The 67766-nt window shown below is 41.6% G+C and overlaps 2 protein-coding genes across 6 annotated transcripts in view; both read right to left on the reverse strand.

Moving 5' to 3' along the window:
* Positions 1-779: 779 nt before the first annotated feature.
* Positions 780-30093, reverse strand: LOC131226247 (pre-mRNA-splicing factor 38). Of its 2 annotated transcripts, XM_058222031.1 has the most exons (7): positions 29702-30093; positions 28573-28694; positions 28287-28377; positions 6200-6329; positions 6020-6093; positions 2358-2852; positions 780-1278 (listed from the first exon to the last, which is right to left on the reverse strand). In XM_058222031.1, the coding sequence occupies exons 1-6, from the start codon at positions 29989-29991 to the stop codon at positions 2402-2404; spliced, it is 1158 nt and encodes a 385-aa protein (XP_058078014.1). In that variant the 5' UTR covers positions 29992-30093; the 3' UTR covers positions 780-1278; positions 2358-2401. The 2 variants fall into 2 exon arrangements, with proteins under 2 accessions (XP_058078014.1, XP_058078013.1); XM_058222030.1 differs by lacking the exon at positions 780-1278 and having other exon boundaries at positions 2229-2852.
* A 37081-nt stretch (positions 30094-67174) lies between these two features.
* Positions 67175-67766, reverse strand: part of LOC131225187 (probable polygalacturonase) — a 6466-nt gene continuing 5874 nt past the window's right edge. For all 4 annotated transcript variants that reach the window (XM_058220655.1, XM_058220654.1, XM_058220652.1 and 1 more), the window contains exon 6: positions 67175-67766. This exon is cut by the window's right edge and continues 514 nt beyond it. In XM_058220655.1, coding sequence (XP_058076638.1) covers positions 67613-67766 — 154 coding nt within the window. In that variant the 3' untranslated portion in view covers positions 67175-67612.

The following is a 67766-nucleotide window of genomic DNA, read 5'->3' on the forward strand; positions in this document are numbered from 1 at the left end:
AAAAAAAAAAATGCCAAATGTCAATGGGTTAGGATTTTTCTGGGAGCCATATCGGACATTCTCCACCAACAGTGGGACCACCATCAGATCAACGGTTGGGATCACCGACTTGCTGATGATTTCCTGATCATTCCTCCTTGGTCACTATTCTTTGATGAGCCATTAGCAGATCAGTGTAGCACGGAGTCTACTAAAACAAGATTATGAATCTATTCTACCCCACTATGGATGGACCATGCCCCAAACCTCTCCCACATTGGAAGATCCTAGCCACCAGTTAGGACTCTTTTCCCGTGAAACATGGACGGTTGCTACAATCTCATTTCAACGTCTCTAATTGTGGGGCCACAAGATTGTAATTAATGACTTTTCAAGAAGATTTTGTTGATGCCTTCCATACACAGCGTGGCCCAAAGGTTCCAATGGTTTGGATCACAGCTCGAAACTCACAGGTGAAATTTCATATCTAAACAACAACTTATAGTATTTATTACGAAGAAATATTATTCGTACAAAAAATAAAAATAAAAAATTCTAAAGAAAATGTTGAGGGTTGCGTGGAAGGCTTTTTATTCATTGCTTGAAAGTAAATTTCAATCCGTATGCATTGGCTAACCACATCTTACCCAACAGAAGTCTCTGGAAAGAGGCAGGTCCCACGGCTGATAGCACATCTTTCCTTCATTTTGCTGGAATTTTTTTCCCTTTTTCTTTTTCAGTGGCATTTTAAGAGTGGACCAGACATGATAGACGACTCAGATTGATGGTGGATAGACTAGTAATAAACCTTCCCAATGCAATCTAAGAACGGTTGTACATCTATAAAATGAAAGCAAGCTAGGTAATGTGGTCAGATACAACCCCACTTAATAACTATTAAGGGCTGTCGTAAATCCAATTCCCTCATTTCACTTCTCTATCATCGCTCGATTCGTGCCACCAATTAGCTGTGAGGTCACACGCTTGAGCCACACTGATGAAATGGCCGCGTCCCTACTGAACCGATGGCACACGCACACCTTTCAGTGATCCATACCATTCAAGTTTTGAACCCCACCGGATGGGCAACGGGCAAACATCTCCAGCTAACAATCCCAATCATCAATTGAACTTTCCTTCATTTTCCCTGGAACATATTTTATTCTTGACCATCCATTTTCAGTGCCAACAATCAAATGGACTACAACCGTTGGATGGGGGTTTCAATCTTTTACTGCAGCACCCTGTCTCACGTGGGACTCCCGGACGAGAAGTCGTGTTTGCTTAGGTAGGACCCACCTGCACAGAATCCCAGCCCATATTAAAAGGCAGCTAATTTCATAGTAGAATTGTAGTTTTAGCCGTTCATTTGCAGGTCATCCTTTCGCTGATAGAAATGGCCCAGCTAATAGACATCTTCCATAAACAAGAAAATCAAATGAAAAAGCCTTTCCCGGTTTTGGATCTTCAATGGCATACATTTCTGTATCACTGCAATGAAATGGTTTGATGCTCTTCGAGAGCCCATGATCCAGCACGAATTCATCATCATGCCTTATAAGGTTGCAAATCTACCTGTGGCAGCACAAGTGGGACCCTCCAAGATCATCGTGTACCATTGCATTGAAGGGGTTGACAAGTAGGCTGACCACAAACACACCAATAGGGGCCCACAGGATGTTAACGCTATTTTTAACATTCACCGTCCATTTTCCATGCCCTTCTTAATGTAGGGCAGTGATTAAACAATCGTGGTTAACTTCTTGTCCTGTGCCATTCAAGGTGGATCCATCATATCCAGCAGACTTTAGACATGGCCCGTGGCCCACTTAAACATCACAGAGGAATTATGTGGGGCCAAGGTGGGTCCACCCATGCTCCCAAATGATTGTTGCATGGTAGGGATTCCTCGCATATGGCATCAAAATCACCTTGATTGGATTATCAAAGCAAAAAACCCAACCTGGGGAATGCTAAATAGACAAGAGTAGAAAATGGTCCACCCATTAAGTGTTCAGGATGATGGTGATCACTTGCACGGTTTGATTTAAGGTCATGTGTAAACCACGTTGGCCCCTCCGATCCAATGGTCCACGATGGTCATCGGCAGACCCACCTGAGCCCCACAAGGAATCTGCACTAAAGAAAGGTAAGAACCTAGTACTGGATCATGGCTGGTTCTTACATGTCACTGAAGAACAAAATTGAATTTTTCAACCCATCAAAATCTGTAGAAACCAAATACCAAGTTACATCTCCAAACATATTCATATACCGGCACTTCATTAGCTTTCTTTGTTTACATATATAATATTGATGTTATTGGTAGAGAGAGAGAGAGAGAGAGAGAGAGAGAGAGAGAGAGAGAAGGCACATACTGTTTTACAATCAAGTGATGAACAACAGCCAAACAACTGTCCTTTCACGGCCTCAATGGCTTCAAACCAAGAGATGCACGGATTCTGTTCTGTTCAGCAATCTCTGGATCTGGATGGTCTGTCCCATCGTCCTTCTTCTCCTTCCTTTCTTTCTTCTTCCTTGGTTCATCTCGGGCATTGCCATCATCCACATCAGTCCGCCTCCGTGGGCTGGCACTGCTGCGGGCATGCCTCTTGCGGTGGTCCCCGCCATCGCGGTCCCGCTCCTTACGGTCCTTGCTCCTGCTTCTGCTCCTCGAACGACTCCTGCGCCTCCCCCTGTCCCTATCTCTCCTCTCTCGGTCCCTCCCCTCTCGGTCCCTCTCCCGACCGTAGTCTTTTTCATCTCTCAGGCGATGGCGATCCCTCTCCCTATCCCTATCCCTATCCCTATCCCTCTCTCTGTCCCTCTCCCTTTCACGCCCTCTCCCACGTTCTCGATCATAGTCCCTGTCCCTGCCAAAGGAACAACGGCAAATAAAATTTCAATATAAGCTGAAGAGAGTGATTTCCCACCAGAGACTGAATTTTCAAATTTGAAAAACATGGACCGGATTAAGGGTATCAACTCTCAACTAATCACATTTGTCCCCACAGTTAAATGAAAGCATATTGGATGCGCTTGGGATTGGAAACCTATTTGAAGTACCAGTTTTGTTCAAGGGTCACAAGTGTCCCAAACAGCAACTCAAGAATAATAGTTGTCCTTTCAGGGATTGTCTCCCACAACAACTTTGAGAACATGTCAGTCAAGATTTTGAGTAGCCAAGGGACCAACATCTCCTAAAAGAATGACAACCAGTTCTCAAGAGTTTCCAATCATCGAATGCCACCGAACAAGTTGATTTTGATGACACAGAACAACCATCCTAGTTGCAGAGTCAGAAAAGAGCTAGCTGCGTCAATTTATCTACATAAGCAACATGGCAATAAATAAAGAGATAATCTAATGTGCCCACATACATGTGGATGTGGGATTGTAGCCTGCCAAGTGGTATTGGAACGAATGAACAGCCCGGAATGATGAATAGACTGTCCGACATGCCATTTAAAAGGCATAAATGGTGGCAAGCCCATGCAGCCTGATACAACTAGAATCCCACTCTAAATAACAAGAATATATAGGCATTAAATGATCTAGAAAAGCACATGATATAGACGAAAAAGGCCAACTGCATCAAGTCATCTACAACGCAAAAGTAAAATATGACCAAAAAAACAAAAAAAAACAAAAAAAAAAAAATCAATAGGAAATCATAAGGAACTCGATGAGACACACAGAGCACTGAGCAAGGGATGGGATCACTAAAGAAAGCAACATCAGAAATTGCTTCTCAGGTGATGACATCACCGTCTTTTTTATTTCCTTCTTTTTTTTTCCCTCTCCGGCATTGCTTGTGATAACAAAATGACAATGCAAGGCAAGCCCCATTAAGTAGAAAAATAACTACTTCAGGAATCTGCCGACCACGAGATTCTGCAACATGTGCAGCATCCCCAGTGGACAATTCGTGCACTACATATTACAGTAAAAATGTGCGACTCATCATACTTCTCGCTGCACACTATCAGTGCAGAGAAACCTGGCAGAGTCATTGCAAATTAATGTAGGAAGCATTGAAATCTACCACTGGGCTTTATATGCCCGGGTAGTAAAAAGTCTTGGGAAAGTAGGTAGTTGACAAGACATCATCTTCCAATATGCCTATCCAAAGGATTCCATACCATCAATTGTAGAGATTTGTGCAAGACATCCACAATCTCTCTATAATGAAAACAGAAACCAAAGGGTTCGATCCCATAGCTCAACGGTAGATAGCTGGTTTCCACATTGTGGTCTCAGGTTCAAGCCCAGCTTACGTACCCTAAATAAATGAAATCGGTAACCACTAGAGAAATAAACTATAGCGGTTCTTCCCACAAAATGATCTCTCCACAACTTAGACCCATACCGAATTCTTCATTTATTCCTACCATTCCTTACCATTTAATGGAAAATTTGGTCAACCGCAGGCATAAACCAAGTCAAATAACAGTCAAGAGGAAAGACCATGGGCTTTGGCAAAAAAAAAAAAAAAAGAGTTCAACAATGAGGGTCTGTTTGGGTAGAGGATCATGCAAAATCAGTCCCATGCCCACCACCAGATTCACCACACTCAAGCAGCACTGATCTCCCCTAATCACTATTTTCAAAGTTCCAGAAAAAAATCTAAATGTGCAACGCTGCTTTTGTGTCTGTGAATCTGATGTGGCCACGGGGCCTGCCAGTCCCCTACCCAAGAGACCCAAAAAAATCATGAGCTTTGACAAAAGTTCACATTTTTTCAATTTAGCATACAGCATATACCGAGTTTACAACTAGTCTTCACATAATGTGCCGAGATCTAACTACAAATGTTTTAGTCACTTCAATGAATTGGAAGCACTCCATATTCTTGCAATCATTTACAAGGTCTCTTCAGATAACTATGGCTTTCCATATTGCAGGTGAAAGACATGGGAACAAGTAAACATAGAAGTTTGTTTGTGAGGCAGGACAATTAACCACTTGCTCTAAAAGCTCGAACTGATAGAGCATGGCGAATTAATCCCTTTATCTCATGGCCCAGGCCCCAAATCCATGGGTTAGGTCCTTGGCCAAACCCTCCTCGTCGGCTCCAAATCCATGAGTTTAAGTTCTTGGCTAAACCCTCCTCCGTGGGCCCCAAATCCATGGGTTCTGCCCCCTCGTGGGCCCCAAATCCATGGATTCTACAGGCCACCCACCCCGAACGTGCCCCTGCATCCCACAAGCCACCCCACTTAAACCCGGTGTGAAAATGCTCCCGCATTAATCACCCCCGATGAGGAGTCTCAAACAAGAGACCTCCCGCTCCAATACCAATTTGATGCAGGACAATTAACCACTTGCTCTAAAAGCTCGAACTGATAGAGCATGGCGAATTAATCCCTTTATCCCATGGCTCCGGCCCCAAATCCATGGGGTTAGGTCCTCGGGCGAACCCTCCTCGTGGGCCCCAAATCCATAGGCTCCGCCTCACACGGGCCCCAAATCCATGGGTTCTACGGGCCACCCATCCCTAGTGTGCCCCTGCATCCCACAGGCCACCCCACTCGAGCCCGGTGTGAAAATGCCCCCGCATTAGTTTGGCTACAAAGACATATTACAGCAAGTTGAAAAATGGAGACATGAACTATTTTCACATTGTATGCATGCAACGACGATAATGCATGGTGTACATTCATTGTACACCATGAAGAGAAAATTCAGCCAGTTGTGAAAGCATATAAACCACCGGCAACCAGGTCCTTTATTACAGAGTAGACATTAACACACATTCATTTCCAGGAGAGAAGCTACACAAAATAGCTAATTCCACAGTAGCAACAAATCAGGAAAAAGCAACTTGGAAAAGAATAGAGAGATTGTGATGACAAAACTGCAAGAAACTTTACAACATGCTGGCAGATGAGATAGTGACCTAGATAGGACCAACATTCATAGACAATGAGATTTAAGTTGAAACATGAAAAGAGATAATAAGAAAGAGAAAGAAAGAAAGAAGAGAGAAAAGCTAATGGGAGAGGAGAATAAACAATAAGCAGTCTTGCATGGACCCTACCTGTACTGTCTATGACTGTCACGTTTTTTATCCCGATCTCTTTCCCTCGTTGGACTACGACCACGATAATAATCCTGTTCCCAGTAATAAAAAAATCCAAACTAAGAAATGGCCTACTATTGGAAACAAAACAAGTAATTTTTTTTATTTTTTTTGAACTATAAATAGAAACTTCCTAACCTTTTCATGACCACCAGCTTCTAAGCCATCCATGGCCTGGTCCTCCTCTTCTTTTTCTTCTTCCTCTTCAAAATCATCTTCCAAAGCACTTCTCCTGGGTTCCAGCTTCCCGGCTGTTTCAAGAAGCCATCTGATGATATGGAATCCATCAACCAAATTCATGATACAAGATTATGCTCAGAGGAAGTAACTGAGAAGCAAGACTCAAAATTTTTCAAGGAAGTTCACAACAGAAACAGCCATCCATAGCATATTCAATAAATTTCTTCCGGTTAAAGTTAAAAATCCGCTGATCATGATTAACTAATCATTTCAAGTTAACAATTGCTGGCAAGTAATACAAGATGCATCCCTCACAATGGTATCCCCAAGCAGGGGAAAAAATCAATATGTTTCATACAGAGACTTTTTCTTGTTATCAATGAGATGGATATATTTTTAACCTAGATCCTCCATATTCAATCATGATGTAATGGAAGACAATCTTAAGGGTAGAATATAGAGAGTTCTTAAATCACAATAAGGATGCTAGCTCTTCCACTTAACCATTGATTTTTTTTCCTTGAAAAGATACTTGCAAAATGCTGTCAACATCATATGATACATCATATATGATATGTATCATATTGTGCAGTGCACAAAATGACGATAGAATCGTAAATCCCAAAAAAAAAATTGTACACATACCGTATGCATTGTGAGTTAATATCATGAATCATATAAGTCATACGAATTGTAAGATTATTGTGGGATGCAGTTTGATTGTCCCACATACATTGTTTGAAGTACTGGTATCGCTACAAGTTTAATTGGACAGGGATACGAAAATAATATTGATATCACCGATAACTGGAAATGAGGAGAAACGTTGGGGAAACATAGAGAAAACAGTAGAATTTTTTAGTGAAACCTCAACAGATGCTAAAAAATACATATTTGCATATTTAGGAATCAAAAAATTGCAAAGAGAATGCATACATAATAAGTTTCCATTTAATGGGAGCCTAAAAGCATGTGTTGTCGTAAGAAATTTGTCCCACCATCCCATCAATCCCATCTATCCACTCAACCATCAATCCAACCATCCAAACATCCAAATAGGTGACTTGAATAGTGCAGACGTGCCAGAATTGAATATGCGGCTCAATTCAAACCGAACAACTAGGACCCCAAGCGCCAATATAGGCAAATACGTTGGAAATCAACCATATATGACCAAGACCGAATAAGATCGGTCGCCTATTCAGCCACTTGCACGGCTTTGCTTAAGATGATCAGGCAATTATCAAAGGGTGGGGTTTGTCCTCTAAAATGGGTTAGACCTCTACCTTCTGGTATGAAATGACTTTTTTTCCTTCAGTACAAATAAAACAAAAAGGAGATTCTTACAGTCGGTCGCAGAAAACAACTACAGAATGCCTCTCTGAATGGAAAATTTTGCTTGATACTCGAACCGAATCCAACATATGAGTGTAGACTCGAATTACAGCTAATGTTAACAACCACTTGATAACTGCTATGGATTACACAAAGGAATGTAAATAGCAGATAAAGCTAAGGATTACACTAAGGAATGAAAATGACAAATAAAGTTATTGAAAAATAGATTTGGTTTGGTTTGCTTGGTATGAGACGACTACTGCTGCTATTTTCCTTTGTTATTTATAGCCTTAAACTGACTCTTACGATGCTTCCCACATTCTAATGATTGCTATAACCGTTTCAGCACTACTGGCCTTCTATAGCTTTCCTTAGCTTGCCACCTATACAGATAATCGCTCCAAGCTTCCTTACCGACTCGACAACGATCCACTCGGCCACTTTTGCTTTATGGATGACATGGCATCGTTCGATAGACACCAACTTTATTCTCCTCGAAACGCCTCTTCAACACCTCCAATTTGGCTTCTAGAGCGACAATCTGTATGCTCATATCCTCCAATTTGGCATCAAATTTATTCAGCTCTTCATGTTCGGCCAAGAGTTTCTTTGCATCGTCACTAACTGTAGCCACTCAAGAAGTAGTGTTCGCTCACTCAGATTAAAGATGTTCAATCATGGCATGGAGCTCACGTATTCTTTTATCATATCCAAAAAATCTCTAACTGCTAGCAGTTTGACCGCAAGGCTCTTGTCCAAACGAGAGAAGACTTGGTACTGATCAATCAGTTCAGTAAGCTTCTTAATCAATTCAGTCGATGTAGGCTCTTGTACCCCCGAGCATACGAGCGCTTGGATTTCCTCTTTAAGATGTTGTAGCTCGGTGGAGGGCATGGAAGACTCGGTCATGGAGATATCGCTGCTAAGAGCCAGCTGGAGGGAAGAAAGAATGTCTTTAATTGGAAGCACATCTTCAGTCGTCATTAAAGTTGTGCATCAAGTCGAGTCAAACCAAGTTAGGGCTGACCTGACTCTACCCGATTTTAAAATAGACTTGACCCGAACTCGACCTAACTCGGTACTAAGTCCAACATGTCTGACCCAATCCAAGTTTGGGTCTAGCCTGGACAAACCCAAACCGAGTCCGACCTGGTCACAGGTACCGAGTCGGGTCGAGTACAACAGGTTTCTCCGGTACCTAGGTGCACCTGTCGGAATTGCAACCTCTCCATCAACTACATGGCATCTCAAATCTGAAACGTCAAATCTAGATTTTTTTTATATGTACAAGTTGGGTTTCAAATCGAGTCAAGTCAGTACCGAGTCAGATTTCAAGTCAAGTCGAGTGAAGTTACTGGGTGACCCGAACTCGACTCGAATTGGACAAAGTCCACTTGGTTTGGATCGACTCGCCCACTCAGTTCGGGTCGAGTCAGGTCTGAACAAGTCAGACGATGTCATGCCCCAGACTCGGTAACTAGACTCACAAGGAACCCGATGGCCGATTCTGACCGCAACAGCCTCCGTAGTACCCCATTCTCAGCTCCTGAGGCAGGTTCTGGTCCTGAGATCCTACAAGGAGGATTTCCATAATAGTATAATCATTTTCCAATATGAGCATACCTAGGATCACAGCAAGTACATCTGAGAATAACAAAGGGCACACATCACAAAATTCACTAAGAATTTGAACTTTTACAAGTTTACATCAGGTTCAAAAGAACATATATAAGGTAATAAGAAAAGAGAGAGAAATCAGCAACACTGGAGTCCTCACTGCTCAACTCTACTCCACGCTCTGCTATTACGACGCATGCCTAGAGTCTCCTGCAAGCATCAATCGTGCATAAGCTTATAAAAGCTTAGAGGGTGGTGAAAGTGTATGTTAATGGTGCACAGAAGAATAGCAGGAAGTACGAGGAAAGAACATCACTATCCTTACCAAGGATTATCATGAATACCATGTAATGAGTACTGGTAGCCATACCAAGGCAATGCATGAAAAGGCTTACACAGCCAATGCTAATGCGATGCAAGTAATACCAGTGCTCATAACTAAACCATATGTCAAGTATATTTCCAATAATAAGGAAATCACTGAGGTCCATTACACTACTGAATAACTGCCACTCTACAGACCCCACACAGTCAAACGAGCGTAAGGGACCTCACTACCCGCCTGTGGACAGCCAATCACTAGCAAGGCCTGACGGTAGTGGACCGATTTACGAGCTGGTTAGACTCAGCCTAGTAATGCCTCCTCACACCAGGCAAGTAAGGCCACACCCCTATCCAACCGACTACATGACAGTGGGAGTCGCGGCCTAACGGTATAAGGCCCTCGTGCGCTCATATATTCCACTCGGTTACGGCGTTGGAGAAGATCCTTGGTACCATAGAAGTTTTGGAAATTTCACCCATGAGCATCCTATGCACCCGGTATGCTCAAGTAATATTTCCGGTGTCCACACATGCGGCCATCCACAAATGTCCCTGTGGAGGCAAGGCCCTGATGAAGCAAGGGCGGTATCGTCATGAAATACGATGTCAATGCATAAGTCGCACACACAGATCATGCACAAGTTTCAGGCACTCAATGTGCACAAGGGGAGAAACTTAATCCTGCAATGACCACCATACAATGCAATCAATTCATACAGATGATGCATATGGGTCACAACGATGTAAGTGTGCTACCTGTAAAATGTATTCCTCTGTCCTAAGGAGGGTTAAGGTTTAGGAACATAGACAGATGTTATAAGGAGAAGAAAAATCCTCTAGTGGGAGCCCAGTACTTTGGGATGGCCCACAAACTAAGAGAGTCAAAAACCTAAGGAGGAACGGTCCTAGCCAGGCCCAAGGTGGGCCCTCAACCACTTATAAGGGCCTCTATGGGCCTACCTTAGGGCCACCAAGGAGGACATCCAACCTCAACTGGGTCCCAAAAGGTAGCCTGCTACGTATGCAAAGAAAGGTCTAAGGCACAATCAATCCATGGCCTAGTGGGCCATACACTAAGCCCTAAACAAAGGCAACCTAGTGGGCCCTTAAGCAAGGTTAGGCCCAACCATAAGGGTCATGGGTTCACTCATTGTGGTGGGCCTAATGGGCATCCCATTATCCCAACATATGGGAAATCCTTATATTTTTAACACAAGTTGGGCCCCACATCTTGGCCCAAGTATGGATTTATTATAGTGGGCAAACAAGGGCCCAACTACTTGAGTATTTGGCCCATAAGACCCATCACAATGACATGGTAAATATAAGACCCAAGGGTTCAATGGGCCTATGAAAAGTTCCAGCCCAACCAAGGCTATAAGGCCCATACTTAACTAAGAGACTAGCCCAAGAAGAATCTCATTTGGAATGAGCCTTTAATCATGCACTAATTAAGCCCAAAAAAAATATAAAATTAAGATGATAAGATACTAAGTTAAATCCTCCTCAAATCTAGTGGGTCATATTGCCCCAAAAGAACATCTATAAGCAACAATTATTGGGCTCAATGCCAAATTCCAGCCCACCCAAATTTCTGGGTTGGTTGGAGTTCAACAATAGAAGTATTTCTTAGTATAGTTAATTCCTGATGGCCACACACATCACTGTGGGCCCCACCAGATGAGAGAGGATATGCAACACATATATCAAATGGGCCAGACCATTGGAATGCGGGCCCAACAGTAGCCTAAGGCAGGGATGTCCCATGTGTAGGCAGCCTATGAGCCCGGGGTATCTAGCCCAAAAATCCACCCAATGGGCCCCAATTGAAAACCAAAAAAAGAGGATAATCAATCCCCTAAGGACCCCACATGGATGGGTGGTGGGATATACAACACATCAAGGTGGGCCCACGAAGTAGGCTGGACGCCCCAACCTGAGCATCCCTGCCTAGCGGCCACTCCCGGCCGCACCACGGCCAGCTCAAATGTCCGTTGGGTCTGAAATTTTGTAGGGTGACACTTCCATGTGTGGGCCACACCACCACAAAATTTCAGAATTTTTAGATTAATTTCAGACCCAACGGACATCCCGAAAATTGGACAAACGTGGACATCCAACGTGGTGGGCAAGTCCGGCCCTCCACTAGGTATTTTAATTAATTTAAACAAAACAGTCTATCCAGAAAATCGAACAAACCTGGACGTCCCAACATGGTGGGCCAGTCCGGCCCTCGCCACGGTGTGCACAGGGGTCCATTGGCCCTGAAATTTGGTAAGTGGGTCCTAACATGAGTTGACCACACTTCCACAAAATTTCAGAATTTTTAAACATCTAGAAATATTTTAATTTATTTAAATAAATCAATCTGTCCTGAAAATCGAACTGATCTGGGCACCATATTATAGTGGGCCGGTCCAGCCACCACCATGGTGAGTACAGGCATCCATTGGCCCCAAGATTTTGTAGGTGGGTCCTATCATGGGTGGGCCAAGTGAAAGTATTTTTAATAATTCATACAATTTATGGACAACAATGTTGCAGAACAATTACAGATTGTTGTCCCCTTTTCGATCACCCAAGGAGTAGGCCTATGCTCATCAAATCAAGGGAAAAAGGGAGGGAAGGGTGCCTCCATTACTGTACAACAAGGTAGGGTCCACATCAGTTGGCCACCTTCCCAAAATCATATCACACTGGGGTCTTTCCCTCTTCCACCAACATGGCTGGACGGTCCCATATGTTGGACCGTCCAGGCCCTTAGGCCCAGCCCCTGGACGTCCCAAAAAGGGCTGCATGGGATAGGTTTTCAGCATGTATCAATGTGGGGTCCACATACCAATAACGCACCCTTATCTTCTTCAAAACAAAGCAACACATGGGCCTAAACAATTAGCAACATGGCCCTAAAAAAAAATCTAGACAACAAGGTATATAGCTGCCTAGTGCAGTCCACAATTAAAGTTCCGACAAAATAATCTTCATACACATCAAGGTGTGGCCGCCTAGATGGGCCACACACATCGGGACATACTCCCGAATGATCCAAACCTTGCATGTGTGAATGGACAGCAAGGTGGATCTTCACATGTCCAGAAAATGGGACATATGGACGTCTCAACAAGAATGGATGGTTGGATGTGCCTTGCACATCAGGTGGGCCACCATGACCAACAATTATTTAGGGAGAAGGAATAAAAGAGATAGAGAAAATAAGAGGAGGAGATCGGCCATTCAAGACGGGTTTCACCACTAAAAACCCCTTATGTACAAAGAAGATTCGACCATGCAATTGCTCATTTATGGATCTATGCATGCATGGACCTCCATAGTAAAAATCATCCCCACCATAAAACAAAGGTCTAGATGACCTTAGGAGGGCTGAGATCATGAAACACATCATGATGGGGTCCATGGAGAATGGCCCCATCATGGATTAACACATGCATGATGGATGGCCAATAAGCACATCCAAAGAGTTAGATGGGATCCCCACCATGGATTGATAGGTTCCACTTGTTTCCTACATGAAGAAACAAAAGAAATAAGAGAAGGAAGGGAGGTTAGCATTTGTGGAAAACACCCACCTTGAATCTTCAAGCTACCACCAAAACTAAGTACTCCAAGCTCCAAGCCTTAATGTTCAATGGTCAAGATGAGTTTGTGGTGGCTAGATGGAGGAAGAAAGGAAGGAGAAGTTGCTAGAAATTGGGAGAGGGAGGGCTGGACATTCCACCATGGAAGAGGAAAATGAGAGAATGAAGGAGGAGAGAGGGGAAGGGAGGGATGTAGGAGAGTTATCATTGCCCCCCCTCCTTGGTTAGAGAAAGAAATCATGACCTATGGTGATACAAACAATGTTTGCAAGGGTAGGTTAGGTGTGGATAGTGTTTAAGATGCGTAGTATTTATTCCATGAGAACTGTAGTGTGTGGGTGATATGCATGGGAACTTGTGCCATGAGAGTGGTCCATATGCTTTTGTACAAAAAGTGAGCCACATGATGAAATGCTCACAACTTTTGATGTATAAGTCGGATGAACGCACAAGACGTGTCGTTGGAACCGCAACGACGATACGAACGAGATGGCATAAGTCTCGGGCCGATCCGAGTTGGGTCAATGTGACCAGACTCAAGGATAACCGCAAACGCTACCCAAAGGTCGCGGGTCGCCGGGATTCAACCGGTAAGACCGCGAGACCATGAGAAATGAAATGCATACCTACACACACATGCCTACGCAAGAACTCGGGTAGGGTCTTACAACCCTCCCCACCAACAAAGAAATTTAGTCCCCGAAATTGACCAATGCAGGACAAAATGAAAAGCAAACATCATCATCATATAACAATCATCAAAAGAGAAGGCAATACAATCTGCATATATCAATCAACAAACAAATGGGGATAACGCTCTCTAATCTCGGCCTCACGTTCCCAAGACGCCTCGGCCTCAGAATGATAACCCCATTGCACCTTCACCAAGGGAATGACCTTGGTCCTGAGGACCTGCTCCTTCCGATCAAGAATACGAATCGGCTGCTCAATATAAGAAGCATCCTCACGGACCTCAAGTGGCTGCCAATCAATCATGAGAATAGTGTCCGACCCACATTTCCACAACATAGAAACATGGAATACATCGTGGATCGCGGAAAACTCAGGAGGTAAGGCAAGCCTATAGGCTATAGCGCCTACGCGCTCGGTGATCTCAATAAGTCCGATGAATCTCAGGGCGACCTTGCCCTTCACACCAAAGTGAATCACGCCTTTCATAGGCGAGACCTTGAGATATACCATGTCCCCGACTACGAACTCGAGAGGCTGACGCCGACGATCAGTAAAACTCTTCTACCGGCTTTGAGTTGTGCGCATCCTCTACTTGATAACATCAATAACTTCTGACGTCTACTGCACAAGCTCGGGACCTAAGAGACGACGCTCTCCAACCTCAGTCCAATAACTAAGAGATCTGCACGGCCTGCCATAAAGTGCCTCAAAAGGAGCCATGCCGATAGTCGCCTAATAGCTGTTGTTGTACAAGAACTCGGCGAGGCGCATATGCTCACCCCAACTCCCCGCAAAGTCAATCATACAAACCCTGAGCATATCCTCAAGGATCTAGTTGACCCTTTCGGTCTGCCCATCCGTCTGCGGATGATAAGCGGTACTGAGACGCAAAGTGACCCCCAGCGCCTGCTGGAAGCTCCTCCAAAACTGAGACGTAAATCTGGAGTCTCGGTCTGAAACGATCGAAACTGGGACGCCGTGCAGTCTCACTATCTCCTCAATGAACACCTTAGCAAGCCGGTCCATAAACCAGGAAGCACGTACTAGAATGAAATGAGCCGACTTCGTCAGACGATCGACGATAACCCAGATGGTATCGTGACCGCGCTGAGTCCTCAGCAATCCTGTGATGAAGTCCCTCGATACGTACTCCCACTTCCATTCTGGAACGCTCAACGGCTACAAGGGACCAGGGGGTCTCTGATGATCGGCCTTGACACACTGGCATATGTCACACTCGGCCACAAAACTCGCAATATGGCGCTTCATCCCCTGCCAAAAGTACTGCCTCCTCATATCACGATACATCTTCGTGGAGCCCGAGTGGATAGTAAGTCTCGATCGGTGTGCCTCGGTCATCAGATCACAACACAACTATGGTACGTCCGGGACACAACCGGCCTCTGAAGCGTAATCCACCATTGGAACCAATCTACCAGTTTGACTGCTCCATGGATGCGGCCTCTGCTCGATACTCCTGAAGTAACTCGTTCGTCTGTTGAACTTCGATCACCCTAGCCACCAAAGAGAGTTGAATCGATAAGCTCAAAAGCTTAACAATGGAAGACTGCAGGCCGAACTCAAAGTCATACTCTGAAACATCCTCGAGCATCAGCCACTCTCGCACCATCATTTGTGCCACCAGGCCTCGTGGCTGACGGCTGAGCGCGTCCGCCACCACGTTTGTCTTGCCCGGGTGGTACTGAAGGTCAAAATCATAATCTTTCAGCAACTCCATCCATCGCATCTGCACAGGTTCAACTCAAACTGCGAAAATAGATACTTCAAGCTCTTATGATCCGAGAAGAGCTCGAACCTGACCCCATATAGATAATGCCTCCACACCTTCAGTGCGAAGACAACTGCTGCAAGCTTCAAATCATGAGCGAGGTAGTTTAGCTCATGGACCTTGAGCTAGCGCGAGGCATACGCCGCTGGCTTCCCGTGCTGCATCAGTACAGCACCCAAGCCAACTCTAGAGGCATCAGTAAAAACAACAAAACCCTCACTCTCATCAGGAAGAGTGAGAACAGGAGTGGACATGAAGCAGTCCTTCAACTCGCAAATGCCTTCTCGCAAGCGTCACTCCAGACAAACTCGACGCCCTTCCACGTCAACCGGGTCAGCGGTGCTGCAATACGGGAAAAACCCTCGATAAACCGTCGATAATATCCCGCTAGACCCAGGAAGCTACGAATCTCGGACACGTTCGTGGGCTGGCCCCACTGACGCACTGCATCAACCTTCGAGGGGTCCACAGCGACCCTCCCTCGTCACTACGTGACTGAGGAACTTCATCTCCTCCTGCCAAAACTCGCACTTCTCCAACTTCGCATACAACTGGTGGGCACGGAGGGTCTCAAGCACAATCCGCAGGTGCTCAGCATGGTCCTCTCAGGTCCTCGAATATACAAGAATATCATTAATGAATACCACTACGAACTGATCGAGGAACAGCCGAAAAACCTCGTTCATCAGCTGCATGAATACAGCGGGCGCGTTGGTCAATCCAAACGACATGACCAGGAACTCCAAGTGACTATAGCGTGTCCGGAAAGCCGTCTTCAGAATGTCCTCCTCTCGGACCCGAATCTGATGGTAACCGGAACGCAAGTCTATCTTGGAAAAATACTTTGCACCCTACAACTGATCGAACAGATCATCAATACGGGGAAGCGGGTATCGGTTCTTGATGGTGACTCTGTTGAGCTCGCAATAGTCCACACAGAGCCGCAACGAACCATCCTTCTTATTCACAAACAATACCGGGGCTCCCCAAGGCGAACTGCTGGGACGAATAAAACCCAACTCTCGGATCTCATCCAACTGCTCCTGCAGTTCCCTCAACTCCAACAGTGTCATCCGATAGGGGGCCTTCGAGATAGGCGCGGTACCAGGCACCAAATTAATTTGGAACTCCACCTGCCAATGCGGCGGCAAACCCGGAATCTCCTGAAACACATCTGGGTACTCACAAACTGGCAGCTGCTCAATACTCTCTGCCACAGAATCCTCAACGACCAAAGCCAAGAGACTGGATAACAGCTCCACTCTAGGCTCAGTGACGAACTGGAATACTGGCAAGCCTGGAATGTGAAACGTAACCGTCCTCGCGGCACAGTCTAAGACGGCACGATACTCCGCAAGTCAGTCCATACCCAAAATCACATCAAATCCTGCCATAGTCATCACGAACAGATCGGCAGGAACATCTCGCTCACTAATACCAGGCAAGAAGGAGAGCGACGGGTCAGCACAATAAACTTCCCCATGGGAGTCGAAACGATCAAGGCCTCAGACACGGCCTCCGACGGAATACAGGTCGATCGGCAAAACTGCTAGGCCACAAAAAAATGGGAAGCGCCAGAATCAAACAAAACATGAGCAACGCAAGCAGAAACAAGAAGAATACCCTCAACGACTCAACCGGTCAATGACTGCGGGTCCTGGCTTGGCGCCTGTTGCGCAGAATAAAAACCGCCCTAAGCTGGTAAGGGAAGCAAACCGAAAGACTGAGGGTCCTGAGTCTGAGCCTGCTGGGCTGCTATACATACTGGACCCAAGGACCGGACAGCATACGGATATCCCCTCTGCTCGTATTGCGGCTGCTGCTGTCTCTGCTGAGGAGGTCTGTCTGGCTGCCTCTGCTGCTGAGGAGGAGCCCTAGGAGCGGTGGGTGGAAGCTGTGCTCTGCTGCTGCTGCTGCTGAAGAGGAAGGGGGCAACTGCGGTGGCCTCTGCTGCTGAATGGGGACAGGGCACTCATGCCTCCAATGCCCGGCCTGTCCACAACCAAAGCAGACACCAGAAAAGAGGCCAAAAGATGAAGCAGCTGGCAATGCTGATGATGATGAAGAAGCTACTGTCTGAACCGTGGGCTGCCAAAACCTTGATCTGCCCCTCCATCTCTGCTGATGGAGCTGCCTGGAACTGCCGGCTAGCGGTCTCCTCTTCCGATCTCCACCGAAACTCCGCTCTCTCAACCTCTGGGTCAAAGCTCAGTCCTCATAAACCAGTGCCCGATGAACGACCTGGTCGAATGTCTCCAAACAATGCCCTACCACCACACGACTACGAAGGGCAGGACGCAACCCAGTCACAAAACAACGGGCCCCCATCTTCTCATCGCTGATGAGATGAGCAAATCTAGACAGAGCTAAGAAACGGGCCTCATACTGAGATACAGTCATATCACCCTGCACTAGGGTCTTAAACTTGAAAACCCGCTAGATCTGAACATGCTCGGAGAAGAATTTCTGGTCAAAACGGACCACGAACTCTTCCCATGTCCAAACGAACTGAGGCCCGACCATCCGAGATACGGACGACGACCAGTGACCGGCCTCACCCTGAAGAAAATAAGTCGCAAGGGATACTCTCTGACCCGCAGGACACTGTATAGTGTCAAAAATCCTCGCAACCTCATGCGTCAAGCCTCGGCGGCAGAAGGGTCAGGGTCACCACTAAACATCGGAGGATCATACTGTCAGAACTCTCGAGTTATCGCACTAGCATGTGATAAATCAGACTACCCAGAAACCTCGGCAGTAGCTGGCTGACGGGTCTGCAATGCGGTGGCAACAAGCTGCATCAGCTGCTGGAAATGCTCGGCTCCTATAGGTACTGTCGGAAAGGCAGGGGCGGCACTCGCCTCGGGCGGAGGCACTGGTGCGGCCGACGGAGCAGGAGCCCCAGTAACTAGAACTACAGGCTGAGGAGGGGGAATAGGTTGGGGAACCGGAGCAACTGGAGCCTCTGTAACCGGAACAGCAGACTGAGGTAGAGGAATAGGTGGGGGGACCGGAGCAACTGGAGGAACAGGCTGAATCGGGACCTCTGGAATCGGATCCTCAACAACGGGAGCAAGATCTGCTCGAGTAGGATTGGGTACCACGGGCACCACGACCATGGGCACTACGACCACGAGCGCCACATCCACTCGTCATCGTCTACAAAATAATGACGACACAAGGAATCAAGACAATTATAGACTCAATACAGAGCGAAGGGAAGAATCTCGGAACACTACTTGTCCTATGTTCTTGACAGACATGCGATATTATCCTGACTCATTCCAGAATTACTTGCTATGCTCTGATACCAACTCCTGTAAGACCCGACCCGAGTTCTTTTGTGGGCATGTGTGTGTAGGTATGCATTTCATTTCTCATGGTCTCGCGGTCCTACCGGTTGAATCCCGGCGACCCGCGACCTTTGGGTAGCATTTGCGGTCATCCTCGAGTCCAGTCACGTTGACCCGACTCGGATCGGCCCGAGATTTATGCCATCTCGTTCGTATTGTCGTTGCGGTTCCAACGACGCGTCTTGTGCGTTCATCCAACTTATACATCAAAAGTTGTGAGCATTTCATCATGTGGCCCACTTTTTGTACAAAAGCATATGGACCACTCTCATGACACAAGTTCCCATGCACACCACCCACACACTACAGTTCCCATGGAATAAACACTACCCATCCTAAACACTACCCACACCTAACCTATCCTAACAAACATTGTTTGTATCACCATAGGTCATGATTTCTTTCTCTAACCAAGAAGAGAGAGCAATGATGACTCTCCTACATCCCTCTCTTCCTCTCTCCTCCTTCATTCTCTCATTTTCCTCTTCCATGGTGGAATGTCCAACCCTCCTCCCAATTTTCAGCAACTTCTCCTTCCTTTCTTCCTCCATCTAGCCACCACAAACTCATCTTGACCATTGAACCTTAAGGCTTGGAGCTTAGAGTACTTAGTGTTGGTGGTAGCTTGAAGATTCAAGGTGGATTTTTTCCACAAATGCTAACCTCCCTTCCTTCTCTTATTTCTTTTGTTTCTTCATGTAGGAAACAAGTGGGACCTACCAATCCATGGTGGGGATCCCATCTAACCCTTTGGATGTGCCTATTGGCTATCCATCATGCATGTGTTAATCCATGATGGGGCCATTCTCCATGGACCTCATCATGATGTGTTTCATGATCTCAGCCCTCCTAAGGTCATCTAGACCATCCCCACCTCAGATTTTTACTATGGAGGTCCATGCATGCATAGATCCATAGATGAGCAATTACATGATTGAATCTTCTTTGTACATAAAGGGTTTTTAGTGACGAAACCCCTCTTGAATGACCGATCTCCTCCTCTTATTTTCTCTATTTTATTCCTTCTCCCTAAATAATTGTTGGTCATGGTGGCCCACCTGATGTGCAAAGCACATCCAACCGTCTATCCTTGTTGGGACGTCCATATGTCCCATTTTCTGGACATGTGGAGATCCACCTTGCTGTCCATTCACACATGCAAGGTTTGGATCATTCGGGAGTGTGTCCCAGATGTGTGTAGCCCATCTAAGTGGCCACACCTTGATGTGTATGAAGATTATTTTGTTGGAACTTTAATTGTGGACTGCACTAGGCAACTATATACCTTGCTGTCTAGATTTGTTTTAGGGTCATGTTGCTAATTGTTTAGGCCCATGTGTTGCTTTGTTTTGAAGAAGATAAGGGTGGATTATTGGTATGTGGACCCCACATTGATACATGCTGAAAACCTATCCCATGCAGCCCTTTTTGGGACGTCCAGGGGCTGGGCCTAAGGGCCTGGACGGTCCAACATATGGGATCGTCCAGCCATGTTGGTGGAAGAGGGAAAGACCCCAGTGTGATCTGATTTTGGGAAGGTGGCCAACTGATGTGGACCCTACCTTGTTGTACAGTAATGGAGGCACCCTTCCCTCCCTTTTTCCCTTGATTTGATGAGCATAGGCCCACTCCTTGGGTGATCCAAAAGGGGACAGCAATCTGTAATTGTTCCACAAAATTGTTGTCCATAAATTGTATGAATTATTAAAAATACTTCCACTGTTCCAAAAGGTGTAAAATTTTGCAGAGAGGTGGCCCACCCATGATAGGACTCACCTACAAAATCTTGTGGCCAATGGACGCCTATACTCACCATGGTGGTGGCTGGACCAGCCCACTAGAATATGGTGCCCAGATCAGTCCGATTTTCAAGACAGATTGATTTATTTAAATGAATTAAAATATTTCTAGATGTCTAAAAATTCTGAAATTTTGTGGAAGTGTGGTCAACTCATGTTAGGACCCACCTGCCAAATTTCAGGGCCAATGGACCCCTGTGCACACCGTGGCGAGGGCCGGACTGGCCCACCACGTTGGGACATCCAGATCTGTCCGATTTTCTAGACAGACTGTTTTGTTTAAATTAATTAAAATACTTAGGAATTTCCAAAAATTCTGAAATTTTGTACGAGTGTGGCCCACACATCGAAGTGTCACCCTACAAAATTTCAGACCCAACGGACATTTGAGCTGGCCGTGGTGCGGCTGGGAGTGGCCGCTAGGCAGGGACACCCAAGTTGGGGCGTCCAGGCTGCTTCGTGGGCCCACCTTGATGTGTTGTATATCCCACCACCCATCCACCTGGGGTCCTAGGGGATTGATCATCCTCTTTTTTTTTGTATTCAATTGGGGCCCATTGGGTGGATTTTTGGGCCAGATACCCCGGGCCCATAGGGCTGCCTACACATGGGACATCCCTACCTTAGGCTACTGCTGGGCCTGCATTCCAACGGCCTGGCCCATTTGATATATGTGTTGCATATCCTCTCTCATCTGGTGGGGCCCACAGTGATGTGTGTGGGCCATTAGGAATTAATTATACTAAGAAATACTTCTATTGTTAAACTCCAACCAACCCAGAAATTTGGGTCGGCTGGAATTTGGCATTGAGCCTAATAATTATTGCCTATAGATGTTCTTTTGGGCCAATATAGCCCACTAAATTTGAGGAGGATTTAAGTCAGTATCTTACCATCTTAATTTTATATTTTTTTTGGGCTTAATTAGTGCATGGTTAAAGGCCCATCCCAAATGGGATTCTTCTTGGGCTAGTCTCTTAGTTAAGTATGGGCCTTATAGCCTTGGTTGGGCTGGAACTTTTCATAGGCCCATTGAACCCTTGGGTCCTATATTTACCATGTCATTGTGATGGGTCTTATGGGCCAAATACTCAAGTAGTTGGGCCCTTATTTGCCCACTATAATAAATCCATACTTGGGCCGAGATGTGACGCCCAACTTGCTTGTATTAAAAATACAAGGATTTCTCATATGTTGGGATAATGGGCTGCCCATTAGGCCCACCACAATGAGTGAACCCATGACCCTTATGGTTGGGCCTAACCTTACTTAAGGGCCCACCAGGTTGCCTTTGTTTTGGGCTTAATGTATGGCCCACTAGGCCATGGATTGATTGTGCCTTGGACCTTTCTTTGCATACGTAGCAGGCTACCTTTTGGGACCCAGTTGAGGTTAGATGTCCTCCTTGGTGGCCCTAAGGTAGGCCCATAGAGGCCCTTATAGGTGGTTGAGGGCCCACCTTGGGCCTGACTAAGGGCCCACCAGGTTGCCTTTGTTTTGGGCTTAATGTATGGCCCACTAGGCCATGGATTGATTGTGCCTTGGACCTTTCTTTGCATACGTAGCAGGCTACCTTTTGGGACCCAGTTGAGGTTAGATGTCCTCCTTGGTGGCCCTAAGGTAGGCTCATAGAGGCCCTTATAGGTGGTTGAGGGCCCACCTTGGGCCTGACTAGGACCGTTCCTCCTTAGGATTTTGACTCTCTTAATTTGTGGGTCATCCCAAAGTACTAGGCTCCCACTAGAGGATTTTTCTTCTCCTTATAACACCTGTCTATGTTCATAAACCTTAACCCTCCTTAGGACAGAGGAATACATTCTACAGGTAGCACACTTACATCGTTGTGACCCATATGCATCATTTGTATGAATTGATTGCATTATATGGTGGTCATTGAGGGATGGAGTTTCTCCCCTTGTGCACATTGAGTACCTGAAACTTGTACATGATCTGTGTGTGCGACTCATGCATTGGCATCGCATTTCATGACGATACCGCCCTTGCTTCATCAGGGCCTTGCCTCCACAGGGACATTTGTGGATGGCCGCATGTGTAGACACCGGAAATATTACTTGAGCATACCGGGTGCATAGGATGCCCATGGGTGAAATTCTCAAAACTTCCATGGTACCAAGGATCTGCTCCAACGCCGTAACCGAGTAGAATATATGAGCGCACAAGGGCCTTATACCGTTAGGCCGCGACTCCCACTGTCGTGTAGTCGGTTGGATAAGGGTGTGGCCTTACCTTCCTGGTGTGAGGAGGCATTGCTAGGCTGAGTTTAACCAGCTCGTAAATGGGTCCACTACCGTCAGGCCTTGCTGGTGATTGACTGTCCGCAGGGGGATAGTGAGGTCCCTTACGCTCGTTTGACTGTGCCGGGTCTATAGAGCGGCAGTCATTCAATAGTGTAATGAACCCCGGTGATTTCCTTATGATTGGAAATATACTTGACATATGGTTTGGTTATGAGCACTGGCATTACTTGCATCGCATTAGCATTGGCTGTGTAAGCCCCTTCATGCATTGCCTTGGTATGGCTCGCAGTACTCATTGCATGGTATTCATGATAAGCCTTGATAAGGATAATGATATTCTCATTGAACATGTTCTTTCCTCGTACTTTCTATTATTCTTCTGTGCATCATTGACACACTTTCACCGCCCTCTAAGCTTCTATAAGCTTATGCACGATTGATGCGTGTAGGAGACTCTAGGCAGGCGTCGTAGCAGCAGAGCGTGGAGTAGAGTTGAGCAGTGAGGACTCCAGTGCTGCTGATTTCTCTCTCTTTTCTTATTACCTTATATATGTTCTTTTGAACCTAATGTAAACTTGTAAAAGTTTAAATTCTTAGTGGATTTTGTGATGTGTGCCCTTTGTTATTCTCAGATGTACTTGCTGTGATCTTGGGTGTGCTCATATTGGAAAATAATTATACTATTATGGAAATCCTCCTTGCAGGATCCCAGGACCGGAACCTACCTCAGGAGCCAAGAATGGGGTACTACGGAGGCTGTTGCGGCCAGAACCGACCATCGGGTTCCTTATGAGTCCGGTTACCGAGTCTGGGGCATGACAGACGAGTTGAGTATGCCGAGTCAAGTCTTCCCAAAACCGACTCCAGTCGCCATGGAAGATACCAAAGCATCATCAATTGATATCGACGTTAGATTAGGTACCGATTCTAAATGAGAAACGGAAACAGCAGTTGCTTGAACTCCTATCATTACTCGGTCAGAGATGATGACTCCGTGTGCTATGCACAACTGAAGTGGTTCTTCATCATAAGAGGAACCCAGGACTAGATATAGTTGTCAAGTGGATGTTGGAGTCGATCGTAAGGATGACGCTCTCTAAGAGCTCTAAGGAGTGGTAGCTAAGGGGCAAGTGTTCACTTCAACCTCGTCTTCTTTGTCATCTTGGTCAATAACAATTGTGGGCGATTGAGGTTGATCAACCGCATGCACGGTTCTGTCTCACCGGCCATTGTTTCTTGGATGGGAGGAAGACGAGGAAGTTCATTACTCACAGTCCCTTCAAAGTCAGTGGCCTGCTACTCTGTTGCTTCGACAACCCCGGCAGCTTGTTCAATTTGTTAAAGTGTTGGTTCTGGAGCAGCTTGCCTTTCTGCGACCAATAACTCCCGAGTTAATACAAGTAAAGAAAGAAAAGTTAAAATGAAAATGATAGATAGAAAAAGAAATGTGAAAAGGCAGGAATGAAATTAACATCCACCTAAGTCAGAACGGACAGTGACAATGGTGAATCGATTGTTTACTAACTGGTGATTTTTAATGATCGTTGCCATCGGTCGATCAAAAGTTGGGAAAGGTGGTGAATTAGGTTTATAAGGGGTGAGATTTTTGTCATTGAAAGGAAGATTCGGCCTATTCAACCTCTACCTATCTTGCCACCATTTGATCTAGTATCGATTATAATGTGCGTCTCTATGACATTTGAGGCCTTTCTCAATTTCAATGGCATAATCTTCAATGGAGAGCCCTAGCCAATAATATGTTTGGAAATATTTTTCAAAAGAAGTTACAACGTCGGCCGAAGAAGTACCTGATTTTTGTAATGTCAGTCGACCACACATCATGGCTGATAGTGGCCGACTTGTTGACGTCGGCCGCGTGGTTGGATCGGCTCGAGCAATTACCAGAGTTGGAGCTTCAAGAGCTAGACCGAGAAAAGGTCCCAAATCAGCAATCCTTGCGGGAGCGGAAGGAGAAGGCAGATGGGTTGGAGTTTTTCGAGGAACAAGCCCCTTCACCATAATTTTTGTCATTTCGATTTAGGAGCAATTCCGACCACTTGAACTATGATTGTTGTAGTTATTTTGGCCAATATATCCCTCGACCTAGTTGTCCTTTGGCTAGCAATTGCGGCCGATTGGGGTGCAATTTTCTTCTTTCCTCGCAAGTCTATCAAGGAATAGAGGTGGGTAGTGATAAGCTTAGCAGATGTGGTGACTAATTGTTAATAATGCCCCTCGCACTGTTCATAAAAGGTGTCCATCATCTAGGGACGGTTCGGAAACTTGGGAAGCTCAAAAGATGTGTTGGCCAATTGGAAAGTGGAATGAAAAGAATAATAAAGTTCAACCTGATCAACAATCGGCTGAGAGTAAAGGGGTTGGTTGCAAGTCTGTTGGATGAATGGACAAGGAATACATTAAATGAGGCCGAATTGTCAAGCAAGTAAATTTGAATAGTATTGCTCGATTCCAACCTTGGCATTCTTTCCAGGCTCTACTGTGCCGCCATAGGGGAGGTCCCTGCAAATGAGGTAACTTTCCCAAGCTTGAAGCATCAGAGAGGTTGATTGTTCATCATTTTCTTCAAAATTGCCTATGAATCAGGCTGGGCCAAACTCTTTCAAATAAAAGGGGGTAAAAGTGAGGTAACACTTACTAGAGGTAAGAGGAAAGAAAAGAGTCTATATATGTAGAAAATGCACAGACTTCTTGGGAAAATAAATGGTGCGGTGACCATAAGAGGTGTAGACGATATCATGAGGAGAATGTACAAGGAAAGAATGAAAATATTCATATAACCACATTTGGAGAAGCTATAATGGTCGTCCGTTGTGAAAGACCTTTGGTGGTTAGCTCATACATGCCTCTATACAAGTAGCCGAGCACAAAAGGTGCAAGTGCCAACTTTCTACCATGTGCAAGTGTCTCGGCCAGTTGAACGTATTCGTTGGTGATCTGAAGAGCGTTCACATATAGTAAATGGCGGCAGATCCATAGTAGTAAGAAGGCCATGTGTTCTTCATACTCAAGGGCCTTCATGTTTATGATAGTCGAGCATGAAATGGGAATAGGCCTTGCCAACCTTGTTGCTGAAATGTCTCTCTTCATTATGAGCGAAGCTTGGAAAAACTACTCCGATAAAAGGAAGAAGTTGGGTAAGGGCACAAATGTCCAAAATTGTTGGACTCATAGGGCCGCATCTGAAGAATGTGTTTGTGGATGAATTCCAGAAATGTTGATACTGAGGTGAGGAGAGGAGGATTTGGTGCATAATCATACAGTGACAATTTGATGCATTCATAAATATCGATTTCTCTCCAAGAAACCTCATGTTGTGCAGCGATACGATTGAACCAATCGTGCCATCCTAGCAAGGGTTTCTACCAACATCGAGAACTTTTTAGGGCATTAGAAGGATCGGGAATCGATTGGGACTGAATCAGCATGTTCTCAACAGGGCAGTTTGGGAAGAAACGGTCCATTAAGCAGATCTCGTCAACTTCGATTTTAGAAAAGAAGGTTGGGTCGAGGCAATAATAACCATCGAGAGGCGATTTAAAGATGATCTCATTGGTAAACTTTTGAGGAAGGGCTTCTAATGTACGTATTAGATCATCTTGCTGGAAGGTAGGAGAGACAAAGGATAAGGAAGCAGCCATCACTGGTATGATAGAGTTAAGGTTTCGAAAGCGAAGAAACAGGAAAGAAAGCTTGAGAAACTAGGAAACGTGTTGAAATGGGTATATATCGGCCGAAATCAAGTGCATTAAATAAGGTGTAATCATGATCTCATATGGTACGATGCTTATACACGTGTCGCCATGGGAATAACTCTCCATTCAAAAAAGAAAAACACAACCGTGATTCGGAATTGTCTCGGTCGTGTGTGGTAAATGAGGCATCGCCATGTGTCCTACAAAACAGCCCCATTTATGAGGGGTCACACATCACTTTCACATTTTACCAAAGGCAAAGCGGCATGGGGGGGGCAATGTAGTACCCTATTTCTATCCAATCCTACGAGAGCCAGTCAGAGAGGAACACGTGTAATTCTACGAGAGATGCGTGGTGTATTTAAAATCTGTGAAAATACCCGAAGAGGATTTTGCAGTGATACAACTAGCACCTATCGAGTGATGCCACGTCATTCGTAAAGCAAAAGTAGTCGAGCGGAACATGGTTGAGCCGAAAAAAAAGTTTGGAGCGGTTATCTGTACAGATGGCAAGGTAAGAAGAAAAGCTTCAAAAAGTCAGTAGTGCTGAAACAGTTATAGCAACCGTCAGAACGTGGAAAGCATCTAGATGATCAATTTAAGGCTATAAATAGCAAAGGAATACAGCAAAATAAGTCGTTTCATGCCAACCAAACCAAACCAAATCTATCTTTCAATTACTTTAATTGTTATTTACATTCCTTAGTTTTATCTATCATTTACATTCCTTAGTGCAACCCATAGCAATAATCAAGTAGTTGTTAACTTTAACCGTAATTCGAATCTACGTTCATATGTCGGATTCAGTTCGAGTATCAAGCAAAATTCCCCATCCAGATAAGCGTTCTGTAATTAGTCTTTGCGGCCGACTATAAGAATATCCTTTTGTTTTATCTATACTGAAGAAAGAAAAAAAAAAAAAACCCTTTTCGTACGGAAGCCATAAATGTAACCCATTTTCAGAGGATGAACCCTACCCTCTGATTATCGCCTGATTATCTTAAGCAACATAGTGCAAGTTGCTAAATAGGCGACCAATCTTATTCAATCTCGGTCATTTATAGTCGATTTCCAACATATTTGCCCATCTTGGCGCTTGGGGTCATAGTTGTTCGGTTTGAATTGAGCCACACATTCAATCCTGGCACGTCTGCACTAATCACGTGACCGAAATTGAAATAACAACAACAATAAGAGACAAACTGCTATGACTTGCCCAGACTCGTTCCATTACAGTCCTCATTTTGAGTCACTTCATTGGCCACTGAAATTAAGACAATTTGGCTAAGTCAACACAGTTTCAAATTATAACCATGTTTGCAACTACAATTAACACTAAAGACCTAATCCCTAGTAAAAAGACGAGTCTCTCAATAACCAATGTTTTAACAGATATTGTAAAACATATTTTAGGACATAAGTTGATTAGGAAGTAAATGGCGATAAGTTCCTTACCACCTTCATTACTTACAAAGAGAGTGAAATAATATTAAGAAATACCTCCAATGGGACAAAGTCAAAGATATGACAATAGAATCATACTAATCAAGTGTAACAGATGTCACCTTTTTTGGACACGTGGCAGAGCAACGTCGCAGGAATAGTCTTTAGTCAGGAGTTCATCAATAACCTCATCCACATGGGTCAACGAAAAGCCTGCAACTCAATTAAAAATAAAATCAAAATGTAAATTGGTTTGACCAATTAGCATTCCTCTACGTGAAAATTTCAAATGCATCTTGTACAGATTGAGAACTCATAGGATAAGTAAAAAAGAAGTTACAAAATTGTGACTGAAGAGGCAGATAAGAATATATCTGAAAGTATCACATAAAATTGAATCAAACTTACGTCCATCTGACAATTTATGCCTTATTTTTCGATAATCATTGTAGAGTGGCTCAAGATATTGGTAGACATCAGTGACGGTCCCAGTGATACGCATATAAAAGGCCCCAAGTACACGAACATATCTGCCAGCAAAGCATCACAAGAGCTTAGCAAAGAAAATATAATTAAAAATAAAAAATAAAACGGGTATCAAAAGCTAGAAGCAAAAAAGCAAATGTTATACAAGTGAATGCAGCAAAGCAAAGTTCCTTTGATAGTATGCTGAGAGCCTGTAACAGAACACATTTGCTAGCCTTTGCCTTGCAAGGTGCCAGAGGTAATCCCAAAGCAATTTCACCTATCGAGCTGAAGAAATATGCAATGCCCAATTGAACTAATAAATATTCCCGTTCACCCAGCAACCATACAGGCAGGCCCACCTTTCTGGGACCCACATTGTTCATCTTTGTGGAACTCTGTGAACCATCAGTATCTTTTTTTCTCATTAGAAAAGGATCGTTTACCAAACAATCCATTCGCAAGCCAAAAATTGGACTGTTCAGACTGTACAATAGCAGATTTTTACAGGGCATTGGCCGTCCTCAACGATGACCACCAGCTGAACGGTCTGATCACCAAAATGCAGGCCCAACCTGCGAAAACAAACAAAGTATGCTGTTTCATCCAATCGAGCATCATTCTATGAAGAATGCATACTCTCAAACGCCCAACCATCTTCTCTTTAAAAAAAGCTGGAGAGTCAAATACAACCCCCTGCGCAACATGATGCTACTCCCATCCCATGCAATGGGCACTAGTACAACCACCAGGTGGGCCCCACCAAAGACCAGCTGATACCCAATAGCTGTTCTGATTGGAAACTTCAGCTGCTAAATGCGGGCATTCTCGCCTGTATCCTTCTTACTTCCCATCTGCAGGCTCAAACCATTACAGGGCCATAGGAGATCGTAGGGCCCACCAAATGGAAGGTAGGAAGGGTCCAATCACTCCATCGCTCCGCCACCAATTGAAACATTGATCAAACAGATACCAAAACGAATTCTTGAAATACCCTAATCCGCCTAACATATAAATTCAACGGAAGATTTTACGAGAGATAAAGAGATAAGAAAGGGAAAATAGACAATACTTGTAGTCTTCGTTTTTGATGAATTCGACGACGATGTCCTTCTCGGGCTGGATCTGGAGCATCTTCATGATAAGGCACATGAACGGCGTAGGCTTGCGGTTGCCGCCGTAGGTCCCACCGATGTGGTCCAGCTCCATGGCCTTGTCCACCAGCGTCTCGGCAGTCAGCCCAAAGCACTGCTCCTTCCAGTACGTGTTCTGGTAGATCTTCGACCGTAGGATCTTCTCCACCAGGTTCTGAGGGTTCGTCCCGTGTATGCTCTTCGCCCCTGGGTCCGTACGATTAGCCATCGCCCCCGAAACCCTAACCCTAAGGCCCTTTTGGAGAAGAAACCAGAAACGAGGGTAGAAAATCGAGAAGCTTGTCCGAGGAAAGGCCTTCAACGAGCCGAACCGTCTTCCCCCGTTTCTCTTTTTAAAAACAACAGCGTTATGCGCAGCACTTACCTCGAATCCTGACCGCCCAAAATAGTGGGACCCACTGTACAGTGATTATAACCCGATTAGGTGAGACCCCGGATCCACCGAGGTGGGTGGGACCCGTGGCTGTGGGGCCGACTGTGATGTATATGACTACATCCATGCCGTCCATCCGTATTAAAAGCTTATTTTAGGGCATGATCAAAAAATAAATCAGTTTTAAATCCCAGGTAGACGATAGCACAGGAAACGGTGGTGATTGACCGTTAAAAACTTCTTGTGGGTTGCAAAAGCTTTGGATGAAGATGATATCTGTGTGGTATCTTATCTAGTTGGTTGTATTTTATTAACACGAGCAACTAAACATCCAGGAGGAATCCATGAAGTTTTTAATGGTGAGGATTAAATCAGGACTTTTTCCTGTGTATGGTCCACCTAAGATTTGAATCAGCTTCATTTTTGGGATCATGCCCTAAAATAAGCTTTCAAATGGTTGGACGGTGTGGATTTAAGAGATATACATCACTGTCACTGTGAGTCCAGAAACAAGAATCCCACCTACCTCCGCCGGATCCACCAAGATGAGTGGGACCCTGACTGTGGAGCCCACTGCAATGTATGTGGCTACATCCATGCCGTCCATCCGCATTGAAAGCTTATTTCAAGGCACGATTCAAAAAATAAAGCAGTTTCAAATTTCAAATTTCAAACGGACCATGGTACAGGAAACAGCGGTGATTAATCATTAAAAACTTGGTGTGGACCAACAAAGCTTTGGATCAAAATGATATTTGTGTGGTCTCTTCATCTAAGATGTTTATGGCCTTACCAACAGGTTGGATGGCAAATAAACATTAGAGTGAAATCCAAAGTTTTTATTGGTGGGGATTCAATCATAACTGTTTTCTATGGTGTGGTCCACCTAACATTTGATTCAGCTTCATTTTTAGAACCATGGCCTAAAATCAGTTTTCAAAATAGTTAGACGGTGTGGATTTTAAGTACATACATCACAGTCAGGGTCCCACCCACCTTACTGGATACAGGGTCTTACTTAATCCGCTCCCCCAAAAAATTGAACCCGATGGTGGAGATCTAATGGACCAAATTCCATAGAGATTGCCTAATCAATCTGATACGAGTACATGACCAATCTATAGTGGGTCCTACTATTTCAATCGTTTCGGTTCTTTAACTTTGAAAATGAACGGTCACTATAACCTTTTCTATGATCAATGGGTTGAAGCATTCAAACCAACGGTTAGAGTGCTGCTTATCTTTTCCTTATGGGTCCAGGTTGTATTCCAGCAAACCCAGCTGTATGTCTCTAACGGACGCGGTTTCAGTTATCCCGGATCCACCGACATGGGGTGGATCCCTGACTGTGGCGTCCAACGTGATGCATGTGCCTTACATTCATGCCGTTTTTCACAGCTCGTTTTAGGACATCACCCCGAACTGATGTATATGAAAATCTTAGGTGGACCACACCACAAGAAACAGTGATGATGAAATATTCACCATTAAAAATTTCATAGGGTACATCGGAATGTTTATTTACCATCCGGCCTGTTGACAAGGTCAGAAGGACGTGTATGAAGGAACCGCACAAACATACGCTTGTTTCAAAACTTTTGTGGCACATGAGAAGCTTTTAATGGCCAATCACCACAGTTTTTTGCTACGTGGTTTACTTGAGATTTGAATCTACTTTATTTTCTGCGCTCGACCCCAACACAAGCTTGCAGACGATTTGCCTAGTGATCCGTGTTTCGTGGACCCCACCATGATGCATGTGTTTAACGTATGCTTTCTATATATATTTTTTTCATCTCATTTTATGACACGAGCCTAAAAATGAGATATATCTAAATTCAAGTAGACTATTTCATGGGAAAGGTTACATTTAATGCCTACCATTAAAAACTTGTCAGGGCCATAAAATTTTTAGATAAGCTAATATTTGTTTTTCCCCTCCATCGGTTTGTATGACCTAATTTACAGGTTGGGCGTCAAATAAACACTACAGTGGTACTAAGAGGACATTCAATTATCACTAATGTTTCCTATAGTGTAGACGACCTGATATTTATATTTACCTCATTTTTAGGACCAAGCGCTAAAATAATTGGAAAAAATAGATGTACTGCATGATAAAACACATGCATCATGGTGGTCCCACAAAGTACCAACCACTAGCCGCTGCGGCAGCCACACTAGCCAAACCACTTCCCCTACCGGCTAGGCCAGCCATGGTGTCAAAGCTCTGTGGGCCCACCATGGTGAATGTGTTTTATCTACATTGTCTATCTTCTTTCAGCTCATTTTAGGCGATGAACTAAAAAATGAGTCAGATCTACCGCTCAAGTGAATTACATCATAAGAAATGGTGGGGATTGAATGCTTACAGTTGAAAACTTCTCAAGGGCCATCTAAGTTTTGGATCAAACTATAATTAGGTTTTCCTTTCATGATCTTATGAATAGGTTGGATGACAAATAAACATCACTATGGACCCTTGGAAGGTTTCAACGTTGGACATCATTATCCTTTCTGCTTCTTGTAGTGGGCTCCACTTCAGCTTACTTTGACGGTGTGGATAAAAAGCACGCATTATGATGGCCCCCACAGAGCTTTGATACCATAGCTGGCTGATGGTGGGTCCCGGTACCCTGTCATATCCATCCATGGCCAGAGTGGGTTGGGCCTGGTGGCGACTAGGGGCCAGGGCAGCCCATCTGCTCGGTCCAAACATCGGAACGTGTGAGAACCATGCCGTCCATCAGGCAGGCCCACGCCACATCCGCTGTGGCTTGAAGTGCAAGCTGATCTGCTTATTGAGTGGGACACCACGTCAGCTTCAATGAACAGATGATGGTATAAGTCAGTGTACTGGTGTGGCCCACCCAATGAGTGAATTGGGCTACTTTCATATATGGAGATCATCATGATGCGGCCCACCTTTTGAACGGATCAGGTGTGCTACACGTGTGAAACATTGGCGGCAATGGAGCATCAATGAATGTCAATCCAAACCGTCTAAAATCACAAGAACACCATTGAGAATGGAGCATAGACGAAAAGCGAGATTGAATTGCTGATCCTCTCCATGCAGTTGGTGGACATTAATTAGATTTTAAAAAAGGGTTAGAAGTTCAAATTCAATGGACAACATCAGATGGCCAAGATCGGCTGATTCGTCTGATATTTCTTTTGGGCTCCACACACAATGGGGTCCACATACGCTCTAATTTGACAGACATATACCATGTGTGTTGGTAATGGATCCCTAACACTGTAAAAGCTTGTTTGTCTCCTATGCTATTACAATGATGGCCTCATATCATCATCACTTTTGCTTGGGCTAGCATTATCTGTATAAGAGGGCCCACCTTTCAACGTCAGAGAAACAAGTGTAAGAATTCTATAAGGCGGGCCTTATTTATCAAGGGTCTGGATTATCCTAAGGGTTGGATTATCAAGCATCATCACAAAACACACAACATATTGATCTTTATATAACGATGGTTCTAGGGTCAAACCAACCTACATGAAGGGTCACGTGCATCCGTTTCACGAAAAAATGTATATTTCCAATTCAAAATTGTGATTTTAAGAAGAAAAAAAAAATTAGAGTTTTAGAATTTTCGTCTTTTTAAAAATTTCTTGTAATAATGCTAGGAATGTTCTGATAAAGTTTATTTGGACTTTTCTACTTTTTGAAAATTAGGCTTTAAAAGAGTTTTGCTATTTCGAATAATTTCTAAAAGAATTTTGGTATTTTTGGTAATTTTAAATTAAGGTTTAGGTTTTCTTTATTAATAGTGTAATCGAGATATTATACGAACATTATTCAACAAAATACTCCAATTTTCTCTTTAATTTTTTATGGACTCAAGAATTCTCCTTATGAATTCAAAGTTTTAATCACTTCAGGAAAACGGTGATCGTTTTCTTATTGTTTCATGCTCTTCTTTGCATTAGTTAATTTAAGAGCATGATGTTTTCTCGGTTCGATGGCATCTAACAATGGTTCGAACAACAACTTTATAGACAGTGCTCCAGAGAACAATCATATTACAACAACAGTAGTGTTTGAAGCATTCCAGCGAGAGAATCAGTGAGCCATTCTAGGACAGCAGGCGATACCGATCGGCTATTTAATAGAAGCTTTGGCATAAATATATGTTTGTAATAATGAGAAGCATGAGATTAGCAATGGAGCTCGCGGTCATTATGTTCATGATATGATACCGATGATGAATCGTGGGCCACCACCAAATAATGGTGAATTGCAGGGCACCACTCTGATCGTGAGAAAGTTGTTGTAACGTTGAAGGAGGAGATAAATCCATAGTGGCACAACATCTTTCAAACGAAATGCACCATGAATCAAAAGATATGTGATTTGTATTTTGAAGCTAGAAATCAGAATTTTCAACCATTATATCTTGGTACAAGGTATCACCTTATAGTATAAAAATTGTTCTCTTAATGAAACAATCTATCACTAATCTTTTTCCAAACCGACATTTTCGATTTTGCTAGAGGGTCTTTAGGCCTTTAGCAGGCCTCACCATATGGCCCAAAGTGCTTATACAATCCGTCCATTTCTTAGTCCTTAGTGAGCTGACATTTGGACTGCAGGTGGGCCCTACATGTTGTTCAACTAGGTGTGGCATGGGCCCCACTTGTTAATCATATTTAGACATATATAATTTAGTGTTTTTCCAATGTATTAGGTAGGCCCAAATTTGTGTATGGTCAAAACTTTACCTTATAGTCAGATTTAAAAAGGACTTTTGAAGTCTTAAGATGAGCCATAACAAAGACTGATTTAGTGGTCAGATTTGACCCAACTCATGGATCATCGCAAGACTACATTTGATGTAATTTTGGACTGTCCATCGGCCCTTTCAGTTCATGGCCGTTCCAAGGTCCAGGGATGGACCCTTTTTGAAGGTTTGATAGTAATTCGATTAAGGTCTAATGAGGGTGATGCAGGGATGAACGTGATGAGGTCGATCACCATCTTTCTCAAGGATAACTACTCTGAATCCACGGAGCTTCAACTTCTCGAATCCACAAGGAAATAAACATGGAATTCGACCATCGATATGATGGAATCTCGCAAATTTGGCGTGGGTAACTGGTTGGCTAAAGTAGCTCGTCCTACCTTAAAATCATATATGGTACATTAAATAACTCATTCCAGTTTGCCAAATATGCTTGTTTTAAGGTTCTGACGGTCTTAATGACTTTCGCTTCCAATCAGGTCTTATCTAGTTTATCTTGGACATAAAGTGTCCGCGATCCGCTCTACATTAGAGGGCCATTTAATGGTCTGATTGAGTGGTCAAATCTGCTCAACTCAACACAGTGAAAGAGATTTACACACCAAAAGAGCTTTCACAGTGGGAGATTGTAGTGATTTGATAGAAGATCAAAACATATGATTTTAAGGCAGTTTCTAAGGGTCTGAATCTGATCCAAACCTGGACTACCATCCATCCAAAAAGGGCTATCAATAACAATCTAGATTAGCCACCTTTTGAGGCCAATTTGGACAGTCCAAATCTGGCCATCCAATGGTCTCTTTTTGGACCGTCTTTTCTGGATCATCCCATGGTTTAGATTACTTCAAATCTAGGATTTTTTATGGATATCATTTCTTCAAATAATGGCTTTTAGAATGGTCTAGAGATGGATTAGATTTCAAGGATATCAATTCTTCAAATAATGGCTTTTAGAATGGTATAAAGATGGATTAGATTTTAAGGATATCATTTCTTTAAATAATGGCTTTTATAATGGTCTAGAGATGGATTAGATTTTATGTAATACCTTGAAAATCGGGGGTCGAGTAGAAGTCCAACTCCCGAGTTTCAACGCATCACTTATGCAACAAATTTGATGATTATTAAATGTTGTCTGTATTAGTGCATAAAACATGAATAAGATTAAGTCAAAGCAGCAAAACATAATCCAGGGACAGTTGTAATACGCAAGCGGAAGACTGAAACGAATATGTATAACTTTACAAATCAGTATAAGTCCTCAAAGTATGTATGCATTGCCAGGTCAATAATTACATGTATTATTTCAAATTACAAAATGTCAAAATATAATAGTCCACTAAAAGTATAACCCTGAAGCCCCACCGATCAGAACGGTCTAGGTAAACCCGCCAGAATACTGCATATATGAGAAGACATCCTCATCATTTACGAAGTCCACCTCTGCCTTATCAATCGGATCTCCATCTGCAACTAAGACAGAGTCTGGTTGGTGTATACAACACCGTCCCGAAACATGAGAGTGAGTGATCAACTCAGTAGAACAATAAAGCAAAGGTTAACATGTTCTCAATTCAGTCAAGCAGTAATGATAAAACAATACAATCAAACATCCCTAAGTACTCTGATTAATGCAAGAATGGCATGAATACATGATGCATGCCCTCGCCTGCACTCCCTCTGCGATCTTCATCTAACGGTCGCGCATGTCAATCACTTCCTCAGTGATCTGCCCAACGCCAAACGGCACATGCAGTGCGGTACATGAATGTGATTACCAAGTTCTTATTAGTCCTTTTTATACAGCAGAATTGAGAAGCTAAGGTACCTCCCTTATATCAATTCTCAAACGATGATCCATTAAAGGATCGTCAATCTTAGTAAATCTCATACGATGTTACAGTTCTAGGTTACTGCAAAGGGCTCATCACCTTATCAGTGTAGGCCTAGTTTGTACTCTTGTTGCTACGTAAGAGCTCGTCGCCTCTACGCAGTCTTAGAGTACGCTCGAGGTCATTACAAAGGGCGCATCACCTTATCAGTGTAGGCCGACAGCTCGAATACAATGTCTCATACCACCGTATTCAGCTCACGAGACTGTGTTACTCACTGGACACTACGGGGAGTCTCGTCACCCCAGCGTAGGCCGACAGCTCGACCACAGTGTCCCATACCACCATGCCCGGCTCATGAGTCTTAGCGGATCGAGGTACCAAGGTTTAAAGGGGTTTTCACTAGTGAGTTTGGTACCTTAGATTCAAGCAATAGAGTCCATACATGGTAAACATACATTGGGTCAATCGGGTTACTTGACGAGCTCGACTAGTACGAGCGCACGTTGAGTTAATCGACATAAAATACGTAAGCACTCCGTATGGCCTAACCACTGCCAACATCTCAAGTACGGCTCGGATTCATCGATCACGTCATATGTGGCGAAATCAACCTTAGCCACCTATTCAATGCCTGTTACCGATTGCCTGGACTATTCTGTAGTCCCAAACACATTCAATTATAACAGATAATCATACGAGCTAATCAGAATAGTAATGGATCAACAATTCTAATCATACAAGCATGTAAGTATTTAATGGATTTCAACTTAAACATGAATTCACACAAATGCAGTCCCTAAGTAAAACAAACAAAGAATATAAGTTACATGGAGGAAATTATACACATCGTTAAGGTAGTTGAGAATCTCTTCTCAATGCCCATATAAAGTACAATTTATTACACACTTGTTCATTCAGACATTTCTACAAACACTTAGATTATATATTCCAACATACATGACATATGTTGGTGATAGCACGTATTAGGGCAAATCCTTTCACTAAGGAATTATCACGTATACCTCAATCATATGTCTACAACAGTTAATCATGGCAAATCCATATCCAGAACCATACTCATACAAACATTTCAACAAACACAAGAATACACTATATTCAACATAGTTCATATATGTGTGTGTGTGTAAAGTGCGGGAACAACGTGTCTAAGCATGTGATAATAATTCAAGTCAGTCATAAATCATTAAGTGACATTTAAAGCCTTGAAAACCATAACCTAAACATTTATAGTCTGCACCTTACACCGGTAAACAAGTAACGGATTCGTTTTAGACACTCGGTCTTTGTCAACGGCGGATTGGCAACCTATAGCATGAATTAGGTTAGTTATTTCATAACTTATACTATCTGAAATCCTAAAATAGGTTAGGGTTAGGTTTTCTTACCTATGAACAGAATCGGAATCGCTTGTATAGCGATACAAGAATGGTGGTTAAGTGCGTGGAATAGCGGGATCGAATCCCAGGAAGAATCTCCAACTCTCACTCTCACTTTCTTTCTTTTCCCTTCTCTTTTCTCTCCTCTCTCTCCTAGGGTTTCTCAAATTCGTATGAGGTGAGAGAGAGAGGGTTTAAGGTCTTTATATAGGCTCAGGTTTGATGGGAATGGCCCCAGGGCCAAGGTATACTTAGGTTATATCTAAAGGGCGTCTATTTCAGCCCAACGGAACACTTCTGGTGGCCCCTTTTTCACTTGCGGTCGGACTTAAGCTCCCTAACCATGGATCTAGGTTAGACTGAGTTTTTGTTCCGATCGGGTTTGCAGATCGACCATGGCAGACCCGTTTCAGTTCAACGGTCACGATCACTCGATCAGGGTCACAAGTACACCGACATGTGTGGGACATTTCTTCTGATCTGAGGGTGTATTTGGGTCAGATTCTTATGGTCTAAATCCTTATATTTAGCCCGCAAGCGACACGACTTAGATTACTTAAATTTGGATTTTATTTCTAAATATTTTCACGTTTCTCACACACTTCATTCCGAGCTCAAGTTGTGCATTTCTAGACATAATTAAGACTTGATTTTCGAGGTAGTTGTCAAGTCCAGTAATGCGGTCATAATTGTATAGTTTTGCTGTTATCGGACTTTCGACGTGTGGTCCAGGTCCGATACAAAGTTTCAAGATGCTTCCGAGAGCAACTGGGTTTTAAGATATATTCTAGATTTCAGGGTAATGTAGCGTCAATGATTCTACACGTTTTGGATCTTGCAGATCATATTTAAAGTGATTAATGCTAATTTCACAAGTACTCTAGTCTAGCACTTGCTAATATTAACCTAATTTCTAAAGGTTTTGGTCCTCGGTGATTTCTGTCTGAGGTGGTACTCGGGTCCTTGTACGAATTTTTCTGAGATGTTATAAAATCACAAAAGTTATCAAGTTCTGGCACCCTACCATTACATATATGGTTTGATTTTGAAGCAAAGGCCTTAAAGTGGACCCTCTATTGGGATGGTCCACCACTTGATTATTAGATGGTCATTTTTATACAAAGAAAAGAAAAACTAAGTAGATTACTTATTAAGTTACCACTACTCTTATTATCTCTCTCTCTCTCTCTCTCTCACCTTTACTTCTCACGTCTAGCCTCTCCATATGAGTGTTGTTGATGTAGAAATCTGAATGCCCTCTCTAGACATTGATGTAGAAATCTGGACGTCATTTCTAAACCACTTGAGACCTGTAAAATAAGACAAATGTGGGAGACCTTGGCTACAACAAGGGACCCTCCGATGCTAAAGTCAGACAGACAAGCTAGGTATAATTGATCGTAAAATTTTTTAGAGTATTTTCAGAGTTGTATTGTGCATACCTTTCACCATTAGGGATCCTCCTATTTATAGGCATGAGGTGGCGGTGTAGGGGTCTCCCTGTTTAGTAGGAGCATGTTGTAGAAGGATTCAGATCCTGTACATGTCGCGAACATCTTCCGAAATCCTCGACGGAGATCTCGAGCAGATCTGTGTCGCGATCATCTTCTGGGATCCTCTATTAGGATCTCGAGTAGTTACAATTGGAACCATGTCGGAAGAAGTAGGGACACATGGTAAGAGTTCGAGGTGGATAGTCATTCCGAAGAGAGAGTTTTGTCAACCTGGATTCTCTTAGTGAGTTATAGTCAAGTTTTCTTTCGACATTAAGCAGATCACCGACCTGTCGTCCTGCCCTTAGGAATCGCACGAGAAGATCCTGACCGAGCTCCTTTCCGTAGCCATTAAGGTGGTAATTGGTGTTGGCCAACCTCACATTATGCATATATGTCTGAGCTAATTTTCCTTAGTGGCTAGTCCATTTTTATTCATAATAGTAGACAATCCACACAATTTCAATTGGTATTAGAGTGAATTGTTTTTCAAGGACTTAATCATATAGAGTAAGATCCGTATGAGCTTTAAAATTATATATACCTATTGATGTAAAAATCCGGTTGACCCTTTTTAGACCTTTGAACACCTACATAGGAAGAAGATAAAATGAGACCATGGCTAGAGCAGGGGACCCTCCGATGCCTAAGTCAGACAAGCGTGAACTCATTATATAAGCCCCAAGGGAGAATCAATGTGAGGTATGTGTGGTAAGGTTGAGGTGTGATTATACTATATATTTTTAATATATAATGTAGATTTTTCACCCAATCTTAGTAATTGATTGGATTCTGGATATACAAGGAAAGTGAAGACTTTTTATGATAAAAGTTTTAGAAAAAATATTATTTTACACACTATAGATTTCAATCTTTTGCCTATACTACTTGAGTAAGTCTTCTTACCACTCAAGCATGTATTTGTGACAAAGTACAAAAAACTAATTTACTTAAGTGATTTGTTGAAAGAAGAAGTACATTAGAGGATTTTAAATGCTCATTTCATTTTTCTTCTCTTAAAGTCTTAATCACTTATTTCACTAATAATGCATGTATAAGTAAGGAAGCATATGAGTAACATGCTTCATTAATAATATATGCACAAGTGAGGAAGGATATAGATAGCATGCAATCCCAATTATGTGTGAATAAACAAAAATAGTATCATATAGATTCATCAAGTGGATAGCAGTCGACATGGTGGTCCAACTATATATTTTCAAATCTAAGTTCATTTATCAATGGGGTGGATCATCTCTACAAGAAAAGGTTGATTTAAAATTAAAAAATTCTCTTTATAGTAGGTTATATATATAGTAAGTTTCAAAAAAAACATGTACCCTCAAAATTCATTATCTAGGGATATTACAGTGCATGATCCAACCCATCCAATAGACCCATCCAATAGATTGGAATCACCATGATGATTTCTTCATGCAAAAATCAGTTAAATGTACTCATGCATTAGACCTCACTTGTATTTTACTATTTATCAATGGTGAAAATTGTTTTCTATGGTCCGACCAACCAGATGATTAGATGGGGGTGATTTTTTGTTAGGTGATCCTTATTGTGAGGCTAACTTATTGGAAGGGAGTGATGCTGATTCGATCAAAAGGTTAAAAGTTATTTGTTGAGGGTAAAATATTGCATATTGGACCCCAGTAATTACCTGATTTTACGAACATGATACTGTTTAACGGCTTGTTTTAATCATGTTTATGTTGCAAGGTGGATTTATAAGCGTGGACTGAAAAAGATGCTAAATGCATGGATTTAACGCTCAGACATTACCAAGGAAAGGGATGGACCCCATGGGACTGAGATCGAAGAATTTACATGCCAGAGATCCAAGAAAATCAAGCCATTCACGTTAAACGGGCCTGAAAATCGTCCAGAATGCAAGATCATAGAGTTCCCACCATATGTTCAGCTCGAGACTTCATATATGTCCTAAGGACCATAAATTAACCGTACACGTAAAATTTCAGCCTTTGTATCCTTGTGAAAGTGACCCAAAGGATAGATAAGACCTTAAAATCTTGATTTGGGGCCCGCTTGATATCTGGATATACTTCAAATTCAGTTTTAACCCCTTAAATGATGAGAAAAAATGGATGGACGGAGCAGATTTCTCAATAACATCATTCTGGACCCCACACGTACACTGCGTGTACATAGGGTACACGTACACCAGCGTGCACCATTACAGCCAAAGTCGGTCAGCGCATGCTGACCGACTTCTTCTTCCAAATTTAAAAAACGCAACAGCGTTTACGCTGTCCGACGCTGATCTGCATTGTGGGCCCTACTTATAATCTTCCTAGATGATCCGAACTATTCAATTGTGTCAGGAGGTGGCCACTACCCTCATTTTGGTGACCTTTTGAGACCAGCGTGCACCATTACAGCCAAAGTCGGTCAGCGCATGCTGACCGACTTCTTCTTCCAAATTTAAAAAACGCAATAGCGTTTACGCTGTCCGACGCTGATCTGCATTGTGGGCCTTACTTATAATCTTCTTAGATGATCCGAACTATTCAATTGTGTCAGGAGGTGGCCACTACCCTCATTTTGGTGACCTTTTGAGACCATACAAGCTGTTGCAAAATCCTAGTCGTTAAATGTAAGATGGACGACGGAGTAGACAAGCTCGTGGGCCACACCGATTTCACTCCAAAAACACTCCTTCCCAGATGGGTTTTCGTCCTGAAACCAATGGACGGAGTGGATTTTCCACTTGTCTTCAATAAATGAGCCAACACATGTAACAGATTCGACTTGCGGCGACTCTGTTTCGCAACAGGGACTTGCGGCCATCTCTTTGTGGGCCATCATCTCGACTCGGACGAAAATTTTGAACCGTCCAATTGACTCATAAGGGTTAATCAACCTCACCCAATGAAAGTTTGGTCTGAAGCTCTCCAGAGGCCATTCTTTTGCTCGCTGAATGGTGAAATATTCACTATATGATCGATCTCGTAGGCCGCATCAAAAGACAGCCAAACACCGTCCATCCCTCCGAAATTCCACCATGAAGTAGATGGATGGTGTTGATTTCTCACGCAACACTGATCATGGGCCCCACCAACATCGCAGCTCATTCCGCAGGCCCTGTTTATGCATGCACGTACTTTACGACTGTTTGGTGATCATGAGGATGATCGGTCCCTTCATCTGGATAGTCCAGATTCCTCTCAAGGTACAACTGACCTCACCAAGTTGACCGAACGGATCAGATCAGGCAGCAGGCTTCGTTTTGTTGAGATATAATCGTTCCAAGAAGTGTCAATTTTTGTTTTCGCACACGACTGCGAAAGAAGCTGCAGAAAAAGCCACCGAGTCTTCTCTGCATAAGTAAGTCATCCACCGTCTTCGGTTTCCTATAAAGAGAAGAGAAGAGAGAGAGAGAGAGAGAGAGAGAGAGAGAGAGAGAGAGCTGTAGGAAAGGAGGGCAATCGGTTGGCAACCAATCCGGGATCCAATCTAGGCATAGCCGTGGAGGCATCATCTGACGTGTGGAGTGTGGCCGGTTAAACGAGTTTTTTTTTCTTCCTTTTACTTAGTTTATTTTATTAAGAGATTTCAGCCACTCATGTCTATGATCGGCTAAACCTCTTAGGTAGGGCTAAGAGGTGAAGCTTGTAGTGTGATTGAGATGTTAGCTTTGTTTTAATTTATGTTTATTGAACTCTCATGGATTCTAGTTTGATTATAAGGAATGTTTTTAGTTTTAATGGTTTGTTGTGACTCAAATTACAATAGATCTACGATAGCTTGAGATATTCTCTTTTTATGTATTGAGATTGTGAACTTGAGAACCCTATTATTCACCATCGTCTCATAGGCATGGTTGGGTGATGGAACCCTTCCTAACTTTCACAATCCTCTCATGATTGGTTATGATATTGGCAAATTGTTGTTGTTTACCATAGTCTCCTGGGCATGATTAGGTGACAGAATTACTTCTAAATCTTTGTCATTCTTATCTATTGATGATTAGACCCATGAGAAGTTCAGAGATCTGACAAATCTCTTCTTACCAACTAAATAAGATAGGACTCTGATTCCAGTTGTGTCCCTGAATCAATATAAGGTAACTTCCCAATTGTTACAAGTGGATCCTTGGCACCCTAGTTGCCTACCTCTGAATTCTTTAAGTTTTAGATTAATAATTCACCATTATTCACTCAAATTTATTCGATTTAGAATTCATCTTAGTCTAGTTCTAGTTCTGGTTATTTTCAGATTACGTACAGGTTTCAGTCCCTTGGGATTCGACCTCGGTCTCACCGAGTTTATTAATACATCACAACCCAATACTTGGGGAGTGAACAAGTTTTTGACACCATTGCTGGGGACTGGCGGATACGATTCTCTAAAATTAATTGGTTTTAGAATTAGTTTAATATTAGGATTTTACTAACTTTAGTTTTAGATTTTTCTTTCTATTTGATTTTTAGAACTAACTTTCCTGTTTTGTAGGGTTATTGATAGATCTTCTAAATTAGTAACTTTGTCCTAATTTCTTTACTTTCGCTATTCTTTAGATTAGGTCTTATTTCCTAGATGCTAACTTAGTTTGTTTTGTTTTGCAAGATCTTAACATACGAACTTCTAATTTGGTAACATCCTTCTAACTTCTCCTCTGCTTACCTTCCATATTATTATAGGATTTTTCTTTTATTCTAAGATTAGACTCAGAGTTATGGTTCTACCATAGAAGCGTGGGTACGTATATATGCTGAGATGGATGAGAGATTTGGGGAATGCCTGAGGGTTGTGGAATTCAACTTGTACCTCAATATTTTTTTCCATCGAGAACCGACTAGAACGTTATGCTCCATTGGTTAATAAGTCCTTACGTGATCATAATTTTGGGAATGGGGATTATTATTAACCATCATATTCTCCCACATATGATCCATATGACTATAACCATTGGAAACATCAAGATTGGGAAGATAAACCAACAACATGTTATAATGATTATTCTCTTGGATCCCTTTCCTCTGAGATCTAACCAGAAACAATTCAAAAGAATTCAATTCAAAATTTCTTCCAAACTCTAGAGCTCAGCCAGCAAAATACACTCTAAAAACTACAAGAACTTATAAAAGATACTCAACAGGGGAGTTCACATGATGCGTTTGTGGAGAACTCTGGAATTTGGAATGATGAGTTGGATTCCATTAATGAGTATACGGTTCAATTTCCAGATGAGTCGATCTCGATGACTGTCCAAAGGAATGGTCAAGAGACATGGGTGTCTTTTAAATACAATGATGATATCACACTTCACTCACATGACACACTCGAGTTCAATGATAAGGAAGAGGTTAGTTTATGCGAACCTCAACCCATTCTAGGTGTAGAATGTGAGAAAAGTGATCCCATCCCAAGTATGCACTGCACTGAACTAGAATATGATGACTATTGGGATGACGATCATGAGTGTGCAGCCCTAGTTTCCCTGGTATTAATCCCAAGTTTGGTCCAGGTCAATGATCAAGAAGTACACCAAGTGAGTGGTCATAATGAGCTACTCCACTCACCTGATATGTCTGATTTAAAAGTGGATGAGCTCCTTACAACTAACCCTTCTATCTCTTGTGAGACATGTTTGGACCACTCCCCTGAATTGAATGATGATATGATTTGGGAGATGGACGAGTTACTCGATACGACTCTGAAATTTAAAACCACCCAGTTGAGGCCACCATCTGAACTGTTAAATTTTGACGATTCAATGCCTCTTCTGAGTAGTATCAATGAACAGAATCCGCACATCAATGCTTCGTCTACTGACCCTCAATCTGTCTGTTCAGGGCTGGAACAAGAGAGCATACCTTTATTTACTTTTAAAGACGATGGACTCCTTGGGCAGCACATCACAAACTTCAATGTGAAGAATGAGTCACTCTCAGCTGAATTCCCCAACTCTTTGGATGATTGCTTGGCAGACTTTACAGATTTAAACGATTCCATGATAAGAGACATAGTGAATACCTTGTAAGACAACATCTCGGTCAAAAACTTGTTCACTCCCCAAGTATAGGGTTGTGATGTAGTAATAAACTCGGTGAGACCGAGGTCGAATCCCAAGGGACTGAAACCTGTACGTAATCTGAAAATAACCAGAACTAGAACTAGATTAAGATGAATTCTAAATCGAATGAATTTGAGGGAATAATAGTGAATTATTAATCTAAAACTTAAAGAATTCAGAGATAGGCAACTAGGGTGCCAAGGATCCACTTGTAGCAATTGGGAAGTTACCTTGTATTGATTCAGGGACACAACTGGAATCAGAGTCCTATCTTATCCAGTTGGTAAGAAGAGATTTGTCAGATCTCTGAACTTCTCATGGGTCTAATAATCAATAGATAAGAATGTCAAAGATTTAGAAGTGATTCCGTCACCTAACCATGCCCAGGAGACTATGGTAAACAACAACAATTTACCAATCTCATAACCAATCATGATAGAATTGTGAAAGTTAGGAAGGGTTTCATCACCCAACCATGCCCATGAGACGATGGTGAACAACAGGGTTCCCAAGTTCACAATCTCAATACATAAAAAGTGAATATCTGAAGCTATCGCAGATCTATTGTAATTTAAGTCACAACAAACCATTAAAACTAAAAACATTCCTTATAATCAAACTAGAATCCATAAGAGTTCAATAAACATAAATCAAAGTAAAGCTAACATCTCGATCACGCTATAAGCTTCACCTCTTAGCCCTACTTAAGAGGTTTAGCCGATCATAGACATGAGTGGCTAAAATCTCTTAATAAAATAAACTAAGTAAAAGGAAGAAGAAAAACTCGTTTAACCAGCCCACACTTCACACGTCAGATGATGCCCCCACGGCTGCCCCTAGATTGGATCCGGGATTGGTTGCCAACCAATTGTCCTCCTTTCCTACAGCTCTCTCTCTCTCTCTCTCTTCTCTTTATAGGAAACCGAAGACGGTGGATGACTGACTTATGCAGAGAAGACTCAGTGGCTTTTTCCGCAGCTACTTTCGTAGCCATGTGCGAAAACAAAAACCGACACTTCTTGGAACAATTATATCTCAGCAAAACAAAGCCTGTTGCCTGATCTGATCCGTTCAGTTAGCTTGGTGTCAGTCGGTTGTACCTTGGGAGGAATCTGGACCGTCCAGATGAAGGGACCGATCATTCTCATGATCACCGAACAGTCGTAATGTACGTGCGTGCGTAAACAGGGCCTGCGGACTGAGCTACGATGTTGGTGGGGCCCATGATCAGTATTGCATGAGAAATCAACACCATCCATCAGATTCATGGTGGAATTTCAGAAGGATGGACGGTGTTTGGCTGTCTTTTGATGCGGCCTACGAGATCGATCATACAGTGAATATTTCACCATTCGGTGAGCAAAAGAATGGCCTCTGGAGAGCTTCAGACCAAACTTTCCTTAGGTGCGGTTGATTAACCCTTCTAAGTCGATTGAACGGCTCAGATTGCCCGTCCGAGTCGAGATGATGGCCCACAAAGAGATGACCGCAAGTCCTTGTTGTCTCATTTATTGAAGCCAAGTGGAAAATCCACTCCGTCCATTGGTTTCAGGATGAAAAACTATCTGGGAAGGAGTGTTTTTGGAGTGAAATCGGTGTGGCCCACAAGCTTGTCTACTCCGCCGTCCATCTTACGTTTAACGGCTAGGATTTTGCAACAGCTTGCATGGTCTCGAAAGGTCACCTAGATGAGGGTCGTTGCCACCTCCTGAGACAAGTGAACGGTTTGGATCATCGAACCAGATGATGAGTAGGGCCCACAATGCAGATACGTGTACCATATGTACACGCAGTGTACGTGTGGGGTCCAGAATGATGTTATTGAGAAATTTGCTTCATCCATCCATTTTGTTGCATCATTTAAGGGGTTGAAACTGAATTTGAAGCATATCCAGATATCAAGCGGGCCCCAAATCAGGATTTTAGGGGCTGATCTGTCCGTTGGGCCACTTCCACAAGGATCCAATGGCTGAAATTTGATGTGTACGGTTAATTTATGGTCTTCATGTCATATATGAAGTCTCAAGCCGAACGGATGGTAGAAACCCTGTGATCTTGCATTCTAGATGATTTTCAGGCCCGTTTAACGTGAGTGACTTGATTTTCTTTGATCTCTGGCGTGTAAATTCTTCGATCTCGGTCCTCAAGGGTCCATCCCATACCTTGGTGATGTCTGAGCATCAAATCCATGCATTTAACATCTTTTTCAGTCTACGCTTATAAATCCACCTTGCAACATAAACATGATTAAAACAGGCCGTTAAACAGTATCATGTTCGTAAAATTAGGTAATTACTGGGGTCTAATATGCAATATTTGACCCTCAACACAACCCCGAACCAGCATCTTGCTAGTCCCGAGTAAAGTATGCGAAAAATAAATTTAGCATTACAGGATGATTTCTCTAAGCCCAAGTAATTTTTTTGAAAAACTATTCAGATCTTAGAATTTTAAGATTTATGAATGTTGGGCATTACTTTTTCCTAGACTCAAGTGCACGGTAAACTTTATAATTGAGTTCAAAATATTTATCCATCAATTAAAAAAAAATTCTAATCATTGAGTTCCATGGGTGTATAGTGTCGTCTCGGCTTACCATCATTAAGAGATCCAATTGTCAATTTTCATGATACATTGATGATCGAATGAGCATTCAGGACAACCAAAACCTAAACCAAAACTTGCCTTATGGTTCTTTTTTTTTCTTTTTCATTCTTCCATCTTTTAATTTTTCCATCAAGGGGGAGGGGAATCGAATCCGCACTTATAGGGAGCAAACCTATGGTGAAGATCGTACACCCAACCCTTTCCTAATGACAATTGTTTTATAGCTGGGTATTCTTTTTCTTTCATTCTTTCTTTCTTTTTTTTCTTTTTTTTCAAAAACTTCTTTTTCTTTTTCTATATTCTTCATATTGAACAAGATGGACAAATTCCCCACGTTGGTTCCTTCCATGCTTAATGATTACTAAGTTACAATCCAATATCGAACTAAAACCTTAATGTGCAAGAGAGATGTGTCCTGTGAATTCAGGACTCAATCAATGTTTACAACTTCTAATAATGGATTAACAATTTAAACTTAACTGTGAAATCTAACAGATAACTGAATCCAAGAGTTATAAATTACCAACATCACGTATCGTAAAATTCTAAGTGCCCTAAATGACCATCAAAATCACTTCGAATTCACAAGAAATTTTAAAAAAATTTAAAAATTTTCACAATTTTTGCTCAAGATAAAGAAAACACTGATTAAGTAACATAATCTCCCACCCCTAACCTAAAATCTACATTGTCTTCAATGTAAAAGATATATGAGTATGCAATGCACATGAGACAACGAAAGTAAATGAAACATGATGGGAAGATTTTACCTGAATGAAGGAATCAAGAGAGATTTTTCAAGAGATCGCAATGTGAGAGCAGGTCAGCACGAGAGTGAAAACACGAAAGCAAGCTAACCTAATGGCATAAAATCGTCTAACCTAGACAACATAAAGCAAACTACCCTAGTCCTATGAAAGCAGAAAAAAACTACTTGATCATGCCCCAAGGTTCCTCTTCCGGCCAATATCTTGATAAGTTTCTCAGTAAGTTCCTCAACAGGATCATCCAAAAGCCCTTTTTGCAATAGGTTTAGACGCCCTGGAGCATGACTTTCTAGAGAAACTGATGTACCTCATTAGAAATTTTCTGTTGAATTGCTTGAGGTATCCAAAGTATATACGATTCACCTGTGACAGAAGAAGTTTCAACATTAGTATCCCATGGTGAATCAGAGATTTCAAGTAGATAAAGTTCAGAAAACTTCTTGGGAAGTAATGTAGTCTCAATACATTCCGAAGTAGATAATCATTAATCGCTGGGTTGACCATAACTCGTGGTCTACCCGGTGGGATTTGACACATTCTCCTTGAAAAAAATACTTTATTGGATGCCTACCTCAATTTTTATGGGGCCCACCTAGATGTGGATGAGAGATCCACTCTAACAAGTAGACATGTAATCCCATGGTAGTTTCAAGGATAAAACATTAAGCTGATAAGTAATTTAGGTGGGCCACATTAAAGGAAACATTTGGTAGAGACACATCCACCCTTGATTTTTACAGGGCGCATAGTAATGATCATATGAAATACACTCCAACCATTAGATTCCAAATTAAATTTAAGCCTATAGCCCAATAATCAGACCTATCCATGATTTAGGTAAGCTACACCAAGGGAAACAATGTAGAGGGTGAGTGTTGCCTTGTACACTGTTTCCAATTGCGTGGTCTGCCTAAATCATGGATGGGTTATTTTTTGGACTTGGGCCTAACATGGGGTGACACATGTGGTGGTCAGAGTGGATTTCATATAAACATCATGGTCGGATCCATCCAATCCGCAAACCCTTCCTCGCATGGAAACCAACTTCCATAAGAACAAAATAATAATAATTTAAGATACTCGGATGATAATTACTTCGATTAATGGGGCACCTTATCGAAAACCTTTTTAAAAGGGTATTAAAATGCAAATACCTACCTTTCTTAAAAGTAGTTGTGTACATCGAGTCGAACCGAGTCGATCTGGCCTCAGCTTCCTAATGGGTTCTTTATCTCTCAAACCAAATATGCCTTAAATTTTGTGAAAAAGTTTAGCTTTGAGAGTGGTAAAAATTTTGATACGACACTTAAACTCTTTGAGGATTCGACAGGTAAAAGTGTAGATCCTAAGTTGTATCGTAGTATGATAAGTAGCTTATTATATTTAACTGCGAGCCAACTTGATATTGCATTCAGCGTAGGAATCTGTGCTAGATATCAATTGGACCCTAAAGAGTCCCACCTAATTGCTGTAAAGCGCATTTTGAGATATGTCGCATATACGGCCAAACTTGGCCTTTGGTATCCTCATGATACTAATGTTCAATTAGCTAGTTATTCGGATGCTAATTGAGCTGGTAATATTGATGACCGTAAGTCCACCAGCGGTGGATGTTTTTATGTCGGGAATTGTCTAGTTTCTTGGCATAGTAGGAAATAGAGTTCCGTATCACTTTCCACAGCTGAGGCTGAGTATATTGCAGCCGGTAATGCATGCACCCAGCTTGTGTAGATGAAGTGGATGTTAAGTGATTGCGGATTTGTGCAAGATTCTATGGTTTTTTATTGCGATAATTCTAGCGCAATTAACATTTCTAAAAATTCAATTTAGCATTCACAAACTAAGCATATTGACATTAAATATCATTATATTCGTGAATTAGTAGAAGATAAGATTATTTCTGTGGATTATATTCAGACTAAAAATCAACTTGCAGACATTTTTACAAAATCACTTGATAGAAACAGGTTTGCAAAATTAAAATTAGATATGGGTATGTGCAATATGATCTGAATTGCTTGTGTTTATTTGTATTATATTGCATGTTTTTTATTTTATATATTTTTGCTAAATTTTTTTAAATAAAAAATATGAAAAATGTAAAATTTATGAGGTGCACGATCAATCGAGTACACACTCGACCAGTCGTGGCACGACCGGTCGAGTATGTACTCGACCAGTCGACCCGCTCAGGTTTGGGGCTTTTTATTGTGCAAAAAGCACTTTTTCTCCATTTTTTTTATCTTCCCCAACCAGCCCTACCACGACCGGTCGAACCCACCTTCGATTCCTTCATAGTTAGTGCATCTATTTCATTTTTCTTAAGGATTTATGTTCTTTGCACTTCCATTTCCTTGATTTTGTTGTTTATTTCAAGGTTTTTAGTGGTTTATTGGGGTTTCTAGCTTAAAATCTGATTTTCTTGAAACCCATCTTTCCTTTCTTGCATTGCTTATATTTCTTTTATTCTTTGTGTTGTAGAAGGTAGAAATAAGAAGAGAGCCTCTCGTGGTACCTCTTCTTCTCATTCTGCTTCAATTACGGTGCGCCATCTTCATTCAGCCGAAGAAAATCCTGAATATGTGCGGGATATTCGACTTCGCAACGTGATTGTTGAGAGGACGATCGACTCTAATCATTTGAAATCATTCAGTATTGTTTCCCTCCTTCAAACTGTAGGTTGGGCTAACATATTAAATTGGGGCGGTCCTGCATACCGTTTCACTGCGCAGGTCATGTTTGCTGTATAAGTGACGTTTCTGCTGAGAATTAACTTTTACTATTTCAACTAGAAAAGATCCTATTGATGTAGACCGTCACGTGATATCTGGACTAATGGATATTCCAGTAAATGATGATGGAATTCATATTTCTACTTTAGTGGCAAGACCTTCTGAATTTGAAAAATGAATGCTAACTAGATTGTTATGCAACATGGATGTTGATTGGAACTCTGGTAATGCGTTCAGTTCCAAATATATGTTACCCAGGTATAGGATTCTCTATCGAATTTTCATCTTTAATGTATATCTTAGGTCCAGTAACAAGACTGGGCTTACTTCTTTCATGGCTCGCATCCTTCACTCTATTGTTACTGGTGTTCCTGTATATCTTCCATCTCTTATTTGTTACATTATCATTCAGTTTCGTCTCCATCCGGGTTATAGTGATGTTCCATTTGCCTATCTTATGACTGCCTTAACCACCCATAGTCTTGTGGCTATGCCTGTTGGAGAAGCTCCCATACACCTTCTTCCCTTCAACAATTCAAGTATAAATAAGATGAATCTGAGGTTGGCGCTTGGCCAAGTTGATGTGGGTACTGGAGGAGTTGCTAAAGAAACTAGAGAGGAGGATGCTTTACCTCCTAATGATGTTAATATGGATGACTTGTTTGATGAGATAGAATCAGACTCTACGACTGATCCAGACTTTCAGCCTTCTGACTTTGATGAGCGATTGCGATCCCTTGAGGAAAAGGTGGAAGGTCTGCATGTGTCCCAGGAAAATCAATTCAAATACATGCGCAAATATTTTAGGTGCATTAACAAGAGACTACATTAGATAGATCCATTTATTACCGCTCCATCATCTATATTTGATTAGCTTTTTATTTTATTCTGGACATGAATTAACTCTCTTTACTCTTTGTGTGGTTGGATAACTCTTGGTCTTATACTTTTTGATATGTGGATATGATATTATGGCTTAAGTTGATATTATGATTATCATAGTATTGCTTGTTCCTCTCTTATTAAAACTACTTCTCTTATCTTTATTTGTCCTTCCTTTGTCCTATTGTGACAAAAAAGGGAGAGAAATTGTGAAGATGATGTATGATTGTGGAATATGAAATGTAGGGATGTATGGTATAAAATTTTTTTTTACACGTTCTGCAAATCACCTCTCCTGGATTGAGGGGGAGTAATGGAATGAGGGGGAGACGTTTCTCTTCATCATTTGTTGCTCATATGGTGCATGATTCAGCATTGCGCATATAACCGGTGTATGATTTTTTATTGGTGCATGATTCTTTATTGTGCATAATTCTTTATTTGGTTTTGTTACAAATTTGACAAATGGGGAGATTGTAAATGCTATAGTGTAAATCTAGCACCAAAAAAGTTGTCAAATTTTGTTGTGCCAAACCATTTAGAATCTGTATTATACTTTGAGCTTAATTGATCATGTTCATACATTTTAAAGTTGTATGTATCTTCGTCGAACTTGCCTACATTTTCAAGTTGAAAAAAAAATTGTTGAAGATCATGGTTTCAAGCTCAAATTCAAGAACTAAGGCTGAAGAACTCAAGTTCAAGTTTGAAGTTCAAATACTGTAAGCTAAAGACTCAAGTGTAACTCAAGCTCAAGTTTAAGAGATCGAACTCAAGCTTTACGTATTACAAGAATTCAAAGTTCTAAAGCAAATGATGTTTCGATTATTCCAACTCATAAACAGGTATGCATAACCCTAGATTGACCCTAGGTTGTGTCATATTCATTGCATATTTTATGTGGGTCATTTCATATGTTTATAGGTCATTTTCTCAACTAGTCTTATGTTTGTTCGACTAGTCCAAGTACTGGCTCGACCAGTCTAAAGTTTTCTCAACCAGTCCAAGATTTGTTGCAATTTTTCAAAATTTTCTGTTGGACTCTCAACTAGTCCTGGAGACTGCTCAACCAGTCAAGCAGACTCGACTCAAAGTCCAGCAATATATTCTAGTCCCACTCGACCAGTTGAGTGCATTGCTCGACCAGTCGAGCAGGCCACTCGACCAGGTGAGCAAGCCACTTGACCAGTCGAATAACGATCTTATCTTATCGTGTCAGAAAATTTGAAATTTTGTTGATCCTTCAACCAGTCGAACCGACCCTTAGACCAGTCGAGTGAACAGTATGTTCACCTATAAATAGAGCACGAATTTCAGATTTTTTTCATTCATTCAAGCAAAATCAAGACACCACTCTAAGAGATAACTTTGTGAATTCATTAAGCTATATTGTGCTCATTTTAGATTCTTTTTAATTAGCTTTTGTAATTTGATTTTGTGATCTTTATTCCAATCTTATATTAAGAAGGGATTTGTGTTTTACCTTTTCTTGAGATCAAAATCAAATCAAGCTAGCACAGGTTGATTTAATTAAAAATTATTTAGAATTAGAACATTTTCATTTGTGAGACTGGACATTAAACATCTTTGTCTACATCGGATCGGTTCTACCGAGCTTTTTTAAAAGGAGAATTTCCAAATAAGTATCATTTATAATTTTGTATATCTTTTTGGTTTTTGAGGTTATGTCAGAAAAATCTCTTTTTAGTTTTGTCTAAGGTAATCCAGAAAATCTCAAAGTATGGGGTTTTTGTAATTGTATAAGCCTAATCAAAGACACAATTGTGGATTATAAGGTGAACCTTGAAAAACCTTTTTCATAGTGAACGCTAATATCCCGAGGGAATAGATATTAGGAGTGAAGTAGTTGTGTGGCTGTTTTCTAACAGTTGGTGTACACACAAGTGAACCACTATAATTCCTAGTGTTGTAGTAGATGATTGAATGTGCTTATGTGTGTAAATGTTGTAATTTATTTTAAGCATTTGTGGTGAATGGCGTAATTTATTTTATGCACTTGTGGGAATGTTGTAATAACTTAGTTTATTTCCTTTACTATTTCCTTTATTTTTTTTTATAGGTTTGGGCTTTTGATACTTACAAACATTCTAGTAAGGTTGTCCTGTCATAAGTCTTTGGTTTTTGGTGTTACGTTGTCCTTAGAACTAAGTTTGTATCAACCTCTCAAGACTAGTGCATTTGAGGTTGCTATTTACTTGTGCTTCTTTATTATTTGATTATGTTATCTTTTTTTTAAATTACGCATTTATTTTTTAATTTGGCATAGTCTTATTCACCCCCCCCCCCCCCCAAAACGTTTAGCTCGGCGTATTCAAGTATCCTTCTACCCAGCCCAAATCCAGCACATTGACACACATACCCACCAGAATCCCAACATCTTAGTCACATGCACTGTCGTATTGCGTGAAAGTTCTAATCACCAAGCTTTGCTCTCTCAGATATTTGATTAGCACAACTAAGATGATGGAACACATCACCTAGAGGAATTTTCTCACAATTTATTTGAAGAAGCTTGACTTCTTAAAAATATTATAATGGAGCGAGAGTTGATTAAACCTGTTTAGTTTGAAAGCTTAAATATTATTATTATTATTATATAGGGTTGGTGGATCTCACATTTGGCTGATCATATTAATTAGGTCCAAAATATTATTAAAAAAAACCAAATACTGATATGAAATCAAAATAATCTCTATTATATATAACTCAAGTAGTTGTGGATAATTTTAAACACTAAATTAGTCTTCCAAAGTGATGGACTTTGAATTTTAGAGGGCATGTGATGTAGAGCGTGGTCGCAGATACTTTCATGGCCAAGATGGACCAAAGAAGGCCTGATTGGAGGCGGAAGTGATCAGGACCGTCGGAACCTTAAAACAGTTGTATCTCGCAAATTGGAATGAGTTTCTGGATATCATATATGATTTTGGGGTAGGAGAAGCTACTTATGCTAGCCAACCTACTACACAGGGTTGCACATGCTATATTTGCAAGATTCCATCAGATTGACAATCAAAAGTCCATTTTATTTTCATTTTTACTATAAATTGTAAGTTTTAAGTCAATTATAACTTTTGATTCTTTGAGTTGAAGAATTGTTCCCAACACGAAAAGGGCTTAGAAAAATTAGAAGAATAATGTGGTCAGGCCAAATTGGACACTTACTGTTTTTGGCTGAAAACCATGAAGTTTAGTAGTTATCATGACTGTTTATAAATAATAAGTTTACTATTTATAATAAATCATGTTTTTAGGGAGTTTATGAGTCTAAAACTTCATTCAAGGTTTGAGCTAATTATTTAAAGAATTGTAAAATCAGTTTTTTTTTATTTTATTATTATCATCAATCATTTTATTTTTGAAATTATTAGATTTATTTCTATAATTTTATCCCTCATGGATTTGATGAAACTCTGCAAGGAATCCAGAGAGCTCTGCAGATTCGGAGTAGTTATCTTAAGAAAGAATGTGATCGGCTTCGTCACGTCCTTCTCTGCATCAACATGAAAAGGAATTTAAAAATTATTTTGAAGGTATTTACATCATTTAACTGCTATGTGGCTATTTGGCAATGTAAGGTTGACATTTGAAATTTAAAATTAAAATTAATTAAAAATAAATAAATTAACAACACTCATTCTCTCTCTATATGCATGGGTCATACCTTGTACATGACAATCTTTTTCTACAGTATATACCACTCTCTTTACGTGAAAAGCTCACATTTTTCTCTCTGCGTGTAGGTTGAGACAAGATACTCTATGGATGTTGCTAACACCCTCCTCCTTTTCTTTCCTACCTCTCTCCCACTTGGCTACTTTCCCCTCTCAGCATATGTTGCACATTAATTGTCAAGCTACACCCCTAATTGCATCAGGTGACACGTAGACAAGCCATTCCATCAGTCTAGACTGTCCAACAGTCCAAATACTTTTCTTGGGCTACCATGTAAAAATCACACTGATCAATGCCCTTTAAAATGGACCGTCAACATCATTACTGAAAAATAGCCCCAACCAACAATTTGGGCCATCTATTCCTTGGGAACCATTATGAATTACTTTATGCTTCTAAACAACTGCATTTGCTAGAAAATTCGAACCATTTGATCCATGGCTTGGAAAATGGATGACTAGAGAGAGAGAGAGAGAGACAAAAAAGAGGCAAACCGTTGAATGTATTGGTCCATGAAATGTCTGCTGAACCTAATGGACGACTTGGATCAATGATTTGAATTGTCCAAGTTTCCCTGTGCAACTAGAAAAACAAGTAAAATCAAAATAGAAGCTAGACTCACAAAACTGAGACCCGAAGGTCTCCTTGGAATAATAATAATAATGTTTCAGTTGAAAGATTATAAAATATCCATTAATGTTCATTTTTATTCTTGTTGGGCATGTTTGGTTGCCACGTAAAAATGAGTTCATCTCATTTTAGTTAATATCCACTCTATATTAGAAACCATAGTTAATATCTACCATAATCTATATAAATTGCTGGTTATATTTCTGACATGGGTGTGTACTAACAAGCTAACTCAAAAAATATATATAATAATAAAAAAATAAATAAAAAAAATAAAATAAAATAAAAATTGCTGGTTATATTTTTAAGAGCTTTGCTCACATCACACATGTACAAGTCAGTTAATGCACATGCCACCACACATAGCAGATAAGTGCAATATCTAAGCCATCCATCAGAATGATACCACTACGTAGATTCCCTATCCTGAGAATAAGGTCCACCCACTTATCAGATGGACCACGATTAGCTAAACAAATGCACGGTTGTGAAAAAATCAGCTGATATTTTCTAACCCGTCAAATTATTTCTAATATTATGGCAAACCTACTGGATGGACCAATCTTCAAACAGTAACATCTGCATGGTTAGGTCCAGCTGATGGATGGATGGAGTGGATATTATTCCACCAATCTGCCATGTTAGCATATGTGATGGCTTGTGCATTAGCTGACGTGTACACGTGTGAATCGGTGATACCGAACATTAGTGGGCCACAATCCAAACACATTCGAATCTGATCAGATAGCGGTTGGATTGACTTGGTGATGGCTTTGAGAGCCGCCAGATCATCAGGGACTTGTGGTGATGTGGACCACCTGAAAAATTGGTTTTGTGGACTTCAACTCAATCTTTCTTCTGATTAGAAACTACTCACAGAATAAATAAAACAAAGAGAAACTTATACAGACAGATTGGAACAGCCTATCCACCAAAACAATGACAGGTTGCCTTCTAAAAATTATATATTTGTATGATATCATATAAGATCTACTTGCTTTTACATAATTTAATGTGTGGGCTGGTACAATAATTTTCATTTACATTTACATTTTTTCACTCACCACCGTACACATCCAGTGGGCCTTACCATGGATGGTCGCACTACAAAAACCACACGATTTGGACAATCCCATACTTCTGATTAATGGGCTTTTCCTTTAAATGTTGGCTATTGCATGATATATACATGGCCCACATTTGTGCAGAGTTGGCAAGTGGGATGGATCGATGGTGGGTTGATCTAGACCATTGGTCTGTTCTATGTCACTGTAGATGGACAATACCTCAAAAATGTCCTCTATGGGACAATATTAGACTATCAATTTGCAACAGGTGGATAGACAATTTTTTAAAAAGTACAAAAATGGTCCATATTTAATTGAAAAGCTCTCTTATTGGTTTTTGTGATCTTCTAATTGGGGCGATTTTTGGGGGGCATGCTCCATCGATGGTTAGATTTAATAAAAAAAAAATTAAAAAATGGTCTGGATTACTTAAACATGGATCCTGCTTGTTAGAAATTAAAGGATGATTCAGCCCTTAGTACACCAAGAAGCACTATATCATACTTAAGTTTTCCTCTTATTAGTTATTTCATGAGAAAATGCATTCAAAAGATTTATTCTATGAGCTTTTTGTTTATGAGTTAAGTGATTTCTCTTATTGGGTGAGTGATTCTCCAACCCTTGGTGATTGAGTCCCCAACCCCTCGGGCCTCAAGTGAGCAAGTCCCCAAGTTATTCCTTGTTGGATGAGTGATTTCCCAACCCTTTGAATGAGTTAATCCTTGAGTTATCTCATTTTTTTTTTCTTTTTATTCGACATATGTATTTGATCTCGATCCAAATTATAGCAACAAAGCTTTGCTTCCATTCTCTTTATTGCATTTCTTCAAGTTCTACATCAAGTGGTATTAGAGTAAGTTAGGTTCTTGGATTGGACTTGATTTTATATGGCAAAAAAAAAGAGAAAATCGGGCCAAACAAACAACTTCAATTCAAGATACCCAACTCCACAAAGAAATTGAAGAATTGAGGCATGCCAACAGTAATTTACAGCGCATGATCAAGGAGATTTTATGAAGAATTCCCATACAAGCCCCTATAAGTATTCCGATTTACGATGAAGATGTCAATAAAGTTTCTGATGAAATTATCAAATCGAATGAAGGCAACAAAGACCACATAAAATTTGATAATGATGATGAGCCGATTTATAGCGAAGATACTTATGAAGTATTTGATGAAAAGATTGAACCAAATGAATGTAGAGTAAATGAAGGGCGCCGTATGAAATTTAATGATGATAAGCTGATTTATGATGAAAGGTGCACATAAAGTGTTCAATAAAATGACCAAAGCAAATAAAGTCAGAGTGAACAAAGAACACATGAAATTTAATAATCACACACTGACTTATAACAAGGATAAGCGGATCAAATGAAAATAAAATTCTTGTTATTTGTTGAGTTTTGACCACTACTCGAGCACCCAAAGACCATTGATTATGTGTTTTATGTAAAGAAAATGAATATGTCAACATAAAAAATATTAATTCATGGTTGACTATATAATCTTTTTGGACTACATCGTCTCATTCTAAAGTATCAAAGTATGAGAGAAACTTAAAGCAAATGTAGAGTGGTCATCCTCAAAATCGATTATTAAAATGAGATTGGTGCTTCCATAACTTAGCAATATTCTACCGATGGTCCGTGAATATAGGGCAAGATGCATACACTAAATATCTCGTCTGATGGAAGAATAAGTTAGGATCTTAATAAAAGAATGTGGAAAAGAATTACCAAGCTAAACTCAAGCATAAGTTTTATATATATATATATATAGAGAGAGAGAGAGAGAGAGAGAGAGAGAGAGAGAGAGAGAGAGAGAGATTGAAGCAGCCCCTGGTATAGCAAGAAGCTGGTACACAAAGAAGCACTATATCATAGTCAAATTTTCCTTTTATACATTTAGTAGTCATTCCATGAGAAAAGGGCATTCAAATTTTCTTTTCTACAAGTTCCGTATTTGTGAGTTGATTAATTCTTCTCTAGTTGGGTGAGTAACTCCCCAACCCTTGAGTGACTGAGTACCCAAAATATTCATTGTTGGGTAAGTGAGTCCATATATAAGCCATCCTTTCTTGGGTAAGTGATTCTCCAACCCTTGGGTGAGTGAATCCCAAAGCTATCTCTTTTTCTTCTTCTTTTTTCAGCATATGTATTCTTAATCCAAATTATAGTAACAAAGTTCTTCTTTTCCTCTCTTTATTGCATTTCTTTAAGTTTTGCATTAAGAGAAATGATACAACGCCCCATTTCTCAAAACTCAAGTATACTATTCATTTTCTAAAAATTCGAGTGTTAACCTTCAAAGATAGCCTAAATTAAGCGTATATTTTTTTTCCTTTTCAGAGTTAACAATTTAGCAGAAGAGGAACAAACCAAACATAAAGAAAATTCTTCATAAGTGTTCAAAGATATAAGCGACTGCACATGGGGCTTATACAAACTAATGTCTCAATGCTAATAATTACAAAAAATAAATGGTTTAACATATGAAACAGAAATAAATGCATATAAGCTTGAGCTGCACAATCACGCAACTTCTCTTGAGTATGTATGATCATACATCCATGATATTTGTATCAAACTCTTTATCAATCTGAACATGAGTATCATTTAAAACACGTGCATTACCTGTACGGTTATATACTCCAAGAATGAATTGCTAGCTTAGTGCGAACTTCCCTCAAGATTACACATTGTCACATTAGGTATCAAATAGAAATAATAGTTTACATTGTACGAAACATTTGAGAAATCTTGTTTAAATGAATGAATGCATGCACACGCTCACAGACCTAGGGATGCATATCCAGCTAGCAAAAAGGTTATCCGATGAGAACTATCCACTCAGAAAAGTACTCAAAAGTATGCCCTAAGGACAACTAGACACTCGGAAAATATCAGACAACGAGAACGCCTAAGGAAAACTAGCATCCCGGAAAAGTACTCTAAGATACGCCCTAAGGAGACTAGGCACCCAGAAAAGTCTGCATGTGATGAAATACATGATTAGTCCAACCATTATTATTTTAATTTCAAACAGTTATTTTAAGACTAACTGTAAGAACTTTGTTTAGTGGGCCTTACTGATCAACGGTCTGGATTGTCATTCAGTTGGACTAGATGATTGAGTAGACCAGTGGGCCCCACTTCAGGTGATGCGCTGCGCAGTCTATCTGCGCAGTTTTGCGTACTAGGGCTGGAATGCTATAGCTGTCTTACGCATACAGCAATTTGAGTTGTACTAGAATGCTACAATGTGGAGCGTGGGAGAGAGAGTTGTGATGGGTTTCAAACTCTCTTTCCATAGATTTTATAAAAGAGAGTTGGGTCCCCGATCCCACACTACAACAGAAATTCGAGTCTCATCATGTGAATTGCAGAAAGAGTGTGAAGGAGAGGAAGATCCTAAGCTATACAGGTATTCTGGTATTCTTATCCGGCTTCTATGGCGACATCTCAGCTAGGTAAGCTATTAGACCCCTGATCGCCATGTCCCATACACAGACAAATCTGTGGGCCTATTCCGCATATAGATTAAGCCTCATACTAACTTCTTCTGATGAGTTGACTTTTATATGTTAGCTTAGAAGGAGATAGAGTCTAGGTATAGGTAAGTTTGTTTTTTGAAGTATACTAAGTGGCAGAGCGGGCTAGGCTAGGAAGGGATTTCCTGTGGCTCACTCGAATCTTTTTTCGGCCTGCCGCCTAACGAATGTGTTGTCTTTTCTCCCTCTGACCTCCCTCTCTAATGTTTCACATCCGTCCTCTCTTGGCCGAGCGCTTGGGGCATGAATTTTCAGGCTTAGAAACCGTCAACCAATAAAAAGCCGACGAACCCTTGGCACATTTTCACTATGAAGGATCCGTTGGGGAGAATCAAAATCTCCGGGTGAAGAAAAATTGCGGTGCCAGCTATCCGTCGGTTGACAGTTTGATTTCTCCCATTCTAGGCTGCGTGCTTCTCCTTCTTTCCTTTCAACATTTAAGGTCTTTTCTAGTTTAGATGGCCGAAGATCAGAGGATCCGGCACGTTGGTTTTCTTCCGAAGTAAGTCCTTGGCCTAAGCGAATTTGCTTGATGGATTTTTAATGGTTTTTTGGCTAGACAAGTGCAATTTTATCCCCGTGTATTAATACTGCAAGTTTCAAAAGTAAAGACCCAAGGGGCTTTAGGGCGTGACCAGGGGTTGGTGATCTTTGAATCGAGTCCATATGGTCAGGTTTAGAGATGATTGAAGAGTCCCTTTAAATTTGTCGAATGTTTGGACGGTGGTATTTGATTCGAAAGGTGATTTCACTTAGAGGTCAGAAAGCCGGCTAAGAACAGTGTCTAGCACTCAGGTTGTGTGTCTACAGTGTGTATAAATTCAAACATTAAAAAATCTCAATATAATATAAGATAATGAATAGAAATATATGCATGTGTCAGTAGCCACCTGATGGACGGCACAAAAATCTACTGACTCCCATCAAATAAAACAAGCTTTAAAAAAGACGAAAGGTAGAAGAAGCCGAAGAATCAAGCTTACTTGATAATGACAGCAGTGACATTATTTTAAGAGTAATTATTTGATAATACTCTCGCACATGCCATTCATGCTCATGCACTTAAAAACACCTGTTACACTCACGCAGCACAATCCAGACCATCTAACTTGTGTTATCCACTGTAGATGGATCATATTACAGAAAAGATTGATTATACAGCCTGACCTGGATGACTGTTTCTTGAATTTGGAATGTGGACTGTTTTATTTTAACCGTCCATTTAAGGGCCACTATTCACGCAGCTACATTAAAAATTTTAATGTGATCTTTTTTTTTTAATGACTCATTTAAAGTGGTCCCACTGTTTGAACAATTCGGATATGATATACGTGTGTCGTGTATGGAGGGTCATACTCCTACTCCGCCAGAGTATCAAATTTCTTAATTAGATCGAGGTTGTTCCGCACTGATACAGCACAGACGTGAAAAACGGGTTGTTATTTGATACTCTGGCAGCGCATGCTTGATACGCAGGCACCGTGAAACCGTACATGTCGCTTCCATTAACTCAATGTAAACCGACCAAATTATGGGCCATATCGTTAATGAGTAAAGTACACAAAATCAAATTTTTTTATAGAAAAATAACTTCTGATTCATGGACACTTGTTTGTTGAAATAGGACCGTTGGATACTTTTCATTTGAAACTGTCCAATAAATGTTGAAAAATCCGATAACCACATAATCAAATGAACGTAACAGGGCCAATAATTTGGACAGCTTAATTTGACCTAATGGTATGCCACGTGTGCAATTTCTTATTAATTTCTACGTGCCTGCGTATCATCCCATCACGCTACCGGAGTCTAAAGTCTCTCTCAAGGTTAAAACCAATTACCGGAAGCCAACTGTGCATCCGTGCAAAACCAGGGATTCCAAGTGTACGCGCTCACCTGAGATGGACGCGTGCTTCACAGCATAAATTCCAACTTGGATATGTTCTGTGAGATCCGGACCGTTCATCAGGTTTTTATCACCATGAAAATTCCTCGTAAATATATCAGACCTGTTCCTATGCATATACTACGTATTGTCATTCATTGTTTCAACCGTCCATTGATCTCGTATATATTCGATCTGCCTAATGACAGCACAAAAATTCTCCGAGAACATGCACAGCGGAAATTCCTTCTGAACGGCAGAGATCTATCATAAGTATGCCAAATGGAAGCATAGGACGAGATGCGGGACGTCCATCTCGAGGTGCGAGTACACTCAATCTTCCTATGTGCGGATAGGACGCGGATTGCGTACTGAGTAAACCCTGTGGGGCCACACATGATGAATTTTTCCTATCCACGCCGTCCATCCGTTTTTTCATATCATTTTAGGGCATGATCCAAAAATTATAGCATTATCAAATATCAAGTGGACCACACCACAGTAAACAGTAAGGATAATGACCTTCCAGGCCACACGGTAATGTTTAATTGTAATCCAAAACGTTCATAAGGTCACGTAGACATGGATGAAGGGAAAGCACAAATATAAGCTTTTTCCAAAACTTCTTTGGCCCCAAAGAATTTTTAAACATAGGCGTTCAATTCCCATTGTTTCAGGTGTATGGTCCACATGAGTCTGGATATGCATCTTTGGAGAAATGCCCTAAAATGAGCTAGAGAATCGGATTGACGGCATGGATAAGACACATACATCATGGTGGACCCCACAAAGTTTCCGTGCAGATAGATCTGTCCACCTGGCGTGATTTTGATAGAAAGCGACGGTCCTCGGATTCGAATCTTTTATCCTTCTCCGCTGTTTTGTCTGGCAGACAGCACCTGCCCTCGTGAAGTTGATAGCTCGATCCCCCAATATCTCAAATGCAGCGAGCGTAAGTACACTCGCACAGAAAGCCCATCAGAGCGAACAGCTGTTTTGTTTTGACCGTTCATTTGTTAGATCTGCGACAGGTGATGATCGGTGGTGGTCCCACCATATGACAATAGCCTAATCATCAGTCTAAAAACCCTACATTGGATCATTGTTTCTGGACGGATAATGTCGTTGCTTTAACCACTACGGTTATAATAATTAAAAGAAAATTATTAAAGTAGTATGATGGGGTCCAATCGTTGATCCAGACCGTTCAATCTCATGAGTCCCACCTTGGAAGATCTATCCCGCAAAAATTTCCCAAATTAGATGGATCCGACTACCCAAACAGTTGATATACTACTAGACGATTTATGTGCATGGTCCATTCATAGTGGCGCCCATCAAAACAATGGCCTGGTTCACAAGCCTGTGGGCTGCGTAGTCAGGACCGAACAACACGGAAGCGGATTGGCTGGTATACCACACACCACCGACCTGGCTGGTGTGGGTACGTGATAGCTGACGCTCCTCGAGCTCCGAGTTGTACGAACGGTCCATAGGAGATCAAAGTAACATGGGCCCACAATGATATATTTATTATATCAACACCGTTCATCCATTTTTTGAGATCATTTTAGAGTATAAGCCCAAAAATGAGTCATATCCAAAGCTCAAGTGGACCACACAAAAAATAGAAGTGACGACAATGATTCTCACCGTTAAAACATTCGTAGGGCCTCGTAAGGTTTATTTTCCATCCAATCTTTTTATAATGTCACAACGACGGATGAAGATGAAAAACAAATATCATATTGATCAAAAACTTTTATGACCCGGAGAGGATTTCAATGGTAGACGTTCAATCCCCGACTGCTTTTTACAGTATGGTCCACTTGATCTTTGGATATATCTTATTTTTCAGCCTTAGCTCTGCAAATGGATGGACGGTTTGGATATAACACCTACATCATGATGGAACCAAGAACCTGGTGACGTCAACACACCATTCAGATTGGTGGTGTGTGGTACACCAGCCAATCCGCATCCGAACAACACACATCCTTGCGTCATGGAACTAATTACGTTGATGCCTCTTCATCCGGAAACGGATTGGCTACTCCCCCTGCCACCGGCCCCGTGGCTGATGGTCGGTGTTCTATGGGCCCCACCATGATGTATGTGTGTTCATCCATTCCGTTCATCCATTTTTACTAATCATTTTAGTGCTTGATCCCAAAAATGAGAGGGATAAAAATCTCAGGTGGGCCACAACACATGAAAAAAAATAGTGATTGGATACCCACCATTAAAATCCTCCTAAGGCCCACTCTACTGTTTATTTGAAATCCAATCTGTTGATTAGGTCATACAGGCCCAGATTAAGGGAAAAAACAAAAATCACCTTGATCCAAAACTTCTATTGCCCCCAAAATGTTTTTAATGGTCGACGCTCATTCAACACTGTTTCCTGTAATGTGGTCCATTTGAGATTAGGACATACCTCATTTTTGGTCTCTTACTGTAAAATGATCTATAAAAATATAGATGGACGGCATGGATGAAACACATACATCATGGTGGGGCCCACAGAGGCTGGTGTAAGGGGGGGAGTAGCCAATCCGATTCCTCTTCATCCCACCTAGGTAATCGTCCATTCCAAACAGGACAGCCTTGCATGTCCACATCAGCGCGTGTGGAATGGGTGCACGGCACATTTCCACGTGATACCACAGCCAAACTGCTCATAATGCACATGCAAACAAACAATCCCATGTGCATTAATAGCTCGCTGTAGTTGAATCTCCAACACCGAATAATGGGTGACCAGAGATGGGACACGTCACTGTATTGAGCGGTTGATAATTTTCAAGAAATTTACCACAACGAAAAGGTTAGCCCATGAAAGAAGCGCACCACAGCCAAACTCATCGTACTACGCATGCACAAACAATACCATTTGCATTAAAGGTTCGCTGTGGGTGAATCTCCGACACCGTAGGATGGGTGACCAGAGGTGGGTCCCACGTCCCTTATCCAGTCTTCATTGAACGGGCGATAAGTTTCACACATGAAAGAAGTGTGCAGTTGATCAGAGGCCCACGTACTGGCAGCCAGAGAAGGAGTAGCAGTCAAGACAGAGACTCGAATGTGTTCTATGCATGCCTTTGGATATAGGACATGCTTGATGGTGTCCAACAAATGCAAATGGAAAATATAGCAGACCCATTCAAGTGACCACAACAATAACAACAGCCACAACAGTCAAGTGACCACAACAGTAACTACAGCAACAACAGTTCTAGAGCTGGACACCTAGTCAAACCGAGTTGAGTTGGGCTCGGCTCGGATCAATCAGATGCTGCCCCCAGCTCAAGTTCGGCTCAGTGATCGAGCCCGTTTGGCCAGCTCGACTCAGCTCAGTCAGCAGCTTAGGCCAGAACGAGCTGAGTTATGCTCGAACTTTTGAGCTGAGTTTGAGTTTGGCCAGGTCGAATCAGCTTAGTCAGCAGCTCGGGCCAGAATGAGCCAAGTTCGAGTTCTAAAGCTGGACACCGAGTCGAACCCATTTGGCCAGCTCGACTTGGCTCAGTCAGCAGCTCAGGCCAGATCAAGCTGAGTTCGAGCTCGAACTTTCGAGCCAAGTTTGAGTTTGAGTTCGAGTTTTTGAAATGAGTTCGACTTGGAAGTCAAGCTTTTGAGTTAAGGTTGCACCAACAACAAGAACAATAAAAACAGCAAAAACAAGGTTATCTCTAATAATTTAAGAACCACACTTTTATTTCAATCCCATGTCTCTACGACGCATACATAATCCACATCTCCACCTAATATTCCGCCACAGGCAACCACGCCGGACAATGTACATTGATAATAATTGATGAAAAGAAGTGCAAAATCAATCACCTGAGTGTCCCAAACACTACCAAAATTTTTCCTTACACATGAATGAAAGAAATGGAGCTGTACATGTAAGCACAATGTCATTTTCGGACGTAAACCGTTCCGACGGAAGAAGCGGGATATGAATTGGAAATGGTGTTTCGGATTTTTATTCGAAAAGAATCGGACGGTGCGGATCTCAACTGATGGTTTCAAGATGGAGTTGGAAGACTCCTAGTCTCTCAATTGTACACAAAGGGATGAAATGAATAGCAGTATGGAAGATTTCATAAGGCTTCTGCATGGCCATTTGGATATAGGAGAGAAAAACAAATGGATGAAGAATCTGGAGTTTGGAGATTGGAACATGGCTCTGGGGACACTGACTGCGAGAATCCCGACACGTCGGAACATACCCAAGATGCGGACGACTCGGATTTG

Source organism: Magnolia sinica, chromosome 14, assembly GCF_029962835.1.
Source record: "Magnolia sinica isolate HGM2019 chromosome 14, MsV1, whole genome shotgun sequence".
NCBI lineage: Eukaryota > Viridiplantae > Streptophyta > Magnoliopsida > Magnoliales > Magnoliaceae > Magnolia > Magnolia sinica.

What these genes read in the sequence shown, in the direction of transcription:
- LOC131226247 (XM_058222031.1), bottom strand. Translation starts at nt 29,991, where the DNA reads ATGGCTAATCGTACGGACCCAGGGGCGAAGAGCATACACGGGACGAAC. An exon ending in GCATAAATTGTCAGATGGAC is followed by an intron (nt 28,378 to 28,572) that starts GTAAGTTTGATT and finishes ATTGAGTTGCAG; the next exon opens with GCTTTTCGTTGACCCATGTG. An exon ending in CTGCCACGTGTCCAAAAAAG is followed by an intron (nt 6,330 to 28,286) that starts GTGACATCTGTT and finishes CCATATCATCAG; the next exon opens with ATGGCTTCTTGAAACAGCCG.